The sequence below is a fragment of the Pelophylax lessonae genome (genome assembly GCF_965119305.1).
Source record: "Pelophylax lessonae genome assembly, chromosome: 9".
Classification (NCBI taxonomy): domain Eukaryota; kingdom Metazoa; phylum Chordata; class Amphibia; order Anura; family Ranidae; genus Pelophylax; species Pelophylax lessonae.
The window spans coordinates 202,215,472-202,287,560 of NC_138776.1; the positions used below are offsets into that span (position 1 = coordinate 202,215,472).

Sequence of the window (72,089 nt, forward strand, 5' to 3'; positions counted from 1 at the left end):
TTTTATTGTGTCTGTGTCCCTGTTGGGTTAGGTGACTGTCCGTGTGACTGGTGTCCCTCAGGACATGAAATGAGGGGAAATTTCCTTCAAGGTAAAACAGTGAGTCCCTATGATACGGCCTATGAAAATCTTTGAAAAGTTTGTCTATCGTTCATTTCTGCAACTCTGCGTGCCTATTTGCAGCCACATTTGAAAAATGTATTGCCAAATAAAGCTACATATTAACCACTTAAAGCGGAGTTCCGGGCACAAAATCAATCTTTTTTTTTTGTGCCCGTCCGCTAGTTCTCCTTCACCTGAAAAGGAATTGGATAATTAGGTTTTTTTTTTTTTTTTTTACTCACCTTGTAATTGAAGATCGAAAATACTCACCTCAGTGTACTTCCTCCCTCAGCGCCGCGGCTCCGCCGTCACTTCCTGTCTTGCGATGATTCCTGGGAGCTGAACGTCATCGCTCCCAGGAATCAATGCGACGGCACCGGCCCCGCTCGTCACTTCCGGGGCGACGCCGCATTCCCCTGCTTGCCCAGAAGCTGTGGAGGAATGCGGCGCCGCACCGGAAGTGACAAGAGGGGCCGGTGCAGGCGCATTCTGGGAGAAGAGGACGCGGAAGAAGACGCAGAAGAGGACCGCGTCGGCTTCAGCTGCCCACAAGAGAGATGGCAACGCTGTGGAAGAAATTTTATAAGTGAGTATTTCATCTTGCAGGTAAGTGTGAACCGGGACAGATCAGAGGCTAGCCATTGTGGAATATACTAGCCCTGACTGTCCCAGGGGTATGTTCACTGAAATATGTTTTCTGTGCCCGGAACTCCGCTTTAAGCCCCGGAAGATTTTACCCCCTTCCTGACCAGGGGGTATTTTGCGATTCGGCACTGCGTGACTTTAACGGACACGTGCGATGATGTTCCTAAACAAATTTGACGTCCTTTTTTCCCACAAATAGAGCTTTCTTTTGGTGGTATTTGATCACCTGTGCGATTTTTTGATCATGCGCTATAATCAAAAAAAGAGCGACAATTTTGCAAAAATAACAATATTTTTCAAATTTTTTTTATATGAAATCCCCCCCCCCCCCCCAAAATGTAAAAATCTAAATTTTTTTAAATTTTTGGCCAATTTGTTTTCTGCTACCTATGTTTGGTAAAAAAAAAAAATCACCATAAGCGTATTTTGATTGGTTTGCGCAAAAGTTGTTGCGTTTACTAACTAAGGGAAAGATTTTAGTCATTTTTGTTGTTTTTTTTTAACGAGTAATGGCGGCGATTTGCGATTTTTTTGCGGGACTGCGACATTGGGGCGGACAGATCGGACCCTTGACTGACATTTTTGACACTTTTGGGGTTACAAGTGACATTACTACAGTAATCAGTGCTATACATATGCACTGTTACTGTAAAAATGACACTGGCAGGGAAGGGGTTAACTTTATTGGAGAGGGAGGGGTTAAGAGTGTCCCTAGGGGCGTGCTTCTAACTGTGCAGGGATGTGGCTGTGTGTGTAACAGCACAGATCAACGGTCCTACATAGCAGGACCGTTAGATCAGTGCTTTTACACAGGGGAGAGTGACAGGTGGCTTTGTTTACACTAGCCGCCTGCCTTTCTCCCTTCACAGCGGACGATCGCGAGTGACCGGCGGACATCGGGTCCACCAGTCACACGCACGGAGGTGTCTGTGAACGAGCCGAGGCAGGCGCGCGCCTCTGGCGGTGCGCGCCCGCCCGCTATTGGCGTACCGGTACGTCACTTTGCCTGGCCGGGGCTGACCGCCGCAGTATATGTACTTGCGGTGGTCGGCAACCGGTTAAAGCAACACTTCATTGACCAGACGCCACCAATGTGCTCCTGTGTAAATTTCTCACAGAACAGTCCACTCAGCAGACTGCATGCAGAGGAACTCTAGATCTGTTCCTGGACTAATGATGGAATTGTCTCACTGTCTGTGAGGATCCATTCATGTAGATATTCTGCAGGAGGGCAAGTGCAGCAGCTGGTACAGTATTTTATCGAGAGTATTTTTGGACCGGATGGAGTGTGAGACCAGAGGAGATTTGCAGCATATACTACCCCAGAGGGGACCAGGAGTGACGGGAGGAAGAAATACCAATAAGAATATTATCATATGCTATAGAATTTTCAGCATCAGGTAAGAAGCCCTTTTTGAGAGGTGTGGGAAGAGAGTATATATGTTTCCTATCTGGAGGTGGCTGCCTTTTTGCCCTTATTTTAAATCTGCTGGTAAGAAGCCAACTTGCTAGGTGGAGGGATATTGAATTGTCACATCAACACGGGAGCACTGTTTGAATTGTATCCAGCAACAAGTTCTTGCACGTTTATTTTGCACTCAAGGCTTTGGACTTTGAACTGGAAATTTGTTTTGGACATTTTCTTAGGGGAATTTGCGCAATATTTTATGTGGAGCACATATTTATGAATGTATTTTTCACTTTGATGAATATTTGATAGATATTTTGTATACTGTCATCTTATTTATTTATTTTTTGTCACTAAGTTATTTCACTTGGGAATGACACCTAGTATTTAGCGCACCAGACTAATTTTCACAAGTCCACTCAGCACGCCAAAGTGTGTGATGGATGTCTGTGGTACAAAGTTTCTGAGTTCTGGTTCCAGGGCCCTCAACAGATTCTGAGCAAAGAGGCACTCCCAGAAAATGTGCAAAGCAGTTTCCTCATGGATGAAGGGGCAGTGCCTGTATCTGCTCAAGTTTTTGGCAAGCATAAATGTCCTTAGTGGCAATCCCCCTTGGATTGCCTTCCATGCCAGATCATTGTGCCTGTTGGTAAGTCTCTTCTAGCTCACAGTCTAATGTCCAACTCATACTTACACTACATTACCAAAGGAATTGGGATGACTGCCTTTACACGCACATCAACTTTACTGCATCCCAGTCTTAGGGCCCTTTCACATGGGCCGTCCAGTCAGGTCCGCCTGTCAGTTTTTCAGGCGGGCCTGATCGGACCTTCCAATTTCCTCTATGAGAGATCCTGCTCGCAAAATCCAGACAGATGGTGGTCCTATTTTCCATCTGGCGAAATGGATCAGATGAAAACGGACAGGCGATCCATTTCCATCCAATTTTCCCATAGAGGAGGGCAGGACTGTGTCCCTATCTGCTCTGCTCAGAGGGGCTTAAAGGAGCGATCCCCTACGGAGCAAGTGGACTCCGTTGCACGGAGGCGCCTGTGTGAAAGGGGCCTTAGTCCGCAGGGTTCAATATTGAGTTAGCTTTGCATCTATAACAGGTTCAACTCCTCTGGAAAGGCTGTCCACAAGGTTTAGGAGTGCATCTATGGGAATGTTTAACCATTCTTCCAGAAGCGCATTTGTGCTTTGTGCAGTGGTCCAAATCATTTGGTGGAGGGAGGATTATGGTGTGAGGTTGTTTTTCAGGGGTTGGGCTTGGCCCCTAAAGTGGGGTACACACTAGTAGAAAATCTGCCGAAAATTTCCGCCCGAGGTGAAATCGTCAGATTTTCGGCTAGTGTGTACACAACCTTCAGCAGCCGATGCCGACATTTTCAACGAAAAAAAAAAACGGAGGGACAAACGCCAAAATTTTTATCGTCCGTCCCCAGACAACCAATTTTTGTTTAATGTTTATGCAGTACGTCCGTGAAAAATCGGACTTCACACCTAGGTGTTGCAATAAATCATGTGTTTCAATTAGAATGACATCCCAACACACAGAGTAGGAGGTACGCTGGCATTCACTGTCAAAACAAGTGCAGTTTTAGTTCATTTACCAAAATTGCCAGCATATTCTGAATAAACCTAACCCGCTGGCGGCCCCCTTCCTCTCCTGCATTTACCGGTGCCCGGGAATACGTGGCGTGGATGAGGCACAGATGAGCACCCTGACATGGCATGGATGTGGCACGGATGAGCACTGACGTGGCATGGATGTGGAGCGGATGAGCACTGACGTGGCATGGATGTGGCACGGATGAGCACTGACGTGGCATGGATGTGGCACAGGTGAGCACTGACGTAGCTTTGATGTGGCACGGATGAGCACTGATGTGGCATTGATGTGGCACGGATGAGCACTGAAGTGGCATGGGTGTGGCACGGATGAGCACTGACGTGGCACGGATGTGGCACTGACGTGGCATGGATGTGGCACGGGTGAGCACTGACGTGGCATGGATGTGGCACGGATGAGCACTGATGTGGCATGGATGAGCACTGACGTGACACGGATGAGCACTGAAATGGCATGGATGTGGCACGGATGAGCACTGATGTGGCATGGATGTGGCACAGATGAGCACTGACGCAGCTTTGATGTGGCACGGATGTGCACTGATGTGGCATGGATGAGCACTGACATGGCATGGATGAGCACTGACGTGGCATTGATGTGGCACGGATGAGCACTGAGGTAGCTTTGATGTGGCACTGATGTGGCACAGATGTGGGATGGATGAGCATGGATGAGCACGGATGTGGCATGGATTCAGGTTCAGGAACGGCGTCTCAGAACTATACAACCACTTTGCGGCCGTATTTTTACAACGGCCGGTCGGAAAGTGGTTAAATTGTCATCTATGGGGATTTTTGGACACCATTGTTTTTGGCAATATCGCAGGTGCACGCAATATTAGGACATGGAATATTTGGTATCTATTTACTTGATGCAACCTCATCTATTTTATTTTACCTAAAAATGGGTATTATATAGTGTGGTTTTGCACTAAAATTGCAACCATCACCTTTTTATTCTACATGTCCTCTGCTATCAGAAAATATATAATGTTCTGGGGGTTTAAGAAGTAATTTTATTGCCAAAAATTAGGATTTTTACATATATGCAAACAATTAAAAAATATTGTTCTGGACCCGAACTGGAAAAACATGGATGCTCGACCAAAATAAATGTGCATACACTCAAGGAAAGATATTTTATGAGGAAAAACCTTGCAAAGGCCATCAACACACCTGCCATTTATTACCCAGAACTGGATAGTGATAAACACAAGAAGTGTTTTTTTTTTTCTTTCTCTGAAAATAATCAGTTCATGGGCACTATTATGAGTGTTTAGGAGAAAATACTATATTTTATTAAACATTATAGAAAATAGTCTATACACAAAGTAATGTGAATTGAAATACCTTTTTATTACCCATTATTACACTGTCCAGGCTACAAGCCTTAAGTCTAGGCACTGTAGCCACTCCTGTGTTTGCATTAACTTGGCCCAGCCATTTTCACACCTCTAGAAGCAAGGACAATGCCAAATTTCATGAAGTGTTTATTCACACTGTCTAGATGGCACGCAGCAGCAATGTTGTTGTCTGGAGACACCCATTACTAGCTACTTAGTTAATTGATTGCCAGTCATTAGAGCTAATTAACATATGTTTTCCGCTTTGATACCTCTTAATCATATGTTTGTATGTAATCTAATTGATGGTGAATATCATACTCAAAAGTCAGAATAATATATCATTAAATAACATTTATTTATCCAATATACAGTGGATACAGAAATGCACACATATCACAGCAGTAGTTATTTTAACAAGCAGGGTTTGTAGTAAAGTGTACTGTTTGTCAATAATTAGCAATTTAATTGCCATTTAATATGTCTAATGACTGTATTATCAAATTATCTAAGTGCTTCAGATTGTAACGATTTTGTAGAATGGAAGGTTTCATGTACAAGCTTTTATTGTCAATGCGCTAGTAACATATGAAATAGTTAAGTAATAAAAAAAAAACTAAAAAAAAAATCCAAATAAAAAAGGTATATATTACTAAAACTGAGAACTAGTTTACCTATGATGTTATAATCATAGGAAACTATCATATGCAACACATCAAACTGATCCTTAGGTAGGTTAAACAATTTGCTTGCTCAATATATTGCTAAAATGTAATGTCCAGTACTGAGATAAATCAAAAAAGCAGGTCATCACTAACACAAGCTTCTGTCCAGCATGGCTGAAACTCATCTAGGAAGTTTTGCAATGAGAATTCCTGATATGCACTTGTACCAGGCTCAGAGGCTGAGGCACAAGCGGATGTGTGCTCTGGACTTTGTGTCTCCAGGGGGCTTTCGACACGGGCAGGTTACTGCTGGGAAACTGTTGTGGTTTCATATATGGCTGGAACTGTGTCTGGATGATGTCACAGGAGTTCCGAAAACAGGATGGTGCTAAAACACCTGTTGCCTCACAATAATTTGGCCACATATAACTGAAAGGTTGGGGACCTGCCAAACTGTTCATATGCAAGTGGATCCGTGTCTGCAGAGGAAGGGCACAGGTCTTGTAGGTATCTTCATATTTCTCAGTATATTCCACCCCATACAGTTTTCTTTCTGGCTGGGCTACTTGGCCTTTTTGGGAGATCTAAGTAAACTGTGGTCTTTCAATATCATGTAGCCGATCCTCTTCTTCCGGACTAATTTCCTTATTCTTTCTGGCTCTTCGGTTCTGGAACCAGACCTACAAATATGAAAAGAAATGGTCTATTTCTTCCTTCAACATAGAATGCATCAGCAGTGATGAGGCACATTTTCAATGTGTAGAGAATTGCTAATAGCTATTAGGGGAAAGCCCACAGTCCATACTTAACCACCGGAGTATTTTGCTGTCTTACGTCCAGGCCACTTTTTGCGATTCGGCGCTGTGCGATTTTAACTGACAATTGCACGGTCGTGCAACGCCGTACCCAAACAAAATTTACGTCCTTTTTTTCCCACAAACAGAGCTTTCTTTTGGTGGTATTTGATCACCTGTGTGATTTTTACTTTTTGCGCTATAAACAAAAAAATAGCGTTTATTTTGAAAAAATAACATTTTTAACATTTTTTTTATATGAAATTCCCCCCCCCCCAAAAAAAATGTAAAAATCAAATTTTTTTTAAATTTTTGGCCAATTTGTTTTCTGCTACCTATGTTTGGTGGAAAAAAAAAAATCGCAATAAGCGTATTTTGATTGGTCTTCGCAAAAGTTATTGCGTTTACTAACTAAGGGAAAGATTTCTGTCATTTTTGGTGTTTTTTTTTTTTAACGCGTAATGGTGGTGATCTGCAATTTTTTTTGCGGGACTGCGACATTGCGGTGGACAGATCGGACCCTTGACTGACATTTTTGACACTTTTGGGGGTACCAGTGACATTACTGCAGCAATCAGTGCTATATATATGCACTGTTACTGTAAAAATGACACTGGCAGTGAAGGGGTTAATTTTATTGGAGAGGGAGGGGTTAATGTATGCCTGGTGCTTACTGACGTGTGGGGGGGGGGGAGGTGACTTTGTGAGACAGGGACAGATCGGATGTCCAGCTATGCTGAACACTCCGATCTGTCAGTCCCTGTCACTTAGGAGATCCGCCCGCTCTGTTTACACAAGCGGGCGGATCTCCTCACTCGATTTCCCGACGATCGGGGCAGAGCAGCGGCGATCGCCGCTGCTCCTCCCCTGGCCCGACTCCCGCTGTGAATGAAAACAGCGGGAGCGCGCCTCCGGCGGCGCGCGAGCGCCGCCTACAGGGGGAGGAGTCCAGCGACGTAGGTCTACGTCGCTGGACGGATCGTGCCACTTTGCCGCAGTACGCTCAATGTGAGCGGTGGGCAAGTGGTTAAAGGATAAGTCCACCCTAAAACTAAAATCCCTGCATCTTTAGACATCCACGATCTAACATAGACCTATCTAGCCCTCTAAAGAAGAATTCAGTATACATACTTTATTTTAAGCCAATCTGATTCAATCTTAGGCAGAAGCTCTGCAGAGGACATGGCTAATAACGGCTGTAAAATGAACGAGGAGTGACGTCACCCATAGACTTACTATGGGGCTTCCTTTGTTGGATGTGTCCTCTGCACCCGCCTCAACAGCGAATCTACTACTGACAGCTCAGCGTGGGATCGAGTTGGATCGGCTTAAAAAGAAACTTTTTACAGGGTTAGATAGGTTAGTGTTGGATCGTGGATGTCTGTAGATGGAGGGATTTTAGTGTTAGAGTGGACTTCTACTTTAAAATGAAAGAACACAACTTTTTTTTTTTTAGTTTTGGATTAAGTGGAGGAAGGTTGGAACATCTCTCAAATTTTTACTGCTGGATGAGTCACTGTTGGAAAGACTAAATGGTTACCATTTTCACCAGCACAGGAAGTGAGGGGGAAATCTAAAAGTTTGCAGAAGTAAAGAGGCAGTTTTTCCAATAGGATAGCTTTGGAAGGTAGAATGACCTCATCCTTTCTTGCCTCTGGGACAAAAAGTAAGGGGAATAAATAAATAAATCCTATGTCAAAGCCTTTACTAAGTTCATATTACTTATAAAAGACCAATATTAATGGATTGTTGTCATACATCATAAAACGTCAAACTTACTATTTAATCAATGGAGCATGTGCACTACCACAGATCTGGGAAATGCAACAGCACTAGCCCATGTTTTTATTCTCATTATTCTCATGACAGCCTAATTCTTGGTTAATACAATAGTGAGACAGAACTGTAGCACTAGTCATTGGATGGTGGCATGTGCCTTTGTCCACGGAAGAGTCTTCCAGCACTGGTGACTTTATTTTACCCAGCAGTAAACATCAGCACTGTGGACATAACAGAAACTAGTACTGTAAAAAATATTGAAGTTGCCATTATTCCCCTTCATCTGAAAATGCTAGCCTCTGACACAGAAAACTCTGTCACTGACCTAGATCAAGGATGCAAGAGTATAGTCTGAAATCATTAACTACCAACTTATTCTGGGTAAATGACTTAACATATTGAAGCCAGTGGAGTAGCATGTCAGCCAAAAGACATTTTTCGGAAAAGTCTGCAATGGAAACTTCCATATTTGGCTTAGCACAGGTTTCCTTTAAGTTGATAACAAGCTACATCTGTGAAGAGACAGCTGTTTATTGGGCCTTTAGAGAAACTTTGTCTAAATGGTATAACTTATCCAATCGGCTGAATTTACAGAAGGTGTAGCACATTTAAGTAGCTACAAATATTGTCATTGTAACAATCATTCTGATTGCCAAACTATCATAAACAGAAAGTCACCCTGAACTTGCACTAAAGATGATATAAATATGAGCTCCATACCTGAATTCTGGATTCATGTACACCTGTGAGTTGGGACAGCTTCTCCCTCACTGAGATGCCTGGATAGGGGTTGGTTTCAAAGGTTTTAAGCAACAATTCCAGATGGGATCGGCTGTAGACAGTACGCCGTCTCCTGACTTTTCCAGTGATGGAGCCCGTGCCATTTGACAGAACACGATCCTTATCTAAAACAAAGCAAATTCCAAGTTAGTTACAATATACACTTGAAAAAACAATCAATATTAATGTGCAAGTAAATTACAAGCAATAATACAAATAAAAGCGGTTTGGAAAAATCTGAATATTTATCTATGTGACTTATTTCTCCAATGAACTCACCTAAATTAAAGAGGAGTTCCGGGCACAGATGTCATTTTTCAATAAGCATACTCCCGGGACAGTCAGGGCTAGCACATTCTACAATGGCTAGCCTCTGATCTGTCCCGGTTCGCACTTACCTTTTAGAAGAAATACTTACTTATAAAATTTCTTCCACAGCGTTTCCATCTCTCTTGTAGGCAGCTGAAGCCGGTGCGGTCCTCTTCTGCGTCTTCTTCTCCCAGAATGTGCCGCACCGACCCCTCTCGTCACTTCCGATGCGGCGCTGCATTCCTAAACAGCTTCTGGGCATGCCCAGAAGCTGTTTAGCAGGGGAATGCGGCGTCGCCCGGAAATGACGTGCGGGGCCGGTGCCGTCGCATTGATTCCTGGGAGCTATGACGTTCAGCTCCCAGGAATCATCGCGAGGCAGGAAGTGACGGGGTGAGCCGCGGCTCCGAGGGAGGAAGTACCCTGAGGTGAGTATTTACGATCTACAATTACAAGGTGAGATTTAAAAAAAAAAAAAACCTAACTATCCAATCCCTTTTCAGGTCATCCAGAATTAGCGGACGGGCACAAAAAAAAAAACGGAATTTTTGTAAAATCTTACCTGTAAAATTCCTTTCTCTGAGTCCTCCGACAGTCGCCGCCTCTTCATATTCGTCACAATGGGGTTATGACCTTTGCTCCGTAGGAGTAGCTAGGCAACAGAATATGTCAATATTAAGGCTTTTAACATATCCCACCCCCAGGGGGTGGTCCCCTCAGTCAAAAACCTCCTACTTCCTGTATCCATACCTCAGTTTCAGTGGAATAGCAGTAGAGTATACAACCAAACCCCAAAAGAGGGGCGGGGGCGGCGACTGTCGGAGGACTCAGAGAAAGGAATTTTACAGGTAAGATTTTACAAAAATTCCGTTTTCTCTTACGTCCTCCGACAGTCGCCGCCTCTTCATATTCGTCACAATGGGGACGTCCCAAAGCAGTGCAAACATGAGGGGTGGGAAACGCCTTCGCGCCTAAGGCAACGTCGTCTCCACATCAGAGAAAGGAACCTTACCAAGGGAAGGAAACCAGCTGGGCAGCATGAAAAAAGGTGCTCAACAGGAGCAACAGCCCAGGAAAAAACAAATAACCTAGGGATAAAATTATATCCCAAACAGCCAAGGGCCCAAAACAAGGGACCCTAAGGAACTGCCGCACTAAGAACCTTGCGGCCAAAGGAAGCATCAGCCGATGCCTGAACATCCACCTTGTAGAACTTCGTGAAGGTGTGAACGGACGACCAAGTCGCCGCCTTACACACCTGGGTCACAGAAGCCCGATGATGACAGGCCCAAGACGTACTCAGAGATCTGGTAGAGTGCGCCTTCACAGGCATAGGAGGAACTTTTCCCTTCAAAGCATATGCCTGTTCAATGGTCCGTCTGATCCATTTGGCGATGGTAGAAGCCGACGCCGCCATGCCCTTCCGAGGACCCTCTGGAAGGACAAATAAGGAATCCGACTTGTGAAAAGAGTTAGTCGATTTCAGGTAAACCCTGATCGCCCGAACAACATCCAGGGAGTGCAAATCCACCTCCTTCGGATGCTTAGGCTTCGCGCAGAGCGAAGGTAGGACAATATCCTCATTGAGGTGAAAATCCAAAATCCTCTTCGGAAGAAAAGAAGGGTTAGGTCGCAAGACCACCTTATCCAAGTGAACGACCAGATACGGAGACCTGCAGGACAAAGCTGCCAGCTCCGACACCCGGCGAGCCGAAGTGATCGCCACCAAAAAGGCAACCTTCTTGGACAACGAGATCTTTCTGATCTGTTCAAAGGGAGCATGTTGTAACACGGACAGAACAAGATTCAAGTCCCAAGGAGGCAGGGGTTCCCTCCTAGGAGGGACCAGACGTCGCACCCCTTGGACAAAAGTGCTAACCAAGGAGTTAGATGCCACAGGACGTTGAAAAAGAACGGCCAAAGCAGACACCTGACCCTTGATCGTAGCCAGCGCCAAACGCTGGTCAACACCCGTTTGAAGGAAGGACAACACCCTAGACACCGAGTACGTGCGAGGGGAATGCCCCCTGGACTCACACCAGGCAAAATAGGCCTTCCAAGTACGGTAATAGACCTTCCCTGAGGAAGACTTCCTCGCGTTGATCAAAGTGTGAATGACCTCAGGGGAGAGACCCCTATCCCTCAGGACCTCGGTTTCAACAGCCAGGCCGTCAAAGCCAGCCACTGTAAAGCAGGATGGAATATCGGTCCTTGAGACAGGAGATCTTCTCGAAGAGGCAGACGCCACGGGGCGTCGACCGCCAGATTCACGAGGTCTGCATACCAGGACCGGCGAGGCCAGTCCGGTGCCACAAGAATCACCGTGTGCGGTTCCGAGTTCAACCTGCGAAGGAACCTGGACAGCAGTTGAATCGGTGGGAATGCGTACAGCAGTCGGTATTGATGCCACGGAGCTACCAACGCGTCTGACGCGTCTGCCCGAGGATCGCGTGTCCGTGCCACGAACCTTTTCACCTCGTTGTTCAGATGAGACGCGAACAGGTCCACATCTGGAAGACCCCACTTCGCACACAACATCTGGAAGACATCCAGGTGAAGTGACCATTCCCCCTGGTCCAGGGTCTGGCGACTCAGATAATCCGCCTGCCAGTTCTCCACCCCCGGAATGTGAACTGCCGTTATCGCCGGGACGTGTGTCTCGGCCCAAGACAGAATGTCGGCCACCTCCCGAGCCGCCCTGGCACTCCTGGTGCCCCCTTGGTGGTTGATGTAGGCCACCGCTGTGGCATTGTCCGTCTGCACCCGAACCGGACGGCCCTGCAGCCTGTCCGTCCAACGTCGAAGGCAGAGATTTATCGCTCGTAGTTCCAGAATGTTGATCGGAAGAGAGGATTCCTCCACCGACCAAGTTCCCTGGGCGGACAGAATGCCCAGAACACCACCCCAGCCCGACAGGCTGGCATCCGTGGTGACCACTGTCCATGATAGAGGACGAAAAGACTTGCCCCCCGACACCGTCGGGGACTGGAGCCACCACAGAAGATCCCTCCTGGTGCGATGACTCAAGGAAATCTGGAGTTCCAGAGATTGCGGTCGCCGTCCCACCTGGACAGGATCTCCGCTTGGAGACCCCGCGTGTGAAACTGGGCGAAGGGAATCGCCTCGAAAGCTGAGACCATCAATCCCAAACAGCGCATGCACGTCCAGATGGACGAGCATGGAACGTCCCTGAGGGACCTGACCTCTTCCTGAAGAGACCTGAGTTTGTCTTCCGGCAGGAAGACCCTCGCCTGGACTGAGTCCAGAATCATCCCCAGGTAGGGAAGACGAACCGATGGGCACAGCGTCGATTTTGGAAAGTTTATCGTCCAACCAAACTCCTGCAGAGTCTGCATTGTGACGGACAGGTCTGACACCAGACCCTGGTTGGTCGCTGACCGAACCAGGATGTCATCCAGATACCCCAGGACAGAGATGCCCTGGGCTCTCAACAAAGCCAGAACCGGTGCAAGCACCTTGGTGAACACCCGTGGAGCCGAAGCGAGCCCAAAAGACAGCGCCACAAATTGGTAATGATCCTCCGCAATGGCGAATCGAAGGTACCTCTGGTGACCCTCGAAAATGGGGATGTAAAGATACGCATCCTTCAAGTCGATGGAGGCCATGAATTCCCCCGGAACCAGGGCAGCCACCACCGACCGCAGGGATTCCATGCGGAACTTGCGAACCCGCACAAAGCGGTTCAGAGCCTTCAAGTCCAGAATCGGACGCACCTTGCCCTCCTTCCTGGGCACGGTGAACAGATTGGAATAGAACCCCCGAAATCTGTCCCGATGAGGCACCGGAACCACTACTCCCTGAGCCCGCAGGTCCCGCACCGCCAGGTGCAGATCCCGCAAACGCTCCGGAGACAGTTGAAGATTTGAGGGAAAAAATCTGCTCTCCAGCCGAGAGAGAAACTCTATCTTGGAGCCAGATCGAACGATTTCCTGAACCCACCTGTCCCGAATATGGGCCAGCCAGGGTTGAAGAAAACCGAGCAAGCGTCCCCCCACCCCAGAACCGGGTGAGGGCGCCCCTTCAGGCCGCACTGTTGTGGGCAGCGGATCCAGACTGGCCGGACTTCTGCTTACCTGTCCACGGCTTCTTCTGGGAGCCTTGGCCTTTGAACGGCTTGCCCTTATGGTGCGACCGAAAGGCACGAAAGGAACCCTGAGAGGGCCGAAAAGAAGCAGTCTTCTTACCAGGAGCCACCTTAGCCTTGTGGAATTGGGGCAAGAGCGTGCTCTTACCACCCGTGATCCCTTTAATCAGTGTATCCAAGGAATCGCCAAAAAGGCGAGATCCGTTATAGGGTAGATTAGCCAAGGTCTTGCGCGAAGACTGGTCCACAGACCAACACTTCAGCCAAATCAGGCGGCGTGACAACACCGCCACACTGTGCATACGTGCAGCCAACGGTACTATATCCAAGTCCGCATCACACAAATACATGACACCCTGATGGATTTGATTCACCATAGCTAACGTCTCTGGAGGGGCAGAGTCAGCCACCAGGACGCGTCTAAGCACCTGCGTCCAATTTGCGACAGCCTGAGCTGCCATAAGTGAAGCAAAAATAGCTTTGAGCATAGAACCGGTAACCGAATAAGTATGACGGGTAAGAGACTCCAGCCTCCTGTCAGTGGCATCCCGAAACACCGGCGTATCCTCAGCAGGAATTGCAGTAGACTTATTCAAAACCGCTACCGCGTGATCCACCGGAGGTGGCACACACCAACGTTCATCAGTAGCGGGCGTGAAAGGATAACGCAGCTGTGGGATTTGTAGTCCTGTGTTCAGCCATAACTGGACTCCTGAGTCTCTCACAAGCTGCTAAGGGCGATTATGGGAGAGGCTATTTAATCACTTGCGGCAGGTTGGCCCTGTCCCGCGAAATGACATAGCTGTACGTCGTTTTGCGGGACCGCTAGTGGGGGCGCGCACACGCCAGTTGACTACAGAGGGAGCCAAGCAGTGGGTCCGGTGGCTGCGATGTCCACTAGGCACCCGCGATCGTTTCCCATGGAAACAGAGCGGCGGTCTGCCGTTGTAAACACAGCAGACCGCTGTTCTGTCAATAATGAACACAGGGATCCTGTGTTCCTCTTATTTAGGAACACAGGTCTCTGTGGTTATTCAGCAAGCCCATCCCACACACAGTTAGAAAGCACCCCCTAGGGACACATTTAACCCTCTGATCGCCCCTGGTGTTAACCCCTTCCCTGCCAGTGTCATTAGTACAGTAACAGTACAAATTTTTAGCACTGATTACTGTAGTAATGTCACAGGTCCCCCCAAAAGTGTAAAAAATGTCAGTTAGGGGTCCGATCTGTCTGCCGCAATGTCGCAGTTCTGCTACAAATCGCTGAACGCAGCCATTACTAGCAAAAAAAATAAAAATAAAAAAGACATAAATCTTTGCCCTGGTTTGTAGACACAATAACTTTTGTGCAAGCCAATCAATATACTCGTATTGGGATTTTTTTTTTTTTTTACCAAAAATATGAAGCAGATGACATATTGGCATAAAATGATAAAAGAAAAAGGGGATTTTTACATTTTTTTGTATTGGGAATGTTTTATAGCAGAATGTAAAAAATATAGTCTTCTTTTTTTTTTTTCAGAATTGTCGCTCTTTTTTTGTTTATAGCGCAAAAAATTTAAATTACAGAGGTGATCAAATACCACCAAAAGAAAACTATTTGTGGGGGAAAAAAAAGCACATCAATGTTATTTGGGTACATCGTCACACAAAAGTATAACAGCCCGGAGTTTGAATTTTTATAATCTTTATGACTGCAGAAGTATAAGGGTTAAAGCCAGAACTGAACATTCAGTTTAACCACTTGCCGACTGCCTAACGACTATTTACGTCGGCATTCAGCCCCTCACAGGCAAAGTGACGTAGGGGTATGTCACTAGCCTGTGAGGCTCTAGGGAGCAAGCGTGCGCCGCCGGAGGCGCGTTCCCGCTCGCTCACGGACCCCCCCGCGCGTGTGAGCGGCGGACCCGATGTCCGCCGGTCACTCGCGATCGTCGGTTACACCGGGAGAAAGGCAGGTGGCTAATGTAAACAAAGCCGCCTGTCATTCTCCCCTGTGTAACAGCAGAGATCATACAGTCCTGCTATGTAGGACCGTAGATCTCTGCTGTTACATGAAAAGCCACATCCAATCACAGTTAGAATCACGCCCCTAGGGACACACTTAACCCCCCCTTCTCCAATAAAGTTAACCCCTTCCCTGCCAGTGTCATTTTTACAGTAACAGTGCATATGTATAGCACTGATTACTGTAGTAATGTCACGGGTACCCCCAAAAGTGTCAAAAATGTCAGTCAAGGGTCTGATCTGTCCGCCGCAATGTCGCAGTCGTGCAAAAAAAAAAAAAAAAAAAAAAGACAAAAATCTTTCCCTTAGTTAGTAAACGCAATAACTTTTGCGCAAACCAATCAAAATACGCTTTTTGCGAATTTTTTTTTACCAAACATATGTAGCAGAAAACAAATTGGCCAAAAATGTTAAAAATTTTTGATTTTTACATTTTTTTGGGGGGGGGGGGGGGAATTTCATATAAAAAAATGTGAAAAATATTGTTATTTTTGCAAAATTGTCGCTCTTTTTTTGTTTATAGCGCATGATCAAAAAAAAAAAAAAAAAAAAATCGCACAGGTGATCAAAAACCACAGAAAGAAAGCTCTGTTTGTGGGGAAAAAAAGGATGTAAATTTCATTTCGGTACAGCGTCGTACGACCGCGCAATTGTCCGTTAAAGTCACGCAGTGCCGAATCGCAAAATAGGCCCTGGTCAGGAAGGGGGTAAAATCTTCCGGGGCTTAAGTGGTTAAGGCCCCTTTCACAACATCAAGTCTGCCTGTCAGTTTTTCAGGCAGACCCAATCAGACCACCCATTATTCTCTATTGGGCAGCGGATGTCAGTGGACATGTGTCTGGTGACACCCGCCAGGCATCTGATCCGATAAAGCTCCCTAAAAATAGACATATGGCGATACATTAGCCATCCGTCCAGCGGATTGGATGACAATCAGATGGAAATGGACATGCAGTCCATTTCCATCTGACAGCCCCATAGAGGAGAGCGAGCTTTGTCCGTTTACGCCAAAAACAAAAAAAGGATGGCGCAAACGCCTAGTGTATTACCTTTAACACCATAAAAGATTTATTGGAAATGCCAAAAACATACCTATAAACATGAGAAGATAAAAAGCATATCAGTCACAACTCCAGCATTGGGGAAATGAGATCACTGCAGTTGGAAAGCTGACACGTTTCGGGAGACATGCTCCCTTTCTTAGAGCCCATGTGTCTGTGTACACTCTGCATAGTGGAGTGGACATGGACCTGTCATCCGCCCGCTCAGAAGGGATCAGTGGAGAGATCTCCCGCTGGGCAGGTGGATTCCGCTTGGACAGATCCGCTCCATCTGAAAGGGGCCTTAACCAGCTAAATATGTTTGAGGTGCATTAAAACAAAAGATGTGGAAGGGCTTACCCTTTGTTTTCTTTACAAAGCAGCCACAGCCTGAGTAGAAAGGCTGGTCCTCTGCCAGCATGCTGGGAAGAAGAAGGAGCCTTGCTCTCTGTGTGGAAGCGGTGCTCTCTCTGAAAAGGTCTAGCTTACCCCCTACTTAACTAGAGCTCTCCCTATGGATTGGAGAGCTCCAACTCTGGCTCAGCAGGGAGTGTGTGGGACCTCTGCAGAAAGTCCACTGCTTTCACACAGACAGCAAGGGTCCTTCTCTACAGCATGCTGGTATGGGGCAGGATTGCGATATAGACTTTGACGGCTTTATAGATAAAATTAACTGTAAGCGGCCCCTCCCCTTCCATTGCAAGCTTAAAATGCTTGTCATGTCTAGGGGGTAGAGGAGTTTAATTAGCCTTTACACACTGGGATGTAAAAAATAAATGTAGCTTCTACAAAATGCCATGCAAAATGAAGGCCTTTTTTATTTTCAATCTTTATTTATTTATTAATTACATCCAGAAATAAAACAAAAAAAAAATGAACATTCATAGGAAAAAAAAAAAAAAATGGTGTAACATTTGTCGTGAACCACAAATATTCAAACAGCTTCACAGTTAAACTATTATCCAGTATGCTGAAGAAAATAAAGCTCCAAGTTGCTTTAATGAAAAGGTCATGACCAGGTGGGGACAGCCCAACCCCGACACCGCCGCTTAACTGTAAATGTGGCAGCGGGGCCTGTGGCCCCCGACCAAGATGACTGGCCAATAAATGTGCCCACAAAGTCGCCATGAAGGGGCTGCCCCATTGAGGTGCGGGTCAAACCGCGTCAGATATTGGAAGCATACGTATTGATAAACCACCCTCAAATGAAGGCCTTTTTTAAGCTTCTTGATAGTGATAACCAGGTTCACTCCCCTGACCATTATATATATATATATTTGTTATAATGGAATATTTTCTGCTATTCTCAGAGGTCAGTAAGTCACCTTGCCACCACTGGAGTTCTTAGATGCCGCTATTGTGAAAGATCCCGCAATGATGTGCTGTTAAAAAACAAAGAATAATTAAGTGTTATAATGATGTAGCACCTTCCTAGGTAGGTGCTAGGAAAACACATTTGTGGCTCTGTTCTGCTTCTCAGGAGAGACAGATCTGTTAGTTTAGGTGCGCTAATCAATCAAATTGTGTAAAAGTTCAAATGAAATCACATGAATGATATCAAACATGAAAGAAGGGTCTGGAATAAAACCGACCAAATGTGCTTAAGGGTCATACATAACAGTGAATAAAATAAAAAACTGCTGGTACAAATAACATTGATACACAAATATTGCCGTGAATTCACCAGTGAATATCAAAAAATTTGGGTGACAACACAAATGAAATCGTGAGAGAAACAGTCCCAAATAATATACAAAATGAAATCCAATTGACAATGTCCGTGATGAGACCGCTGAGTTAAGATGAGGAAGCCAAGTGAATAGTGTTCAGTATCCCACCACCAGCATAGCTTCTTACCAGAAAGATGAATAATAAGGTCATGTAAATGAGAAGATCCACTCCAGAGAACACACACCAAAAGCAAGCAAAAGGGATATCCACTAATGCCTCCCGGGTGAGGTGGGAGGAGGTAAGCCTCTTACCAGATTTAAATATGCGTAGGGCTGTAATCAAACGAACACTCCTCTCCTTACTAGAATGTGACAATGGATGGATCCCTGATGGGTAATCGCTGCTCTTGTCCTCAATAAAAATGGGGAAAGAAGAGGGACCACCAATAGTGCATTATCATAGATACCATTTATTGAAGAGTAAAATTGCACTTACATGCATGAAGACAATACACGCTTTCGGTCACCCTTGCGGGATTACAGATGACAGCAGTCGCCTGCAGTGCGGACCGCTGTATTACGCTGTGAGTGATGACGCGGCGCCTCCTCTCTCTAGAGGCACATGGAGATGAGTGACGCTTGCAAGAACCCTGTGACAGGTATCCAGCCATATAAATAGTTAAGTAAGGAAGGGCACTCTCATTAAAACACTAAGTACTAAGACACAAAATTCATATAAATCCTAAAAATGTGTCCTATTTCTCTCAAAGTGGCCCTCTTACAATACCAAAGCTTTAAAAATGAAAAACAAACACAAGGGCGCACTGGCCTAGTGCATTATCCTCTACAAAGATTTGTTCAAATAAAAGGTATAAAAATACTCACAAACGAGTTCTTGGTAAAAGCACATCAAATAGATACGTTGTCATCCGCATCAAGATCAAAGGCCAAACCCCTGAAGCTGGAAAGGCTTACGCGTTTCGAGGCTTAGCCTCTTCCTCAGAGCCTTCACGTTCCAGTAGTTTTAAAAATTGCTTTTATTTTGTTTTCATTTATTTTATTCTGCAACTTTCATTAACATAACTCCCATTGATCCTGCCATGAAGGCGCTTATTTGGACCTGTTATAGGGTGATAACATCCCTGTATACTGCAATATCAGTGTCACATGCTCCCCTGGTAGAGACTACAAGTGGTGGTGCCCACACACTTTGTGCAGGTATGGTCCACTGTTGCCAGTAGGGATGATCGAAGGGTTTGAGTCGACCATCAGTTCGACCCGAACATTGGCTGTTCGAAATTCGGCCGAATTTCAAACTTTTTGCCGGAAAAGTTCGGAATTCGGCGACCAGAATGGCCCAAAATGCCTGGGTCAGGAAATGGGCTTAAAAAGCCTGTGATTGGCCCAGAAACATTAGGAAAAGCTGATTGGAGTGACTAGGGGGTCCAGAGGCCAATCATTAGTGAATACGCCCCCCAGTATATAACCTAGCCCCGCCAAATCTCTAGCACAGTAATACAGGGGCTGTGGAATAGAGTGCAAGCATTAGTGTTACTCCTGCTATTCTTTTAGTGTGAGGAAAGGGATATGCAGTGTAGTTAGTGTTCTGTATAACATTATAGTTAGATTTAATAATTTCGTTTCTGTACGGACAGTAAAAGTGTTAGGGTGACCGTAGTGACCAGACCCTGCCATACCAAGGTGACCCTAATGAAGTTTAGCTGACTTAGCCTGCCATACCAAGGTGACCGTAATGAAGTTTAGCTGACTTAGCCTGCTGCCATACCAGGGTGACCGAACTCAGGGTGACCGTAATGTAGTTTAGAGTGAACTGACTCTACTATGCCAGGGTGACCAAACTCCTCCATGCCAAGGTGACCGTAATGTAGTTTAGGGTAAATTGACTCTGCTATGCCAAGGTGACCGTAATGTAGATATATATATGGAATCAAAAGACACCATTTTGAAGCCCTAAAACCCAATAAATGCCCCTAAAAAGTGCCTAGGGTTCTGGGTCATGCAGCTTGTTTAAATTACACTTTCATTAGGATTTAGGTTTTCCCTGCCCACAGCTTGCTTAACCACCTGCCGACCGCCCGCCGCATATATACTGCGGCAGGCAGGCTCAGCTGCGCGAATCGCCGTACCTGTACAGCAGTTTGTGGGAGAACTCCTGGGGGAAGAGCGCGTGTCCCCGCCTCCTTGCATCGGCCCCCACTACGCAGCAGGGATGCCAATCCACGAGGCCGGCGGCTGCGATTGCTGCTGTGCACCCGCGATCGCTCCCCGCTGAGAGAGAACACTGGTCAGCTGTTGTAAACAAAGCAGACCGTTCTTCTCTCTGAAATGATCACAGAGCGCCTGTGATCCTCCTATATAGGATCACAGGTCTCTGAGTTCATTTCACAAGTCCCTCCCCCATACAGTTAGAAAACACTCACCTAGGCTCACACTTAACCCTTTGATCGCCCCTGGGTTAGCCCCTTCCCTGCTAGTGTCATTAGTACAGTAACAGTGCATATTTTTAGCACCGATTACTGTAGTAATGTCACTGGTCCCCCCAAAAGTGTCAAAAATGTCAGTTAGGGGTCCGATCTGTCCGCCGCAACGTGGCAGTCCCGCTAAAAATCGCCGCCATTACTAGTAAAAAAAAAAAGAATGACATAAATCTTTCCCCTAGTTTGTAGACTCGATAACTTTTGCGCAAACTAATCAAAATGCACTTATTGGGATTTTTTTTACCAAAAATATGTAACAGAATACAAATTGGCCTAAAATGATGAAAAAAATTGATTTTTACATTTTTGGGGGGGGGGGGGGGGGGGGGGAGAATGTTATATAGCAGAAAATGAAAAACTGAATTTTTGTAAAATCTTACCTGTAAAATTCCTTTCTCTGAGTCCTCCGACAGTCGCCGCCTCTTCATATTCGTCACTATTGGGGTTATTGACCTTTGCTCCGTAGGAGTAGCTAGGCAACAGAATATGTTAATATCAAAGCTCTTAGCATATCCCCCCCCCTAGGGGGTGGTCCCCTCAGTCAATACCATCCTGCTTCCTGCATTCCTACCTCAGTTTCAGTAGCATAGCAGTAGAGTACATAAACAAACCCCAAAAGAGGGGCGGGGGCGGCGACTGTCGGAGGACTCAGAGAAAGGAATTTTACAGGTAAGATTTTACAAAAATTCAGTTTTCTCTTACGTCCTCCGACAGTCGCCGCCTCTTCATATTCGTCACTATTGGGGACGTCCCAAAGCAGTGTAGACCTGAGGGGTGGGAAAAAAACGCAGCCGCGCCTAAGGCAACGCAGTACCCACATCAGAAAAAAAGGAACCTTACCAAAGGAAGGAAACCAACTGGGCAACAGGAAAAAAACTTGCTCAACAGGAGCAACAACCCAGGAAGAACAAGTAACCTAGGGATAAAAACATCCCAACAGCCAAGGACCCAAAAATAAGGGACCCTAAGGCACTGCCGCACTAAGAACCTTGCGGCCAAAGGAAGCATCTGCCGATGCCTGAACATCCACTTTGTAGAATTTTGAGAAGGTGTGAACGGACGACCAAGTCGCCGCCTTACACACCTGGGCCACAGAAGCTCGATGATGACAGGCCCAAGACCTACTCAGAGATCTGGTAGAGTCCGCCTTCACAGGCATGGGGGGAACTTTCCCCTTCAAAGCATAGGCCTGTTCAATGGTCTGTCTGATCCATTTGGCGATGGTAGAAGCCGACGCCGCCATGCCCTTCCGAGGTCCCTCTGGAAGGACAAATAGAAAATCCGTTTTGCGAAAAGACTCAGTCGACGACAGATAAACCCTGATCGCCCGAACAACATCCAAGGAGTGCAAAGCCACCTCCTTTGGATGTTTAGGCTTCGCGCAAAGCGAAGGCAAGACAATGTCCTCATTAAGGTGAAATTCCGAAATCCTTTTCGGAAGAAAAGACGGGTTAGGTCGCAAGACCACCTTATCCAAATGAACCACCAAATACGGAGATCTGCAAGACAAAGCTGCCAGCTCCGACACTCTGCGAGCCGAAGTGATCGCCACCAAAAAAAGCGACCTTCTTGGACAACGAGATCTCCCTGATCCTTTCAAAAGGAGCATGTTGCAACACGGACAGAACAAGGTTCAAGTCCCATGGAGGCAAAGGCTCCCTCCTAGGAGGGACCAGATGTCGCAACCCTTGAACAAAAGTGCTAACCAAGGAATTAGACGCCACAGGGCGTTGAAAGAGAACGGCCAGCGCAGAAATCTGACCCTTAATCGTGGCCAACGCCAAACGCTGGTCCACGCCCGTTTGAAGGAAAGCCAACACTCTTGATACCGAATACGAGCGAGGGGAATACCCCCTGGACTCACACCAGGCAAAATAGGCCTTCCAAGTACGGTAGTAAACCTTCCCCGAAAGAGGTCTTTCTAGCCTTGATCAAAGTGTGAATGACCTCAGGGGAGAGACCCCTATCCTTCAGGACCTCGATTTCAACAGCCAGGCCGTCAAAGCCAGCGACTGTAAAGCAGGATGGAATATCGGCCCTTGAGACAGGAGATCTTCTTGAAGAGGCAGACGCCACGGAGCGTCGATCGCCAGATTCACGAGATCTGCGTACCAAGACCGGCGAGGCCTGTCTGGCGCCACCAGAATCACCGTGTGCGGTTCCGAGGCTAACCTGCGAAGGAACCTGGACAGCAGCTGAATCGGCGGAAAGGCATACCTCAGACGATACTGATGCCAGGGAGCCACTAACGCGTCTGACGCGTCTGCTCGAGGATCGCGCGTCCTTGCCACGAACCGGACGGCCCTGCAGTCTGTCCGTCCAACGCCGAAGGCAGAGATTTATCGCTCGCAATTCCAGAATGTTGATCGGAAGGGAGGATTCCTCCTCCGACCAAGTTCCCTGGGCGGACAGAACGCCCAGAACACCACCCCAGCCCGACAGGCTGGCATCCGTGGTGATCACCGTCCACGAGAAAGGGCGAAAAGACTTGCCCCCCGACACCGCCGGGGACTGCAGCCACCACAGAAGATCCCTTCTGGTGCGATGGCTCAATGAAACCTGGAGATCCAGAGATTGCGGTCGCCCGTCCCACCTGGACAGAATCTCCGCTTGGAGACCCCGCGTGTGAAACTGGGCGAAGGGAATCGCCTCGAAAGCCGAGACCATCAACCCCAGACACCTCATACATGTCCGGAGGGACGAGCACTGACGGTCCCTGAGGGACCTGACTTCTTCCTGAAGCGTCCTGAGCTTGTCTTCCGGCAGGAAGACCTTCGCCTGAACAGAGTCCAGGATCATTCCCAGGTAGGGAAGACGAACCGACGGACACAGCATCGACTTCGGAAAATTTATCGTCCAACCAAACTCCTGTAGAGTCTGCATCGTGACGGACAGGTCGTTCACCAGACCCTGACTGGTCGCAGACCGAACCAGAATGTCGTCCAGATACCCCAGGACAGAGATGCCCTGAGCTCTCAACAAAGCCAGAACCGGCGCAAGCACCTTGGTGAACACCCGTGGAGCCGAAGCGAGACCAAAGGGTAACGCCACGAACTGGTAGTGATCCTCCGCAATGGCGAATCGAAGGTACCTCTGGTGACCCTCGAAAATGGGGATATGAAGATACACATCCTTCAGATCGATGGACGCCATGAATTCCCCCGGAACCAGGGCAGCCACCACCGAGCGCAGGGATTCCATGCGGAACTTGCGAACCCGCACAAAGCGGTTCAGAGCTTTCAAGTCCAGAATTGGACGTACCTTGCCCTCCTTTCTGGGCACAGTGAACAGATTTGAATAAAACCCCCGGAACCTGTCCCGAAGAGGCACCGGAACCACCACGCCCTGGGCCCGCAAGTCCCGCACCGCCAGGTGCAGATCCTGCAAGCGCTCCGGAGACAGCTGAAGATTCGAGGGAAAAAATCTGCTCGCCGGCCGAGAGAGAAACTCGATCTTGTATCCAGATCGAACAATTTCCTGAACCCACCTGTCCCGAACGCGGGCCAGCCAGGGTTGAAGAAAACCGAGCAAACGTCCCCCCACCCCAGAACTGGGTGAGGGCGCCCCTTCAGGCCGCATTGTTATGGGGAGTGGACCCGGACTGGCCCGACTTCTGCTTACCTGCCCACGGCTTCTTCTGGGAGCCTTGGCCTTTGAAGGGCTTGCCCTTATAGTACGACCGAAAGGCACGAAAGGACCCCTGAGAGGGTCTAAATGAGGTAGTCTTCTTACCACAAACAACTTTAGACTTGCGAGTCTGGGGTAAGAGCGTGCTCTTACCCCCGGTAATTCCCTTTATCAGAGTATCCAAAGAATCGCCAAAAAGGCGAGATCCCGCATAGGGCAAATTAGCTAAAGTCTTGCGAGAAGCTTGGTCAACAGACCAACACTTTAGCCATATCAGACGGCGTGTCAACACCGCCACACTTTGGACGCACGCAGCCAAAAGGACTAAATCCAAGTCCGCATCACACAAATACATGACACCCTGATGAATTTGATCCACCATAGCCAAAGTTGTCGGTGGGGCAGAGTCAGCCACCAGGATGCGCCTGAGCACCTGCATCCAATCCGCGACAGCCTGGGCTGCCATAAGGGAAGCAAAAATAGGTTTCAGCATGGAACCAGTAACCGTACAAGTATGACGGGCAAGAGATTCTAATCTCCTGTCCGTGGGGTCCCGGAACACCGGGGTATCCTCCGCCGGAATTGCAGTAGACTTATTCAAAATAGCCACCGCGTGATCCACCTGAGGTGGTACACACCAACGCTCATCAGTAGCGGGCGTAAAGGGGTAACGCAGCTTGAACCTACTCGGCACAGCAAAAGGCTTCTTTAAATTGCGCCATTGCTCATCAACAGCGCGCTGAAATTCCGCAGAGCAAGGAAAAACCTGCAATGTTTTGCGTTTCCTCTGCGTCCCATAAGAGGACAGCAAAGCAGGAGGACATGGTTCCTCCTCCAAATGCAGCGTGTGCTTGATAGAAGCAACCAACTCATCCATGAGTGCAAGCTCTTCAGACGAGCCAGGGGGGGAATTATCAACCCTTTCTACCTCAGCCTCCCCCTCAGACCCCACAAGGTCTAGAGATGAACGGGACCCTGAGAAGGGTCCACCAGCCATAGCAGCCCCATCGCCCTCTGAATCAGAGGAAATTGACACTCTGGGCCGTTTTGTGGATCGATCAGCCACAAGCATCTGCACCTGAGCAGCTAGGTTTGCCACAATAGCAGCCAAATCAGCCCCCTCGGGGGAAGCAGCAGCCCCTTGCTTTCCTGAGAATCCATGCCCCAGTGTTTTAGGAAAAAAAGGAGTACTGCCCCTTTAAGATCGCGGCGAGCGTAGCCCACCGCACCCACCGAACACACTGACCCCCACAGGGAGAAGAATACTAGGCAAGGAATACAGGAATATGGAAAGGTAAAACCTGGAGAGATCACACAGGCTGCTGCACCGATCGCTGTCCCAGAGCAAAAGGAAGTGATGCAAGACTGACCGCCCCTATAAAGCCTATGTAAGGCTACACAAACATGGCCGCCGGCAGGGGACTTCACAGGTAGATAGAGAACAGCGCTGACATGTGGCCTGAGTGATCGCCGCGCTTACACAGGACCGGCCACCTAAGCTTGCTGCAAAAAAATGGCGGATCGCAGCAGCGGTCGCCGCACAGTATGCCCACAACATGTCTCACAAGCATGTCCCACACAGCATACCGCATGTCTCACAGATAACACAGCCTGTCACACAGAGCAGAGCAGGAGAGCCCCCCCCCCCCCTTGCAGCCCACAGAAAGGCAGCTATACCTGACAGGGAGCTCAACATATTACACAGACATGCAGGGTCCCACAGTCCCAGACTGACACCCAAAATAGACAGGTCCCCACACAGAATACACTTACCATCCGGATGACGTGGGGAGCCCGCACAAGCGATCAAACCGCTGCACTAAGGACAGGGAGAGTAGCAGCCAGGACGCAGAGGAACTGCGGTGCGAAACCGCAAATGCCGTCCGGTGAGGTAGCCACCTCACCGCAGCATCCCTGCAGCAAACAGGGATGGGTCGTTCAATATGCCAGGGAAACCTGAGCTGAACGCTCGATGGCAGGCTGGGAAGCCACTGGCCCTGAGAACCCTGAGGATCCTGGAAAGCCAGCCCGAGACCCAGCACCGCACGATCATCTTCATCCGAAGAACTAACTAATGCTGAAAAATAACAGCTAAGTAAAAGAAAGAGAGAAATACTTGAAATAAAATAAAAAAAAAGGATAGAAGGCTGAGACTGAAAAGCCCCAGCACAGGAACCCAGCTAACTCCTAAGCTAGGCAAATTGAAACTGAGGTAGGAATGCAGGAAGCAGGAGGGTATTGACTGAGGGGACCACCCCCTAGGGGTGGGATATGCTAAAAGCTTTGATATTAACATATTCTGTTGCCTAGCTACTCCTACGGAGCAAAGGTCAATAACCCCAATAGTGACGAATATGAAGAGGCAGCGACTGTCGGAGGACGTAAGAGAATATAGTTTTTTTTTCCCAGAATTATCGCTCTTTTTTTGTTTATAGCGCAAAAAAAAAAAAAAAAAAATCGCACAGGTGATCAAATACCACCAAAAGAAATCTCTATTTGTGGGAAAAATAGGACATTGATTTTATTAAGGAACACGACTGCGCAATTGTCCGGTAAAATAACGCAGTGGTGAATTACAGAAAATGGCCTGGTCATTAAGGGGGAAATCCTTTCCGATCCAAAAGTGGTTAAAGCCTTACCAATGCATAATAAAAGCCTGCTATACAGTCTGCTGTGCTGTCTGGCAGAGGTGTATGAACCCCAACTGTTAAAAAACATTTAGGAGAAGTAATGAGAACATTTGATACTTGATAGTTACTTTCTATATATCTCTATATTGAAACTACCAACATCCAGGCGATAGTTACTTTCTATATATCTCTATATTGAAACTACCAACATCCAGGCGCTAAGAGGATGTAATTGAGGGTGTGAAGCCGAAGAAAAGGTCACTAACCCAGCTGATCAGACTATTCCACATGAAGTTGTGGAATGACAATCCAAAAGAAACACACAACTCAGAGCGCTATATGAAAAATGACCACAAGATGGTGCTATAATTTATCGCTATGACAGTTCTCTGTGGTAAGATCTCATAAATAAATCATATGTTCAAATAATTCAAAAATAAATAAAATGTTAATTTCAAATTCAAAGACGACATCATGAGCCTTGTAGGGTAAAATATTTTACAACGGTAAGCTTGTGTAAGCCTGTATGATGTGGGAAGAGCATAAGATGTTGCATACCAGCCCATGGAGGTGGAGGAAACCCAGGAGGACTGTTGTATGATTCAATCGATGATATGCCCAGGGGAACTTAAGGGGGGCTCCAGGGGGGGTTCCCACCAATGGATGGATAAGGGGAGCAGTGGCCTACAAAGCGCTGGAGATGTCACAGCGGGCTTGAAGCGACCAATTAGGAACTGCTGGAGAGTTGGGAGGATGCCACACCCACTGGACCAAAACAAGGCTTGGATGGCATGCTACCAGGTTACCCTCATAGGTGGGGTTTCCTCCACCTCCATGGGCTGGTATGCAATTTCTTATGCTCTTCCCGCATCATACAGGCTTACACAAGCTTACAGTTTTAAATGATTTTACCCTACAAGGCTTATGATGCCGTCTTAGAATTCTAATAAACATTTAATTTAATCTTGGATTATTTGAACATATGATTGATTTGTGAGATCTTACCACAGACAACTGTCATATCGATACATTACAGCACCATCTTGTGGTCATTTTCCATATAGCGCTCTGGTTTGTGTTTCTTTTAGATATCTCTATATTGCCCAACTATAAGAGAGAATGATGAATGACTACAATGGGATCATTTAAGAAAAAATATTCATGTGTGGCTGTCTTCCAGCTTGCTATACACATACTGGCTGGGCAGAAATACAAATACTGTGGCAGGTGAACCCATTCATGTTTTTGTATTTTACAAGTGTATTTAGCTGGTTGAGAAAAAAATTAAACTAGTGCGCTCGGTAATTAAATGGAATAGAAATCAACACATCCAATAAAAAATGTTGAAAAAAAACAAAAAATATACAGGTGAAAAATAAATGTGCAACACCCCAAAAGTAAAGGGTGATGACATGCATTATATTAAAATATAATATAAGGTGAATAATTCCAAAAATAATTAAATGTGACACGTGAATCTTCACTGAAGTGTTCCATATATTATATATATCCTTTCTTAAAGGTCAGCAGGTTCAGACATCCCATGTAGCACAACGTGACCCAAACAATGCAGTGTGATGGCTCCTTACCGACTTTCCAGCGAAAATTAGCATATAAGTCTATATCAAATCACTGGAAAAAGGTCCACGAGCCACAGTGTCGTCCCAACACTCAATGTGACACCACGTGTTAACAAAATAAACATGCCTCTTACCAAATAACCATAAAGGAAAGCTTGGAATAAAGGGACCACAGTGGGACCGCAGAGATGGATGAAGGTGGGTTAAGCTATAACTATCCACACAGGCGGCCTCGCAGGGGCTCTCTCATATAAACAGATGCTGCTCCCATACAGTAAACCTCATAGGCGCTGGGTAATAGACTACAGCACTGTGCCATTAACAGCTAAACCCACCGTCATCCATCTCTGCGGTCCCACTGTGGTTCCTTTATGGGAATCATTATTCCAAGCTTTTGTTTATAAATAGATATATACATATATAAAACTCCAAAGTGACTGTGCACTGTGTGCAAAACTGCAAATTAACTATATCAGTCCTTCATGCATATATCGTGACTAATCACAAGTGAGTCAATAATGTTCAATTGACTTAAAAAGTGTTCTTATGCTTGATAGGTGACAATACTTGGTGTAAACTTCTGTGGGATAATCCAAAAAAGTGCTCTTTGTGCTTGAAGAGGTTGTAAACCCATACAACTTTTTTTTTTTGCAACCTGAAAGAGAAACACATAATGAGCTAGTATGCACAGCATACTAGCCTATTATGAAATACTTACCTTAGAATGAGCCCCGCCGTGCCGCCCGCTTACCTGTATGACGGGCGACATGTCCAGTATCTGATTGGCCGGATGCCGCGGTGACGTCACTCCCACGCACGTGCGTGGGAGCCGACAGTCACGGCACCAGCGGCCGTTCCTTCAGAGCGCATGCGCCAGTGATGTCACTGGCTGCATGTAAGGTAAATATCTCCTAAACGGTACATGTTTTGGAGATATTTACAGTACCTATAGGTATTCCTTAATATAGGCTTACCTATAGGTAAAAGTGTCAGAGGAGGGTTTACTTCCTCTTTAATAAAGTGACCATGAACAACACTTGATATAAGCTCCAGTGGGATTAGTGCATCTATGTTGCCTCCACCGCAATCACAGCCCACTTACCAGATGACCCCTTGAGTACCAGATGACATACTGAAGTATGTACTGTGACATACTGAAACAGAGCATGATCCCCTCCTATCGGAGACTGGGCCGCAGGGCAGTATTCCAACATGATAATGACCCCAAACACACCTCCAAGATGACCACTGCCTTGCTAAAGAAGCTGAGGGTAAAAGTGATGGACTGGCCAAGCATTTCACTAGACCTAAACCCTATTGAGCATCTGTGGGACATCCTCAACTCGAAGGTGGAGGAGCACAAGGTCTCTAACATCCACCACCTCCGTGATGTCATCATAAAGGAGTGGAAAAGGACTCCAGTGGCAACCTGTGAAGTTCTAGTGAACTCCATGCCCAAAAGGGTTAAGGCAGTGCTTGAAAATATTGGTGGCTACACAAAATATTGACACTTTGGGCCCAATTTGGATATTTTGACTTAGGGGTGTACTCCCTTTTGTTGCCAGCGGTTTAGACATTAATGGCTGTGTGTTGAGTTATTTTGAGGGGACAGCAAATTTACACTGTTATACAAGCTGTACACTCAATACTTTACATTGTAGCAAAGTGTCATTTCTTCAGTGTTGTCACATAAAAAGATATAATAAAATATTAAAAAAAATGTGAGGGGTGTACTCACTTTTGTGAGATACTTAATATATTAATATACACACACACAGGGCAAAAACAAAAAAACAGAAAATTGAATTGGAATGACGTGTGATGACGAAACCAGGACATGTGTATGTGTATACCTGATACGCATTGGGAAGGACAAAGGACAAAATTGTTCACCAGATCAAGTATGCTATAGATGACGGTTATGATTGGTGATTTATCCTTGACCACTTACGGACCGCCCACTGTGTATTTACGAAGCTACTTTGATGTTAATTACCGGCGTTATGGCAATGTACATGGTAATCTCTGTACATTGCAAGGATTTTAACAAACATTGTTGCAGATTTCTAACGTTTATTGTTCTGAAGAAATCATTGTTTGTTCTTCTGTGCCTCTGTGATGAGTGGGTCAAATGGGAGTGGTTTCATAATTATCTGTCAGCTGTGGCAGCTGCAGGGCTCTAATGAGGAAATCCGCTGGACCTGCATCCCTTTAGACGTGTTCCTATTGGGAGTATCTCACCAAAAATGAAATTTTGTTGCAGGGGATGCCAGAAATCTGACTTGTATCTTATGCATACTTCTGGGAAAATTGGTGAGCCAATCACACAAGCAGGACATTTTTTTTCTGGGGTGTGGTCAGTACACAATCTGTGTACAAAACAGCTTCAGGTAGCCATATTGCATTGCATTTTCAGAAGATTGCAGATTGAAAAGGAAAAGTCATTTTTAATAACATTCAATTACAATATGAATGTGTCACAGTTGTATACGCTATATTGTTTTTTCTTTATTTGTTATTTTATTCCCCCCACGAAAGTGCAGTTACCCTTTAAGGGAGGGCTCCTTTCTCGACCAGCCCTGCCAAAAGGGGGCTACAAGGGCAAGAAAGGAGTTTAAAAAAAAAAATACGTCAAGTTCTTCCACCTCCGATTCGCTCACCCTTGTCTTTATGGACCTTGCTTTGTGCACTGATGCGCAGTCATGTTGGAACAGGAAGGGGCCATCCCCAAACTGTTCCCACAAATTTGGAAGCATGAAATTGTCCAAAATGTCTTGGTATGCTGACGTCTTGAGTTCCATTCACTTGAACTAAAAGACCAAACTTACCCCTAAAAACAACCCCACACCATAATCCCTCCCCCCCCCCCCCTCCACCAAATTATTTAGACCAGTGCACAATCAAGGTCCATAAAGGCATGAATGAGAGAGTTTGGGGTGGAGGAACTTGACTGGCGTACACAGAGTCCTGGTCTCAACCCAAAGGGACACCTTTGGGATGAATTAGAGACTGTAAGGCAGGCCTTCTTGTCCAACATCAGTGCCTGACCTCACAAATGCGCTTCTGGAAGAATGGTCAAACATTCCCATAGACACACTCGGACTACTAAACCTTGTGGACAGTCTTCCCAGAAGAGTTGAAACTGTTATAGCTGCAAAGGGTGGGCCAACTCCATATTGAACCCTACTTACTAAGATTGGGATGACATTAAAGTTCATGTGCGTGTAAAGGATGTGCGTGTAAAGGCAGGCGTCCCAATACTTTGGTGATATAGTGTATGTCAACCATGACTGTCTGACAGGACTGGACTCACCTTAGCAACACTGTTATTCATATAATCTCTACCCTGGTCTTCTATCATTTTCTTTGCAAGGTAGACATGAATACCCTAAGACAGAAGGTAGAGTGTTAGAGTTACAGTACTGTGCAAAAGTAATTGCGCGGTCGTGCGATGCCGTACCCAAACAAAATGTACGTCTTTTTTTCCCCACAAACAGAGCTTTCTTTTGGTGGAATTTGATCACCTCTGCGATTTTTACTTTTTGCGCTATAAACAAAAAAAGAGCGTAAATTTTGAAAAAATAACAATACTTTTCACATTTTTTTATTTTTTTCACATGAAATCCCCCCCCCCCCCCAAAAAATGTAAAAATCAAAATTGTTTTAAATTTTTGGCCAATTTGTTTTCTGCTACCTATGTTTGGTAAAAAAAAAAAAAATCACAATAAGTGTATTTTGATTGGTTTGCGCAAAAGTTATTGCGTTTACTAACTAAGGGAAAGATTTCTGTCATTTTTGGTGTTTATTTATTTTTTTTTTAACGAGTAATGGCGGCGATCTGCGATTTTTTTTGCGGGACTGCGATATTGCAGCGGACAGATCGGACCCTTGACTGACATTTTTGACACTTTTGGGGGTACCAGTGACATTACTACAGTAATCAGTGCTATAAATATGCACTGTTACTGTAAAAATGACACTGGCAGGGAAGGGGTTGACACTGAGGGTGATCAAAGGAGTTAATGTATGCCTAAAAATGATTGACTGGGGGGGGGGGGGAGGGCTCTGTGATAGGCACAGAGAGATCGGGGTTTCAGCTTAGCTGAAACTCCTGATCTCTCCCTGCCTGTCTGACAGAAGACTCGCCTGCTTAGTTTACATAAGCATGCGGGTCTTCTATCAGTTTCTCAGACGACTGCGGGAGGCCAGCGGTAATTGCCGCCGCTCCTCCCATGGCCCACCTTCCGCTGTGTCTAAACACCTCATGCCTCGGCCTCGTGCACAAAATCACATAGACCTATGTGATTTTGCGCAGCCGAGCCGCCCTGCCCCAGTAATACTGCCGCAGTAATACTGCAGTTGCTGGTCAGCAAGAGGTTAAAGACACCCCAGCATTGGTGTCAGTGGACTCATTAAAACCCGCAGCACGGATGACATTGAACGCATTAAAACTCCCAGCATTGATGTCAGTGGACGCAATAAAAACCCCAGCATTGATGTCAGTGGACGCAATAAAACCCCCCAGCATTGATGTCAGTGGACGCCTTAAAGACCCCCAGGATTGATGTCAGTGGACATAATGACCCCCCAGCATTAATGTCAGTGGACGCATTAACCACTTAAGCCCCAGCCCTATTTCGGACACTTTTTGTGTAAAATTAAAACCAGTATTTTTTCCTAGAAAACTACTTAGAACCCCCAAACATTATGTATATTTTTTTAGCAAAGACTCTGGAGAATAAAATTTCGGTCATTGCAAAACTTTTTGTCAAGCAGTATTTGCGCAGCGGTCTTTAAAACGCCATTTTTTGGAAAAAAATTGAAAAATCACATTTCACTGCATTTAAAAAATACTAAACAGTAAAGTTAGCCCATTTTTTTTTGTATATTGTGAAAGATGATGTCACGCCGAGTAAATAGATACCCAACATGTTACGGTTTAAAATTGCGCCCCCCCGTGGGATGGCGACAAACTACGGTCAATAGAGATCTCAATCTGCGACGCTTTAAATTTATTTAACGGTTACCAGTTTAGAGGTAGAGTGTAGCTCTTTTTTTTAAATTATTGCGCACGCTCCGGCGATCGCGGCAATACCTCACATGTGGGGTTTGAACAGCGATTAAATTGCGTATACGTTTCTTTTTGTGCGCGAGCTAACGGTGACGGGGGCGGCAAATTTATTTTTTTTTTTTTTTCCTATTTATTTTTTTTTTTAAACTTTATTACAGGTTTTTAAAAAAAAAAAAAAAAAAATCTGATCACTTTTATTGCTGTCACAAGCAATGTAAACATCCCTTGTGACAGCAATATGTGCGACAGGTACACTTTATGGAGGGATCGAGGGTCTAAAAGATTCTAGACCCCTCCACTACACTTCCCTGTTTGCAAAACGCCAAAAACGGCATTTTTGCATACAGCCGTTTTTTAAATTTGCCGCCTTTTGCAGCACAGTAACCCGGAAGTGACGTCATGGACGCCGCCTCCGGGTTACGTCATTGGAGCCCCGATCGATGCCGTTTCCGGCATTCATCGGGACTTCATCCAGCCGGCGGACGTGCCGGCCGAGTGCTCTGGGCTCCCGGTGGGACGGGAGCCCCGGACAAAGCCACGGAAGGCGGCGGGAGGGGGGGGGGGCGTCCCCTCCCGCCCCCCCCCCCGGGTAACGATCGAGCGGCTCCCGAGCCGCATCGGTCGTTACCGACGGAATGCCGACCGTCGGCTTCAAACCACGGTACCGGGATGATGCCTCTAACATCCCGGTACAAACCCGCAAAGTGTACCGACGTATCGGTATGTTACTATGCGGTAAGTGGTTAAAGAACCCCAGCAATGATGTCAGTGGACGCATTAAAGACCCCCAGGATTGATGTCAGTGGACATAATGAACCCCCAGCATTGATGTCAGTGGATGCATTAAAGACCCCCAGGATTGATGTCAGTGGACGCATTAAAGACCCCCAGGATTGAGGTCAGTGGACATAAAAAAGACCCCCATCATTGATGTCAGTGGACGCATTAAAGAACCCCAGCATTTATGTCAGTGGACATATTAAAACCCCCAGCATTGGATGCATTACAACTCTCCAGCATTGATGTCTATTGATGCATTAACCACTTCTGGACCGGAAGGATTTGCCCCCTTAATAACCAGGCCATATTTTGTGATTCGGCACTGCGTTAATTTAACGAAGAATTGCGCAGTCCTGCGACGCTGTACATGAATAAAAATGATGTCCTTTATTTCCCACAAAAAGAGCGACAATTCTGAAAAAAATAAAAAAAAAAACAATATTTTTCACATTCTGCTTTATAACATTAGCATTTTTTAACATTTTAGGCCAATTTGTTTTCTACTACATATTTTTGGTAAACAAAAATCACAATAAGCGTATTTTGATTGGTTTGCGCAAAAGTTATCGCGTCTACTAACTATAAGATTTATGTCATTTTTATTTATTTTTTTTACTAGTAATGGTCACGATCTGCGATTTTTAGCAGGACTATAACATTGTGGTGGACAGATCGGACCCCTGACTGACATTTTTGGGGGGACCAGTGACATTACCTCAGTAATCAGTGCCACAAATATGCACTGTTACTGTGCTAATGACACTGGCAGGGAAGAAGTTAACACTGTGGGTGATCAGGGGGTTAAATATGTACCTAGGAATGGGTTTCTAACTGTGGGGGGGGTGTGGCTTGTGAAATGATCACAGAGACCTGTGTTCCTATAAAGCAGGATCACAGGGGCTCTATGATCATTCCAGGGAGAAGGAAGGCCGGCTGTGTTTACAACAGCTGACCGTTCTTCTCTCTCAGCGGGGAACAATCGCGGGTGTCAAGACGGCAACCGGAGCCGCTTGCCCTGTGCATCGGCTTTCCCGCTGACGAGCGCTCGCCCTCTAGCTGCCTGCGCGACATATAGCTACGGCGGTTTGCCCAGGAGCGGCTGCCTGCCACAGTATAACTGCAGCAAGCGGACGTAAATTGGTTAAAGACCTCCAGCACTGAGATCAGTGAAGGCAATTAAGACCCCTCCCCCCAGCATTGATGTCAGTGGACGCATTAAAACCACCCATTATTGATGTCAGTGAACGCAGTAAAGACCCCCAGGATTGATGTCAGTGGACGCATTAAAGACCCCCCCAGCATTGATGTCAGTGGATGCAGTAAAGACCCCCATCATTGATGTCAGTGGATGCATTAAGGACCCCCAGCATTAATGTCAGTGGACGCATTAAAACCCCCAGCATTGGTGCCAGTGGACACATTAAAATGCCCAGGATTGATGTCAATGGATGCATTAAAACCCCCAGCAATGATGTCTATTGATGCATTAACCACTTCTGGACCGGAAGGATTTGCCCCCTTAATAACCAGGCCATATTTTGTGATTCGGCACTGCGTTGATTTAACGAAGAATTGCGCAGTCCTGCGACGCTGTACATAAATAAAAATGATGTCCTTTATTTCCCACAAATAGAGCTTTCTTTTGGTGGTATTTGATCACCTGTGCGATTTTTATTTTTTGCGCTATAAGGCCCCGTTCACACTGGGGCGATCCGACTTCCAGGGGCGACCTCCGAGGTCGCGGTGCGAGCAGCGCGCCGCGACCTCGGAGCGGCCGGCACGGACTTCATAACAATTGGAGCCGCTTGCCCTGTGCATCAGCTTTCCCACTGACGAGCGCTCGCCCCCTAGCTGCCTGCTCGTGAGGCGGGCGGTCATAAAGTGGTTAAAGACCTCCAGCATTGATGTCAGTGAACGCAATATAGACCCCCCTAAGCATTGATGTCAGTGGATGCAATAAAGACCCCCAGCATTGATATCAGTGGACATAATAAAGACCCCCCTAAGCATTGATGTCAGTGGATGCAATAAAGACCCCCAGCATTGATGTCAGTGGATGCAATAAAGACCCCCAGCATTGATGTCAGTGGATGCAATATAGACCCCCAGCATTGATATCAGTGAAGGCAATAAAGACCCCCCTAAGCATTGATGTCAGTGGATGCAATAAAGACCCCAGCATTGATGTCAGTGGATGCAATAAAGACCCCCAGCATTGATGTCAGTGGACGCATTGAAGACCCTCAGCATTGATATCAGTGGACATAATAAAGACCCCCAGCATTAATGTCAGTGGACGCAATAAAGACCCCCTAGTATTAGTGTCAGTCTACGCAAAAAAGACTCCCAGCATTGATGTCAGTGAATGCAATAAAGACCCCCAGCATTGATGTCAGTGGACGCATTGAAGACCCTCAGCATTGATATCAGTGGACATAATAAAGACCCCCAGCATTAATGTCAGTGGACGCAATAAAGACCCCCTAGTATTAGTGTCAGTCTACGCAAAAAAGACTCCCAGCATTGATGTCAGTGAATGCAATAAAGACCCCCAGCATTGATGTCAGTGGACGCATTAAAACCCCTCAGCATTGGTGTCAAGGGACTCAGTAAACCCCCCCTCCCCCAGCATTGGCATCACTGGACGCATTAAAATCCCCCAGTATTGGTGTCAGTGGATGCATTAAAGACCCCCCCAGCATTGATGTCAGTGAACGCATTAAAAAACCCCAGAATTAATGTCAGTGGATGCATTTAAGATCCCCTAGCATTGGTGGCAGAGGCTGCATTATTAACCCCTAGCACAGGTGCCAGTATTATTAAACCCCTCCCCCACATTAACCCCAGCAATGATGTCAGTGGATGCATTAAAGACCCCCCCCCCCCCCAGCATTGATGTCAGTGGACACATTAAAACCTGCAGCATGGATGACAGTGGATGCATTAAAACTCCCCATTATTGATGTCAGTGGACGCATTGAAGACCCCCAGCATTGATATCAGTGGACATAATAAAGACCCTCCAGCATTGATGTCAGTGGACGCAATAAAGACCCCCTAGTATTAGTATCAGTCTACGCAAAAAAGACTCCCAGCATTGATGTCAGTGAATGCAAAAAAGACCCCCCCCCCAGCATTGATGTCAGTGGACGCATTAAATAACCCCAGCATTGGTGTCAGTGGACGCATTAAAACACCCAGCATTGAAGTGAGTGGACGCATTAAAACCCCCAGCAATGATGTCAGTGAATACATTAATAGCCCCCACCATTGATGTCTGCGGATGCATTAAAGACCTCCAGCATTAATGTCAGTGGATGCATTAGAGACCCCAAGCATTGGTGTCAGTGGACGCTTTAAAACCCCTCAGCATTGGTGTCAAGGGACTCAGTAAACACCCCCCTCCCCCAGCATTGGCGTCACTGGACGCATTAAAACCCCCCAGTATTGGCGTCAGCGGACGCATTAAAATTGACCAGTATTGGTTTCAGTGGACGCATTAAAAGCCCCCCCCCCCCAGCATTGGTGTCAGTGGATGCATTACCACTTAAGCCCCGGAAGATTTTACCCCCATTCCGACCAGGGGGTATTTTGCGATTCGGCACTACATGACTTTAACGGACAATTGCGCGGTCGTGCGATGCTGTACCTAAACGAATTTGGCGTCCTTTTTTTCCCACAAACAGAGCTTTCTTTTGGTGGTATTTGATCACCTGTGCGATTTTTTGATCACGCGCTATAAACAAAAAAAAGAGCGTCAATTTTGCAAAAATAGCAATATTTTTCACATTTTTTTTATATGAAATTCCCCCCCAAAAAAATGTAAAAATCAAAATTTTCGGCCAATTTGTTTTATGCTACCTATGTTTGGTAAAAAATATCGCAAAAAGCGTATTTTGATTGGCTTGCACAAAAGTTATCGCGTTTACTAACAAAGGGAAAGATTTTTGTCATTTTTGTTGTTTTTTTTTTTAATGCGTAATGGCGGCGATCTGCGATTTTTTTGCAGTACTGCGACATTGCGGCGGACAGATCGGACCCTTGACTGACATTTTTGACACTTTTGGGGTTACCAGTGACATTATTACAGTAATCAGTGCTAAATATATGCACTGTTACTGTAAAAATACACTGGTAGTGAAGGGGTTAACTTTATTTGGGAGGGAGGGGCTGTGTGTGTCCCTAGGGGCGTGCTTTCTACTGTGATTGGCTGTGGCTTGAGCTGTAAGGACACTGATCAACGAATCTACATAGTAGATCCATGTGATCAGTGTCTTTACACAAGCTGCCTGACATTCTCCCTCTCCCCCGCCAATCGCCGAGTGGCCGGCGGACACCGGGTCCGCTGGTCACACGCGCGGGGGGGGGGGTCCGTGACCACGCGGGGGCGCGCGCTCGCTCCCTAGACCCTCACAAGCAAGCAACGTAGCCCTACGTTAGTTTGCCTGTGAGGGGCTGACCGCCGACGTAGATAGTCGTGCGGCGGTCGGCAAGTGGTTAAAAAACCCCAGAATTAATGTCAGTGGACGCATTTAAGATCCCCTAGCATTGGTGGCAGAGGCTGCATTATTAACCCCTAGCACAGGTGCCAGTATTATTAAACCCCTCCCCCACATTAATTAACCCCAGCAATGATGTCAGTGGATGCATTAACCCCCCCAGCATTGATGTCAGGGAAGGCATTCAAATTTCCCAGCATCGATGTCTATTGATGCATTAAAGACCCCCCCCCCAGCATTGGTGCAGGTGGATGCATTAAAACCCCCAGCATTGATGTCAGTGAAGGCAATAAAGACCCCCCTCTGCATTGATGTCAGTGGACGCATTAAAACCCCCAGCATTGGTGTCAGTGGATGCATTAAACCCCCCAGCATTAATGTCAGTGAACGCATTAAACCCCCCAGCATTAATGTCATTGAACGCATTAAAGATCCCCCAGTATTGATGTCAGAGGCTGCATTATTAACCCCTAGCACAGGTGTCAGTATAATTAACCCCCTTTCCCACATTGGTGGTCAATGGCATTGAAATGTAACCCATTCCATGACCACCAATGTGGGGGGAGGGGGTTATTAATACTGACAGTACCACAAGTGCAGAAGAGGGGAGGAGGGTTAAAATTAGTGGCGATCGACGGATATCGTTTTTTTAATGCCGATACTGATGTTTTGGTGATCGGATATTGGTATTTTTTTATTCTTTTTTTTTTCTGCAGGTACTCCTTGTGGAGGGATCTGGGTGTCTAAAAGACCCCAAACCCCCCGGGGCTAAGAGCACTGGGGGGGACTAAGAGCACTGGGGGGGGGGGGGGCTAAAGAACACTGGGGGGGGCTAAAGAGCACTGAGGGGGGAATTTTTACATTCAGAGTATAGCACTGGTACAGGTAGGTGTCCTTCCGGGTCCACAGTTTGCCCTTACTGTCAGTCAGTGGCCAGCAGCAGCAGCAGCCGAGGAGATGACCCAATCAGGCAGCGGGGAGGGCCGGCCGCAGTTTGCCTGGAGACACTGTGACTGGCTAGCAGCAGCAGTAACAGCCGGGAGATTATCAACCAATAAGGCAGCGGAAGCGTCACTGGAGGGCGGGCCGGCCACATGAACGTGATGACGCAGGGGTGCGGTAACCGAAACGGTTACCGCCCCCTAACGAGTCATCATCGCGTCATCATCACTATGTTATGTGTGCTATGGGGTATAGGAGAGTGTTGGGAGACGCATGGAGTGTGCTATGGGGTATGAGGAGAGGGGTGGGTCTGAGGAAGAGGGAGGTTCTAAGGAAAGGGGGGGTGAGGAAGAGAGGGGGTTCTCTACTAAGACAGATAAATTATTTTTACTGCACAGCCTGCAAAGGGGAATTAGTGACAAGGGACAATAATGATCCTGAAGACCCCTATATATCTAACATCAGCTCTTTTTATTGTAAATGTCACAATGGGGGTACAGGGTCAGAGCCAACAGCCCCCCTTATGGGCGCCCCCCTTATTGGTGCCCACCCAGGCACCATAGCAGCTGCATGGACTGCGGTGGCAATTGTTACTTCACTGCATACAAAATCCATGAGACCCCCTCTTTTCAGTCAACGGGTGTCCTCATTTCTGAGCATACATCCCCTCCCCCACCACTATTATTGATGCATAAAATATATATTTAAAGTCATTTTATTGTTGGCTATTTTTAATTACAATGTATTTTTACTCATGGATTTTCATAAATATACATTAAAAATTATTGTATAAGTGCTGGTTCACATTTCTGCGATGCGGGAACGCTGCGAATATACAGCGTGTTCCCGCATCGCATCCGCACCCCTGGCAGTTCACACTGCCATATGCGATACACTGGGGGTGTCAATTAAAGGTTAATGACACCCCCAGATCAGATGGCATATCGCAGTGCAATCTATAAGTTGGCACAGAATCGGATCACACTAGTGTGAACCACCATGCGATCCGATTCTGCTGCGGACCAAAAAAAGGGTCCTGTGTGAGATGGGTGCGATTGCGGTGGGAATTCAGTCATACAATCTGTATGGGTGAATCTGCAGCGCACAGAGATGGCATGTTATTTTAGGAGCAGTGCGCTCAGAATTACATGCCATCTCAGTGACGGCAGAAATGTGAAGCGGTGTACTGCCGATAGTTTCAACTTGCCGAAAATTTCAACCAATGACGTCACTTCCGCCGCGAGTACGAGCGAGTACGAGACTTCCAATAAGGCTTCCAATGCAATGCGAGTCGATGCCCATGCACAGTGGAGAACACTGTGCACGAGAGTTGGTTTTTTTCGGCAAGAAGTTTCAACGCAACTGCGCATGCGCCCGACATTTGGAGCCGCTGTACTTGGAGTTTTCGGCAAGATGTTGCGCCAGGCATTTGGAGCTTACATATATATAATGGAGAACTGCAAGTCCCAGCATCTCCCTTGAAGTATGGAGAACTACAAGTCCCAGCGTCCCTCCCCCTCCAGTAATATATATATATATATATATATATATATATATATATATATATATATATATAAGGATTTACAAAAAAATCTGCAGCATGGTTAACACTATAATATATATATACTGTATACATGTGTGCGCCCGACATTTGGAGCCGCTGTACATAGTTGGAGTTTTCGGCAAGATGTTGTGCTAGACATTTGGAGCTTATATACCGTATATATATATATATATATATATATATATATATATATAAAGGATTTACAAAAAAAAATCTGCAGCATGGTTAACACTACTATCGATCTATCTATATATAAAAATGGACGTATAAAAGGAAAAACCTAAATAAATAAATACCAGTGCCTGACACTTTGATTATATATATATACATACATACATACACACACACTATATATACCTCTATATATACAACTCTTTTGTGCACTGCATAGGACTTCTCTGTGCACGGCATTTGTTGGCGCACATGCACAGTACAGGCAACTTGCCGAGATTTCCAACCAGAGGTGACGTGGGTTGGAGATCTCGGCAAGCACCCACCCTGCCCCACCAGTGGCGGCTGGTGTATACAGGGCGCAGGGGCACCGCCCCCCCATCCATGCATCCGGCCCCCTAATCTGCATGCAGCGCGCCGGACACATGGAGCTTAATGGGTTTTTTTTTTTTTAAATCACCTGATTAGAGCCAGAGGCTCTAATAGGGTGATGCAAAGGGTGGTCCCGGGGCGCAGAGCAGTGCGCCCAGAGCCCGCCCATTGTGTGACAATAGCGAATGAAAATTCGCTATTGTCACACCGATCCTCCTCCTGGCCAATCAGGAAGCCGGTCTAATACCGGCTTCCTGATTGGCCGCATGGTAAACCCCATGCCATTGGCCGAGGAGGAGGCGGGAGTGGGAGGACCAGAGAAGACACGCCGCCGGAGTGAGAAGAAGCCGCCCGCCGGGAGTCCGGGACTGAAGACAAGAGAAGCCGTAGCGCTCCAGGGCTCCAGGTAAGTGCACTGCTCTGGGGGGGGGGGCACACACGCTGAACTCTGCATTGATGGGGGCACGGCACAATGTTCATTGCATTGAAGTGGGCACACACGCTGATCTCTGCATTGGCGGCATGTATGCTGGTCACTGCATTGGGGGCATGTACGCTGGTCACTGCATTGAAGTGGGCACGCACGCTGATCTCTGCATTGGGGGCATGTATGCTGGTCACTGCATTGAAGGGGGCATGTATGCGGGTCTCTGTATTGGGGGCATGTACGCTGATCTCTGCATTGAAGGGGGCATGTACGCTGGTCACTGCATTGAAAGGGGGCACGCTGGTTACTGTGCATTGAAAGGGGGCACGCTGGTCACTCTGCATTGAAAGGGGGCACACTATACCTTAATTACTGAAGGCCCCTTTCACACTTTTGCGACCTCAAAGTCACGCAATTTTTTACAGCGTTTTTTTGCCGCAAAGCAATGCCTATTGCATTTTTCTGTTTGCGCCCCCCCCCCCCCCCAAAAAAAAAATTTTGAGCACCAGTCGCCATGTGCCCCACCCCTCCATTGGTACACCCCTGACTCCGCCTGTGTCCCCTGCCATCATGCAGACTGTGTCCCCATCTCGTAGCCTGTGTCCCCCGTCATCCTGCAGCCTGTGTCCCCCGTTGTCCTGCAGCCTGCGTCCCCATCTCGTAGCCTGCGTCCCCCGTAATCCTGCAGCCTGTGTCCCCTGCCACCATGCAGACTGTGTCCCCATCTCGTAGCCTTTGTCCCCCGTTGTTCTGCCACCTGTGTCCCCCATCATGCTGGCACATCATGAAAGAGCTGCCACTCATCTCAGCCAGCTATATCAAAAGAGCGCTGTTCTTCTGATCAAATCTATATATTTATATATACATATAAATGTGAGGATTTATTATATATATATATATACACATATATATGTATATATAGTAGTGTTAACCATGCTGCAGCATTTTTTTGGTAAATCCTTTATATATATATATATATATATATATATAATTACTGGAGGGGGAGGGACGCTGGGACTTGTAGTTCTCCATACTTCAAGGGAGATGCTGGGACTTGCAGTTCTCCATTATATATATATATATATATATGTAAGCTCCACATGCCTGGCGCAACATCTTGCCGAAAACTCCAACTACAGCGGCTCCAATTGTCGGGCGCATGCGCAGTTGCGTTAAAATTTCTTGCCGAAAAATCCAACTCTCGTGCACAGTGTTCTTCACTGTGCATGGGCATCGACTCGCATTGCATTGGAAGCCTTATTGGAAGTCTCGTACTCGCTCGTACTTGCGGCGGAAGTGATGTCATTGGTTGAACTTTTCGGCAAGTTGAAACTATCGGCAGTACACCGGCACTAAGCCAACATTTATGGTTTTGCTGTTGTTTTGGATAAAGTGGTGAAGGGTTCGTCCAGAGGGGGGCTTTAGCAGAGAAATGCTTTATAAATGCAAGAAATAAAAAAATAAGATGAAAATGTAGAAAATAAATGTCTGCTTTCATGGTAAAATAAATCAATAAATAAAAAGAGAATAGACTGACAGGCTGATGGGAAAAGCACTGATAGATTTACTGGGAGACTTTACCAAGGATTACCAATGACATTTTCTGGGCTCCATATAATATAAGCCTGGGGGGGGGGGGTAGGTGAGGAGATGGGGGGGGGGTAGGTGAGGAGATGGGGGGGTAGGTGAGGAGAGGGGGGGGGTAGGTGAGGAGATGGGGGGGGGGGGGTAGGTGAGGAGATGGGGGGGAGGGGTAGGTGAGGAGATGGGGGGGGGTTGGTGAGGAGATGGGGGGGGAGGTGAGGAGATGGGGGGGGGGGGGGTAGGTGAGGAGATGGGGGGGGGGGTAGGTGAGGAGATGGGGGGGAGGGGTAGGTGAGGAGATGGGGGGGGGTTGGTGAGGAGATGGGGGGGGAGGTGAGGAGATGGGGGGGGGGGTAGGTGAGGAGATGGGGGGGGAGGTGAGGAGAGGGGGGGGTAGGTGAGGAGATGGGGGGGGGGGGGTAGGTGAGGAGATGGGGGGGAGGGGTAGGTGAGGAGATGGGGGGGGGGTTGGTGAGGAGATGGGGGGGGAGGTGAGGAGATGGGGGGGGGGGTAGGTGAGGAGATGGGGGGGAGGGGTAGGTGAGGAGATGGGGGGGGGGTTGGTGAGGAGATGGGGGGGGAGGTGAGGAGATGGGGGGGGGGGGGTAGGTGAGGAGATGGGGGGGGGGGAGGTGAGGAGATGGGGGGGGGGGGAGGTGAGGAGATGGGGGGGGGGGGAGGTGAGGAGATGGGGGGGGGGGAGGTGAGGAGATGGGGGGGGGGGAGGTGAGGAGATGGGGGAGGTGATGAAATGGGGTTCTAGGGAAGAGAGCAGAGGGGTAGGTGAGAGGGCTCTAAGGATGAGGAGGAGAGAGGGAAGGGCTGAGTTCTCCCCCCTTGTACTTACCACCACACCGGGAGGCATCGATTTCCTCCCTCCAGCCATGTGACCAGGGTGATAGAGGGAGGACGGGCAGCCTTCCCTCACTACACAGCGGCGCTCTCTATTGCCACCTGCAGGCTGGAGGGAGGACAAAGTCTAATCCTCTCCCCAGCTCTCTCACTCCTGTCAGTAAGCATCGGGGATGAGCGGCCTCACTGGCAGCGCGCGGAGGTGGGCTCGCGCTTCCTCTGATTGGTGCAGGGTGCAGGCGGATCATGTGATGTTTAGCACGCGCAGGCGGAGCGGCGCCATTTTTACTGTGGTTGCCAGGGAGAGGGAGTGTCTCCTGTCACTGCCGTCACAGCGCCCTACAGCGGATTTTTCTGACATTACAGCTTCTATATCTAATCATCTGTATCCAGGAGAGACGGTAAGTGTCATTAGCTGTCATGTCACCTTACCAGTGAGGTCGGGTCCAGTGTCTGGATATGTGTGTGTGTGGGGGGGAGGACAATAGAGACCTGGACCCGATTTGTACTGTAAATGATCTGTCAATGTTTTCTCTCCTCCTTTCTAGTTGGAGGGAAGAGAAATCACTTTTTCACACTCAGGATCAGAGCTGCCATTAGAAATCACAGGGGCCCCGAAAAGCCTCCTGACAGGGGCCCCAAACAGCTTACCTGACAGGGCCCCCCCTCCCCCCCCCCCCCCACAGTTCAAATCTTTTTCCCAACTCACCCCCCCCCCCCCAATTCCCCCTCCTAGCAGAAATCTTGGCAGTGAAAGGTTTAATGGTTTTTCTTTAACTTTTTAGGTTTATTAACCTCCCTGGCGGTATGAATTTTTTGGAATCTAGGTGCTGAAAGCGGTACCATTGTTTTGCATGCAATTCTTGTGAATGAGCAGCCCAAACCAAATGTATACATTTATTACTGTATATATATATAGATATATAATGTATACATTTATTACTGTATATATATATAATGTATACAGTTGGTTTGGGCTGCTCATTCACAAGAATTATGTATATATATATATATTTACATAAGAAGTACAGTAAAACTGCAGGAAAGGGCACTGGGGGGCAAACTAATGTGATTTTATTTTATTTTGAATGGTGTCAGTGTGTTTGGTGTGTTTTTACATTTGAATTTGCAATGTACGTCACGTCGCAGGAGACGGAAGCCGGAGCACGGAGACGATCGGGAGGAAGAACCGCCGCTAGACACATCGCTGGATCCCGGTGACAAGGTAAGAAACCTCTTTTACAGGATCCAGCGATGCTTCTGACGGTACCCCGAGTGTGGCTCGGGGTTACCACTTTTGGCTCTGAAATGTAACCCCGAGCCACGCTCGGGAATACCGCTAGGAAGGCTAAGCACAATTACTGAGATTTTTAATCTTGCACAGTATTATTTCTGAGGGGAGCGCCCCCTGGTGGAGTCTTTTTTCTTTAGTACATAACTGTTAGAGCCATAATTTGGGGAAACAATTGTGCTAGTAGCAGCTTCCAAGGTCAGCTATAGCAGTAATAAGAGCCTAAACACAGGATTCTCATTGTATGGAAAAAGATTATGGGTATGGGATATGGGTGCCCATTGCTATGGGGTGCACTGATGGTGTGGTGGAGGACACAGTATAATCTTACCCATATGAGCACTGGGAGTACCGCAGATGGTCAAGCTGCTGTATATATATTGAGCTGATTTGAAATTTCTTTCAGCAATTGTGACGGTACTCGCCGTCACTGAGACTGAAAAAAAACTATGTGACAGATAAATTGATGATTTGGACTGCTCAGTTGATCAGACTTGTAACAGATGCATGTCATCAGCCCAAACACCTGTCTTCCATGGATTGTAAATCATGTTGATTTGATCATCTATTGTTTACTGTGGGTTCTCAGTATTTACACTATAATATCTGTATTTGTATCTGTTTTACGTTTGGTGCCGGCAGTCTGGGCTTCCAGGCTGACTTAAGTACGCTGAGCTAATTAGCATGTGAATGATAACCTTGTCTAGATGGGATTAGCCATGAGTCAGCTCTACCTCGTTATCTATTCATTGTGTGATGCTTATGTAAATATTCAGGTCATTGTTCATGTAGTGACTGTCATGCTTCTCAAGTGTATAAAAGTCTACTGCTTGTTTTAATAAAGGAGTTAGTTGTTTCCAGACACATACAAGCTAAGTTCAGGCTAGTTCTTGTATGGAGGGCGGCTGGAATATCTCTATATGTCCAGACTGGAGGAAGCCTTATACTGACGGAAGACCACAAGCACGGTGTGGGTCGACGGTTCCGTTACATTGGTGGCAAGCGGTGGGACGCTTCCTGCAGTCTGGAACATCCAAACCTCCACCGGGATCCAAGGTCCGGGGAGCAGAAGAGGAGAGGTACAGATATCAGCCGCCATGGAAGAGGAATTTGGAAGGAGGTTGCGAGAGATGAAGATACAGCACAGGGGACAAGTTTCAGAGAAGGTCCTGCTGGGATGGCACAATTCAATCCGATTGGAACTCTGGGAGGAAGCACTAGCTCGTGAGCAGCGACACCAGGGAAAAATCCTCCCCTCCTTCCAGGAAAGGTACTGGTCGCAGTACGAAGTGCGAATGGTGTTTTTGGGGAGACAACCGCATAAGGAATGGAAAGCTGAGTTAAGCAGGCTGGTCCAGGAGGAGATGCGGTTGGATGAGAGCTATAGAGCCCTCCGCTGGTACGTAACCCAAGTGTGCCCATGGACAGCAGACGGCAGCCCAACGGAAGGCTTTTGCTACGGCGGCCTGGGGCTGTTATTAGAGAGGCTGTCTGAGGACCCCGACTTTGGGAGCGATTTGGAGTGGCGTTTAGAGGAAATCTTGGAATACAGAGAACAGATGCTGAATGTCTTGGACGTGCACTGGGCACTGGAAGATTTGGAATTTCTGGCCAATCAGGAATGGGAGCTGGAGATCACCTACAGACGGCTGCTAGACTCTGCTCAGTACCAGGCCTGGGCTCCCCTTGCCTGGGAATATCCAGAAGTACCAGCTGACAGTCCAGAAATCCTGACTGAAGAGTCGGCAATGTGGCACAGTAATAGTGTGCTTTGCACACCTGCACCCACGGTTTTGGATGCGGAGGTCTTATGGCGGATGCAGCAAGTGCTGACTCACCTTGACGAACGTGTTTCTGCACAGGACGAGCTTGGATGGAGGAATGCATCTGTTCAGCCATTGGATAAAGGTATGGGAGAAGAGGAAGCCATCTTCATTCCCCAACCACGGATTACAAATTTAATGGACTTTCCATCGGAAGAGGATTTGGATTATAAATCACCTACAAAAGTGTTGGCACTGGGCCCAAGTGCCACCAGTCTGTGTCCTGAACTTTTAGCAATTCCAGAAACTGGGGATTTAATAGACTTTTCTGCTGAGGAGGAACCTCCCAGTGAGCCTGCAGCAGAAGAGCGGGCATCCGGGCACAGCGTGGCTGACCTCTGCCTGCAACAATTGGTGACCCAGCAAGATGTGTGCAAGGCCACTGACTTTTCAGTTTATGTTCCTGCAGAAAAGCTGGCATCAGGGCCTAGCATTACTGAGCTCTGCCCAACACCAACAGCAGCTTCAGCCTCCCAGAGAGAAGAGGCAGCTGACCTTTCTGCTACACCACTGACAGGGACACGGGATTTCAGGCCAGCAGCATGTGTGGAGTTACAAGAAACTTCTACAGCAGAAGCGCTGACAACTGGACAGAGGGTCCAAGACCTCTGCCCCACACCTGCAGCAGTCCCGGAGACCCAGGGTGAGAAGGTGGTGCTCAGTCCCCAGCAGCAGATCAGGATCCAGGGGGAGAAGAGACAAGAGGTTGCCGGAGCAGATTACGTGGAGTCCCCAGCAGAAGTGCTGGCAACAGAGCAGAGTGCTGCTGGCCTCTGCCCTCAACTCACAAGGGATGGATTTCCTGAGCAGGTGGATGAGACTACAATCCCCACCTGTATACCCCAGGGATGCTGGGCAGTCGGCCCAGATCCCCAACAGCATGAGGGAGTGAGCCCAGCCACCCTGTCTTCTCTCCAGCGGCTGAAAGGACTCCAGGGAGAAGGGCCAGTCCACGCTTCTTCCCTACAGCGGGTATGTTCTGCGAGAGAGGCAGAGGTTGGTTGGGTGAGTAATGCTCCTTTTGGGACAATTTGCTTGGGGTACTGTGTGGGTATAGACATTGGGGGGCTGGAACTACAGACTACCTTCAAAGTCAACCCATTTGGGGTCCCCTCCTGTGTTAGTCTCCTTCCAGAAGCAGAGAGATGTGACGGGAGTCACTTTGGTTGGGGGGTCCTTGGAACACAGCTTACCTTAGAGAGGTTGGGAAATACCTCTCTCAACCCCCTAGGCACTTCTTATGTCTAAATCACCCTGTGTCTTTTAGGGACACAGGGTGACCAAGAAGCCCAGTCTGGCCTGCCCAAACCAGACTTCCACAGACTGATTGGCTACGAGAGCTCCATGCGCCCTGCCGGGACAAACTTACAAGCTATGTGGAACTTTGTCAAGGAAGTTGCCATGATGGATTGACTCTTTGGGACTTGTTACCCGACGAACTCAGGCACAGACCAGTTGGGGGTCTGGTACCTGGTTCGTCTACCTTTGGGGGGAAGATATGTGACGGTACTCGCCGTCACTGAGACTGAAAAAAAACTATGTGACAGATAAATTGATGATTTGGACTGCTCAGTTGATCAGACTTGTAACAGATGCATGTCATCAGCCCAAACACCTGTCTTCCATGGATTGTAAATCATGTTGATTTGATCATCTATTGTTTACTGTGGGTTCTCAGTATTTACACTATAATATCTGTATTTGTATCTGTTTTACGTTTGGTGCCGGCAGTCTGGGCTTCCAGGCTGACTTAAGTACGCTGAGCTAATTAGCATGTGAATGATAACCTTGTCTAGATGGGATTAGCCATGAGTCAGCTCTACCTCGTTATCTATTCATTATGTGATGCTTATGTAAATATTCAGGCCATTGTTCATGTAGTGACTGTCATGCTTCTCAAGTGTATAAAAGTCTACTGCTTGTTTTAATAAAGGAGTTAGTTGTTTCCAGACACATACAAGCTAAGTTCAGGCTAGTTCTTGTATGGGGGGCGGCTGGAATATCTCTATATGTCCAGACTGGAGGAAGCCTTATACTGACGGAAGACCACAAGCACGGTGTGGGTCGACGGTTCCGTTACAGCAATATATGTACTACAACTTTCATGATGGTTTCTGTTCTTATTGTTCAATGACTATACTCAATATTGGGGACTTTCTAGTCATTTACACTTGATATGTGCAGACATATGGAAGCGCTGCTGAATGCAATTTGTATTACTTGATTGATTTGACATCATAGTGTGTGGGTTGCATTTTATTTTGGACATTAAAAAAAAACAACAAATTAAACCAGCCACTCACATTACCTATATTTATTAGAACTCACTCCTCAGCTGGCAAAGTGGTGTGCCCGAGCCTTCTTGCAGCACTGGTGGTAAGTAAGCGGTGTGTGCTGTGTGCTATATGCTGCCTGGAAACCTGTTCTGCTCTCTATTCCCTGCGCCCGCGCCGCACTGGCTCTGCCTCCGCCCCACAAGCCATGCCCACAGTCCGCCCACCCACCCACGCTGCTCCAAACCAATGCGGTTGCCGCTCGTCCCGCTCACCTGCTCCTCAGCCAGCAGCATAATGGGAGATAAACTGTGGAGCTGAGACAGAGACGGTGCTGCAGCCGGACCAGTGTATTTTGTACATTCCCATCCGCGGCCGCAACAACGCTGACTAGTTTGTTACCCGGTTACCGGCAATTTCGCTTTTTTTTCTCCTACACTGGCTGCCTTTCTGGTGGGATGTAGAGGTGGCGGCCGGGCAGCGGCCACCCCTGCTCAACTGCCGCCTGGGTCCAAAGGATCCACTGGGACCCATTGTAGGGCCTGCCCTGGCTCACATATATAAATAGGGAAAGGGGAGTTGTAGGTTTCAGGACAAGGTGTCACATGCTTGTGATGAATACAACCTACTCAGGAAAAGCCATTTCTCTTTTTGGTAACTGAGGATCAACTTTGTAATTCATGACATAATTATCATATACTTAAAGGGATCAATCCACTAAAAAGTCAAATTTTACCTTCTAAGTGTATCCTGGTGGGTTGGGTCATTTTTACCTTCTTATATAATAATATATGACTACTCCAAGATCTTCTTATAATAAATTTCAAATGACATTCCACTAGAAAGGTGAGAATCAATGGGTGAGATGAGGAGCACTGATTTTCTAAGCCAAGCCTTACACAGAGCGAACTTCTTTCCTGCAACCATGGGTTGCAATAAAGAAAATCGATCGATTTCCCCATCAACACCGACTCCCACAGAGCCATTGTGTTCTCCTGGCGGGGGAAGCTGTCCGCACTGAGAGAACACAGTGATTTTTGCTAGCAGCTATAACAGCCACTAGCAATAATCGCCTATAAACTCGGACAGGCTGGTTGTACCCAGGTTGATCGATCAACTAGGGTACATTCAGCCTGCCCATACATGGTTCCGATCTCGGCCGGTTCCTGCTAGTTACTTAGCTGTCCAGTTGGTTCTCTGACTTCTATACAATGGGAGTCACAGCCTCAGAGCAACAAGTGACATCAGAAAATCTTTGCATGTGTTTCTGGGTCAGTGGCTCAGAAAGTGCTAAAGCCCAAAAAATGAATTTCTGTAAACAGGCTCCAAACAACTCTGTTTTGAGGTGGGAGGGGGGTCAAAAAAATGCATACTACCAGATCGGTGGTCTTTAGGCATTATGAATGCCATTATGTCAGTGGAAGGAATGGGGTCCTTGTGTTAATAGGAAAAGGTGGCCCAGCATTGGTGTTCTATGAGACTCAACTTTCAGTTTTCATCCCCTGTGCTTTCCCTCATAGGGAGGTCACAACCAGGCCTATAAGCACCATTGGAAAGGAGTTCATGCCACCTAAGGGTGTCTGAAATAATGCCAGGTGCTGGAACCATCTGCCTTCCACCCTCAGACTTTCTGAATACAGTAGCTTGCAATGAGAAAGCTCTGCATGTAGGGCCTTCTCACAGGGGCTGGTCTATGGAAACCACCTTGCCATAGTTTGGGGACCTTTGGCTTAAGCCTTGTTCCCACAGGCATTAGCTTGAGTAAGATCAGTATGAGCTGCAAACTTCTTCCCAACTTCTAGCAGCTTTATTGATGCATTTAAAGCACTCCAGTTTAGAGAGGTGATACACACATCACAGAGAGCTGACTGCCACATTAACCTCCCTGGGGGTATTCCCGAGTGTGGCTCGGGGTTAACTTTCAGTACCAAAAGCAGTAACCCCGAAGCCACACTTGGGATTACCACAGAATGTTATTCACCTTCCCTGCGATCCCCTGCCGTCCCCCCTGCCATCCTCCCCGTCGTCCTCATACTCTCTCCCCGCTCTGTGCTCGGCCGATTGCTGCCACTTGCCTTCCGGTTCTCTTCCCTGCGAGCGTTGCGACGCAGGGGGGTGGAACCGGCGGCAAATTCAAGTGTAAATACACCAAATGACATGATACAAAGCTGTGATCCTAACGGATTACACTGTATCATCCCATTTAACCACAGAATTTCACCGGGTGACTTTTCCAGTGCCCTGCCTGTGCTTTTCCAGTGCTTTGTACCTGTAAAATAGAGAACGACCATGGCGTCCAAAAAGCGTTCTTTTTGCGCAAAAGCACTTTTAGACGAACTGGAAAACAGCGAAAGCGAAACGGAGTTACTTGAAGAACTAAGCGATAGCGATTTGTGGGAAAATTGGTCATCGGGTACGGAAAGTGACGACAGCGATGATTCTGATGTCTCTTCCTAGCACATAGCTTGTGGAATTTGGGAAGTATATCAAATGATTCTTCAGAATTTCCAACAGAGTTTTGTGCCAGAAAGAGACATCGGAATCATCGCCGTCGTCACTTTCCATACCTGATGACGAATTTTCCCATGAATCGCTATCGCTCAGTTCTTCAAGTAACTTAGTTTCGCTGTTGCTGTTTTCCAGTTCGTCTAAAAGTGCTTTTGCGCAAAAAGAAAACTTTTTGGACGGCATGGTCGTTCTCTATTTTCCAGGCACAAAGAACTGGAAAAGCACAGGCAGGGCACTGGAAAAGTCACCAGGTGAGATCCTGTGGTGAAATGGCATGATACAGTGTAATCCGTTAGGATCACAACTTTGTATCATTTCATTTAGTGTATTTACATTTCTGAATTTGCCGCCGGTTCCACCCCCTGCGTCGCAACGCTCACAGGGAAGGGAACGGAAAGACAAGTGTCAGCATCGGCCGAGCACACAGCGGGAGGACAGCGGGGGGAGGACGGCAGGGGAGGACAGCAGGGGAGGACAGCAGGGGATCGCAGGGGAAGGTGAGTTTTAAAATATAAAAGGACAGATTTGCATGCAAAACAATGTAGCGCTTTTAGCACAGTAATCTGTACATAATTAGACCGCCAGAGAGGTTAAACATGCTTCTAGTAGAATTGGGGGAGCTTCAGCACTTCTTGCTGTGTAGGAAAATGGTGGTTGCTTGCTGAAGCTTGCTAGCAGCTTGTTTAAATGACATTTTCATTAGGATTTAGGTTTGCCCTGCCCAAAGCTTGCTTAACCACTTGCCGACCGCCCATCGCATATATACTGCGGCAGGCAGGCTCAGCTGCGCCAATCGCCGTACCTGTACAGCGGTTTGCGGGAGCACTCCTGGGGGGAGAGCCCATGCCGCCGCCGGCACGCACCCACCCCCACTAGGCAGCAGGGATGCCGATCAACAGGGCCGGCGGCCGCGATTGCCGCTATGCACCCGCGATGGCTCCCCGCTGATAGAGAACACCAGTCAGTTGTTGTAAAGACAGTAGACCGTTCTTCTCTCTGAAATTTTCACAGAGTGCCTGTGATTCTCCCATATAGGATCAAAGGTCTCTGAGTTTATTTCACAAGCCCATCCCCCATACAGTTAGAAAACACTCCCCTAGGCTCACACTTAACCCTTTGATCACCCCTGGGTTAACCCCTTCCCTGCCCGTGTCATTATTACAGTAACAGTGCATATTTTTAGCACTGATTACTGTAGTAATGTCACTGGTCCCCCCAAAAGTGTCAAAAATGTCAGTTAGGGGTCCGATCTGTCCGCCGCAATGTCGCAGTCCGCTAAAAATCGCAGATCACCGCCATTACTAGTAGAAAAAAAAATGACATAAATCTTTCCCCTAGTTTGTAGACGCAATAACTTTTGCGCAAAGCAATCAAAATGCACTTATTGGGATTTTTTTTTACCAAGAATATGTAACAGAATACAAATTGGCCTAAAATGATGAAAAAAATTGATGTTTTATTCTTTTTTTGGAAATGTTATATAGAAGAAAATGAAAAATATTGTTTTTTTTTTTTGTAAGTGCCGGTTCACATTTGTGCGATCACAGAGATCGCATGTAATTCGGAGCGCACTGCTCCTAAAATCACATGCCATCTCTGTGCGGTACAGTTTGTATGACTGAATTTGCACCGCAATCGCACCTAACTCGCACAGGACCCTTTTTTTGGTCCGCAGCAGAATCGGATGGCATGGTGGTTTACACTAGTGCGATCCGATTCTGTGCGAACTTTCAGATTGCACTGCGATATGTGATCTGATCTGGGGGTGTTGTTAACTGTTAATTGACACCCCCAGCGTGTCGCATATGGCAGTGTGAACTGCCAGGGGTGCGGATGCGATGCGGGAACACGCTGTATATTCCCAGCGTTACTACATCGCAGGAATGTGAACCGGCACTTAAAGGCTTTTAAAGCATTGCCTATGGACAATTTTAGGTAGAGCAGTTTGTCACCATTTCACAAGCATGCACATGACAAGTTTGGTATCTATTTACCTGATGCAACATTATCTATTATATTTTAGCAAAAAAAAAAAAAATCACAGGGGGTCTTGTCCACCCCTTGTAATAGCAATAAAGTTGGATGAAAAAATATATTTTAACCACTTCCATACCAGGCCATTTCTGGCACTCCGCTCCTACATGTAAAATTCATAATTTTTTTGCTAGAAAATTACTATTAACCCGCAAACATTATATATATTTTTTAGCAGAGACCCTAGGGAATAAAATGGTGGTCATTGCAACTTTTTATGTCACACGGCATTTGCGCAGAAATTTTCCAGATGCGCTTTTATGGGAAAAAAAAACTTTCATAAATAAAAAAAAAAAACACTACAGTTAGCCCAATTTTGTTGTATAATGTGAAAGATTATGTTATGTCCAGTAAATAGATACCTAACATGTCAGGCTTTAAAATTGCGCACACTCGTGGAATGACGCCAAACCTTGGTACCTAAAAATCTCTATAGGCAATGCTTTAAAAAAGTTTACAGGTTACCAGTTTAGAGTTACAGGGGAGGTCTTGTGCTAGAATTGTTGCTCTCACTCTAACGTTTGCTACGATACCTCACATGTATGGATTGAACGCCATTTAAATATTACATATGTGGCCATGACGAACGCATACGTTCTCTTCTGCATGTAACAGATAAGGGCACTTTAATTTTTTTATTTTTTTTTTATATTTTATTTTTTTTATCACTTTTATTCCTATTACAAGGACTGTAAACATCCCTTGTAATAGGAATAGTGCATGACAGGTTCTCTTTATGGAGAGATCTGGGGTCAATAAGACCTCAAATCTCTCCTACAGGCTGGAAAGCCTGAAATAAAAAAAAAAAACGATCTCGGCTATCCAACCGAGGTCACAGCAGTATTAACAACTGCCAGGCCAGGCGTGACGTCATCACCTCATGCCCTGGCCTTCAAGAGTCAAAGAGACTGCAGGGGACCATCTGGTCCTCAGCAGTCTCTATGGTGTACTTCCGCCAGCGGCCGATTCCTTCCCCGGCACGCCGATCGCACGGGAGAGTTAGTAGAAGCACCGGAGGTGGCGGGAGGGGGAGATGTCCTCTCCCGCCACCTATAAGAACAATCAAACGGCTGAACAGCCACTATGATTGTTCTTATGGTAAAGGGAATCGCAGGCTGAAAAACCCTATTATCTGAATGATGCCTGCATCTGCACCCATCATTCAGATATCCCCACCTAAACCCCTGGATGTCATATGACGCCCAGCGGTAAGGAAGTGGTTAAAAGAGTGTAACAAAAAAAAAATGCGAATAAAAAAAATATTATTAAAAATGAACAATTTAAATGACTCCCGCCTGCCCCCATGATCATGCCAAATGCAATTGTGTGCTTAGGTCTGGCATGCATATGTAAAGAATGATTGCATCACACATGTAAGGTATCGCTATGAACCTCATAGTGAGAGAAAACATTCTAGTGCCAGAGCCCACGGATAACCTATAAAGGCTTTTAAAGTGTTGCCAATGGACAATCTCAGGTACCGCAGTTGTTGCCATTTCACAGGAGTGCGCAATTTTCAGTCTTGGTGTTGGTGACGTATTACCGGACACAGCGCCATCTTTTATATTTTACCAGAAAAACTGGGTCTAATTTTGTGCACTAAAATTAGTTTGAGTGTAGTTTTCAAGAAAATATACAGTATGATGTATTATAGCATAACCCAATGGTGAAGAATTATATGGAGCTGCGTCTGTCAATGGATGATAGAGAAATATATATATAAAATGTTTGGGGGTTCTAGGTAATTTTCTAGCAAAAGATACTGGCTTTAACTTGTAAGCAACAAGTGTCAAAAAAAAGGCTTAGGAATGATGGGGTTAAGATGCCCAGAGGCGGGGCATAGCTTAAGATCACATGACCACCGTAGTTGGCTGTCATGTCATCCAAAAATCAGTTGTCTGCAAAGCGCTATTGACTGCAATTCACGCAAATATGCGGCCTCTCTGTGCTAAGGCCCAGGGGCCGAGAGGCCGCTAAATTTTACACAAGAAAAAAAAAACCAATAGAGAAACTGTATATCACAAAGAATGCACTTTTCACCACAGGTACATTACCGGAGATACAAAGAGAATGCTGGTGCATTTAGTAAAAAAAGAAAAAGGACATAAGCACTCTTTAGACCGTAGCAACTTGGTTTCCAGGCCTCTGGCCTGATGTGGGTCTGCCATTAGTAGCGGAATCCTCTCCAGCCCATGTGAGCTAAGTCCCTGGGTGTGACAACTGAAGCAGCGACAACTCCAGCATCTTTGTTTTTGGGTTTTTATTATAAATTAAAGGGGATGGGAGAAGGGAATGAGTGGGATACTCCTTTAGGCTCAAACTAATTACAATTGGGACTTTGATCCTGAAAATGCCCGTTGGCGCTTCCTTGACGCCAGCCGGCGCCAGCCAACGCTCACTGACTCTGAGAACACTCTGTATAGCAGAAGAAGTGTTGAATCCCCGACTTATAGTCCAGTAGATCCAAGACTGAGAACCATAGAACTCCTGACACTGTTGTGCAGTAAAAGTCACTGAATACTTTCCCCCGCCTGGCACAGCTTGAGGTAGTATATTGTAGAACTCTGTATAACTGTCACTGTAACTGGCACACACTGTACAATTCAGGGCCCAAACTGCAGGTGCCCCCTTTGACCTTGAACTCTTCAGGGTCCACTGACTATGTACTGCCTTTGCAACTTCAGGGTCCTCTACCTAGGTACCCCCTTTACAGCTAGCTGACACTGGATCCCAGAACCTCTCCCGGAGTGGTCCCCTCTGACTCTAGGCAGACCCCCAGGGACAATCCGCAGTACTCACAACCTGTGTAGGCTTTCCTGGGACTGGACCCCCCCCCTCTCTCTCTCCGTAGGTTCTCGGCACACCGGATCCCCTCAGCTCAACTCAGCACTCTCTGGATACTCGGCCGACAACCCGCGACATCCTCCTTCCTCAGACAGGAGGAGAGACAGCCGCACTCTGCTTCCTGGGACTCTGCTCCCCCCAAAGACACCCTGTCATGCACTTCCCCTAAACTTATACCCACTCCCAGAATCATTCACAGCCTAATCTGCCTTCTGGGGTAGTTACAAGCTGAGATATGTCCCCTGATTGGGCTTCCCACACTGCCCTATGAGAAGCCTCTCACCGAAGCCAGTGGGGATACTTCCCCTTCAGCAGGCACATCTGGAAGCCCTGACACCCTACCTAACAAATCACAGCCCTGCTGTTAGGCAGACAAGGCCCACTATATACTTACCTAGCACCTACCTGTAGGGTGCTACAAGACAAATAGAGGGTGTGTACCAAGTTAATGTAATCACCCATAAAGGCGGGCACGTAGGCGTAAACACAATACTTTAATTGCTCTAAATATAGAAACAAAATCAAGTATATAAAGAGCCTCTGCCAATATCTTGAATGGCACGAGTATCAATTCTACCATCTATGTAGTAATAACTATGTAGTAAGTTATAAAGTGGCAGATGCAAATATGTAAAATCAGCATTTTTTGCTAGAAAATTACTTAGAACCCTAAAACATTTTTTTTAAAGCAAGGGCATGAGAGGATTAAATTGTGGGTGTTGCAGTTTTTTTATATCACACGGTATTTGCGCAGCTGTTTTTCAATTGCTAATCTATTTGGGGGGCCAATAATACGTTTTAATGCACAAAAACACAGTAGAATACCTAATGGTTTGGTCAAATATAAATGATGTTAAGCCACGTAAATAGACACCTAACATGTCAAGCTTTAAGTGCCGGTTCACACTGATGCGCTTGTACTGCGAATGCGTTGCGTTCTAAAAAGTCTCCAATCGCATGCACTTAAAAAATACATTGCATTCGTGACGGTCGTTCACATCTATGCGTTGCGATCTAGATGCGAATGTGATGCGATGAAAAAAAGGGTCTTGTGCGAGTTTACAGTGCTGCGTTGCGAATTTAGTCTCCATAGACATCAATGTAAATCGCTCTGAACTCGCATGTACAGTTCAGATATGTGCGAATATGTGTATAGTTTGTCCCGACAGCTACACCCCCCTATTTCCTGTCCCGAGCCTGCATGTGACATCCACAAACATCTTCATCAACAAACATGGCACCCAAACGTGTTGGGATCGACAATGAGGAGCTGATCAGGCTTGTCCGTTCCAGGCCATATATATGGGACAGCCGTACTGCAGAGTACAAAAACAACGCTATGAAGAAAAGAGGGTGGGAAGAAATTTGTGCAAGCCTGTATGAGGACTGGAGTGGATTCACAACTCAAGAGCGCAAAAAGAAAGGTATGTGTATATATTCTCCTATGGGGGGGCCATGTTTTAAGGGGATCTATGTGAGGGGGCCAAGTTTTAAATGGGGATCTATGTGGGGGGGCCATGTTTTAAGGGGATCTATGGGGGGGGGGCCAAGTTTTAAATGGGGATCTATGTGGGGGGGCCATGTTTTAAGGGGATCTATGGGGGGGGCCAAGTTTTAAGGGGATCTTTGGGGGGGGGCAAGTTTTAAATGGGGATCTATGTGGGGGGGCCAAGTTTTAAATGGGGATCTATGTGGGGGGGCCAAGTTTTAAATGGGGATCTATGTGGGGGGGGCCAAGCTTTAAATGGGGATCTATGGGGGGGCCAAGTTTTAAATGGGGATCTGACTCTGTGGAAGACAATGCATGCTCAGTATGTAACCACAGACGAAAAGAAATGCATTACGCAATGTTGAACATTTGAACAATAGTTTATTTATTGAAACAAAGTACAGTAAAAATTAATTAATACTCTTTATTGTATGGAATCAAGCTGCCATGGCACTTGACCAGCAGGACTCATAAAGTAGTCAGTGAAATTCTCCCTGATGTTGGCCCCTATGTAGTTTCCCCTGGTGTGGATCCACTCTGCGCCTTCCATATCATCCATCAGGGAGTCCTCGAAGAGGTATCCATCTCGCGATCTTACAAAGTTGTGGAGTACACAGGCAGCTTTGACGGCAATTATGGCGTTATCCGTGGTTAGAGTCAGTGGCGTGTGTAGAAAGCGCCACTTATTTGCCAGAATACCAAAACTGCACTCCACAACTCTGCGCGCTCTTGTGAGCCTGTAGTTAAACACTCTCTTTTCAACAGTCAGTGAGCGATTAGCATACGGGCGAAGCAGGTGTTCCGAAAGTGCAAAAGCCTCATCACCAACAAAAACAAATGGGAGGCTTTGCTGAGATGTTCCAGGCAGTGGTCTTTCATGTGGGAGGTCCAGGCTTTTTTCACGCAGCATTTTTCCAAAACTGGAGTGGGAAAAAATACTGGAGTCGGAACTGCTCCCATATGAACCAACATCTATGTAGATGAATGAGTAGTTTGCATCCGCCACTGCCAGCAAAACCAAAGAAAAATATTTTTTGTAATTGAAATATTTGGTGCCGCTACCAACTGGTCTCACAATCCTAATGTGCTTGCCATCTATAGCACCGACACAATTAGGGAAGTTGCAGCGTTGCCAAAAAAGATCAGCTACAGAGATCCACTCCTCTTTGGTTGGTTTTCTCATCACCACATCTCTTAGGACCTCCCAGATGGCAATACAGGTATCACGAACAATTGTGCTCACAGTAGATTTCCCCAATTTGAACTCGTAATGCAGGCTTGCAAAAGAATTACCAGTTCCAAGGTACCTGAAATAAAAAACAGAAAGTTATTATTAGTCATGTTTTTCTCTTACAGAATTACTAATACAAACAAGATGGCGTAGCCTCAAGGATACCCTGCAAAGGTACAAGAGACTAGAACGTGAGGCGAGAAGTGGATCCGGTGCCCCCCCTAAGCGTCCCTATGCCTTTGCCAGATGTCTGGATTTTCTGCTACCGGTTCTAGAAATGCGGAAGTAAGTTTATTGTCAAATTCTCTTTCACTATTAACCCATCCTTCCTTCCCCCTCCCTCTTCACCCCACCCCCAACCCCCTCACCTTCCAATCCCCACCTATCATTCAAATTATATATTTGAGCGGATGATGAAAAGTTGTTTCATGTTTGTCATTGCAGCACACAAGCAAGTTGGGAGGAGGTGGAGAATGTGCAGGAGGAAGGGGAGGAGGAGGAGCATGCAGCTCAAGTTGATGAGGAAGAAGGCGTCGCATTTGCATGTTCGAATAGTAGTTCAAATATTCCTAACGAGTCACAGAGTTTGGATGAGTCAGGATCCGCTCAAGAACCAGAACAGGAGTTTGAGGAAACTGACGTTTCCACGCCTTCCACCAGGCCTCAAAGTCGAGGCTCTACATCCCACAGGAGGAGAGTCAGCAGGGCAACTGCTGAGGCGGAAGACGAGCAGACAAAGCACTTAGTGGACATTATGTCAGGCATCAGCCAGCAACTAGATGCACATAAATGTCCTCACACACTATTTGCTCATAGCTTGGTGCCTCTTCTCAAAGAGGTCCCGTCTGAAAGGTATTTCGACATGAGAATGGCGGTACAAAACTGCATACATTTGTTCTCTGTACCACAACAGTTACCGCAAGACACTCCATGGTCCCCTCATTTCACACCCAGTCATTCTGCCATTCCAACAAACCCTTATCCGTCAAGTTTTGACCAATATCGGAGCATCCATGAGACCCCTAGATCCCAAATCCCATATCCTATTCCTTCCCCAATTCCCTCTGTAATCCCCCCCCACACTAGAACACCGGATGTCTCCACTTCTTCCCATTTCCCCCCCTCCAGCAGACCACCACCATCACAATCTAGTGCATTTTCCCCAAAAATACCTCCACCCTATCCACAATATAGGCCCCCAAGTGGACCGTCACATAGAACTCCATCCCCGCTTGTGCCATGGCTATATCCCAACACCGTGGATCATACACCCTCAGGCTCTTCAACACCACTTGATCTGGAGAGTTCACCAAATTTTTTGGATCTATAGTACACTTGCCACTGTATTGCCACGTTGACCTAAGTTGTCTTTTTTGACCTAATTTTTCTGTATTTTGTTCCTTTGTTCTTGTTACATGCAACAAAATAAAAAAAAAATAAAAACTTTTTTTGAAGTCAACTTTGCCATCATATCTGTCTGCATTCACTGTATTGCTAACTATGGAGAAAAAAAATACATGACTTTTCACAAAATATATCACACTTACCGTAATGTAACAAGCAATCTTTCAGCAGGCACAACACTGTTCCGGAAGGTGGTGTTCTGACGCTCCAAACGTGAAAAGAGCAGCCCAAGTAATTCGTCAAAACTAAAAAAAAAAACAACACACGTAAGTGGCAAGCAAAAGGGGGGCGTGGGGAGCTTCAGGAATGATTCGGGGGTAGATATAGGTGAAAACAGAGAGAGAGGAAAAAGAGAGATGGGGAAAAAAGAGATATAGAGGGAAGCAGCAAAAAGAGAGAAGAAGAAGGAGAGACTCCCTCTCACATACTAACCTATTAACAGACATCCGAGTATAGTTGAAAAACTTCTCTTCATGTTGCCGGAGATCATGATAGAGGACATTGAACTGACCTCTCTCTTCCCTGTTTGAAATTATGGGATGAACCCAATACCTTCGTCTTCTCATCATCATCATCCTCATCCTTCTCCTCCTCCTGTCCTTATTGATCAAGACTGCAGCAGTGGCAGTAGCAACTGCTGCCATGACCAAAGGCAAATGAAACATAGTGGCAATACACCAAAATACAGCACACTCTCCACAACGTAATCTCCAAACAAAACCACAGCTCACACTCCACGGTGTACTCTCCTCATAAAGACCAGGAAGTCCACCGGAAGTTAACACCCATTTCATTTGGATTGGCTGGAGCAAAAATCGCACCTGAGCTAATTAACATGATTATACGCAATGCGATTCGCATTGCAATCGCGCTGTACTATGGAAAAACGCAAGGTAAACTCGCACCGCAAATTCGCATTACAATCGCAAGCGCATCAGTGTGAACCGGCACTAAAATTGAGCAAACAAATGGAACGACACAATAAATTATTCATAGACGATGCTTTAAAAGCCTTTACAGTTTACCAGTTTAGTGTTACACAGGACACTTAGCGCTATAATCATTGCATATAATATTCTTGCTACAACGTTTGAGGCAATAACTCATGTGTGATGTGCGGTGGGAACGCCATTGATATATATGTGTGTGTGTGACCTACATATGCATTTGCCTTTGCGCATGACCAGGGGGGGACAGGGGGGATTTCCATTTTTTTTTTATTTTAATTTTTTTTACAATTTTTTTGTTTACTTTTATGGCTACTCAGAAGGGATGAACAATATTCCTTGTGATAGCTGGAGCAGTGCCAGGTCCTCTTTATAGAGATCTGGGGATGTTCCGATCTTCAATCATCCCCTTCAATGCAATGAACACTGTGCTGTGCCCCCACAATGCAGAGTTCAGCGTGCATGCCCCCTTCAATGCAACTGTGCTGTGCCCCCTTCAATGCAATAAACACTGTTCCGTGCCCCCATCAATGCAGAGTTCAGCGCGCGAGCCCCTTTCAATGCAGAGCGCCACAGCATTGTCCCCAATCACTGCAGAGCACCACAGCATTGTCCCCAATCACTGCAGAGCGCCACAGCATTGTCCCCAATCACTGCAGAGTGCCCACAGCATTGTACCCCAATGATTGCAGAGTGCCACAGCATTGTCCCCCAATGATTGCAGAGTGCCACAGCATTGTACCCCAATGATTGCAGAGTGCCCACAGCATTGTACCCCAATGATTGCAGAGTGCCCACAGCATTGTCCCCCAATGATTGCAGAGTGCCACAGCATTGTACCCCAATGATTGCAGAGTGCCCACAGCATTGTACCCCAATGATTGCAGAGTGCCCACAACATTGTACCCCAATGATTGCAGAGTGCCACAGCATTGTACCCCAATGATTGCAGAGTGCCCACAGCATTGTATCCCAATGATTGCAGAGTGCCACAGCATTGTACCCCAATGATTGCAGAGTGCCCACAGCATTGTACCCCAATGATTGCAGAATGCCACAGCATTGTACCCCAATGATTGCAGAGTGCCCACAGCATTGTACCCCAATGATTGCAGAGACCAGTGTGCGTGCTCCCTTCAACCCAATGTACTTACCTGGCGGCGGCTCGGCTATCGGCGGCGGCTTCTCCCCTCCTCGATCCTTCGTCCTCTTCTGCGGCGGCGGGAAGGTGAGCGGCGGCGGGAAGGTGAGTGGCTTCTCCCTCATCCTCTTCTGCGGCGGGAACCGGCGGGAAGTTAGCGGCGGTGACGGTGAGTGACTGACGCACGCACCGGCACCTCCCCCATTGCGACGTCAGTGATCGATGTCCTGGATGATGATTGGTCCAGGCTGTAGACTGGACCAATCACAGCCAGGATATCACGAAGATGGGGGTGGCCAAGCGCTCTTTCCTGCACCCAGGTTACGCCCCCAGAAGGCAGCCAATCGGCGCCTTTCTGGGTCGTAAACCCCACCCCCCCTATGCACGGGCCGCCACTGATGTGAACGTAGCCTTATGGGTGGCAATTTCTGGGCACTGATGAGGAGACTGTTGGGTGAAAGGTGTAATTGGGGGGGGGAGGGGGGGCTGGGGAATGTGTGGGGACCTTTATTAGTGTGCTTTTACTTTTACAGGTGTACAGAGCAGTAACTCACTGTTTCTGGCTCTGCTCTCCTCACACTGGAAACTGTGTGTGAGGGGAGAAGAGCTAGTAACAGTGAGTTACTGCTCTGTGTTTACATTTTGTGATCGGCTGTGAATGGATTCACAGCCGATCACATAGTAAACAGTCACTGTCAGTGGCTGTTTACTACCGCCGGTGACTAGCTGGGTTCCTAGGGAACACAGAGCCACCGACATGACCGCGCTGCGCACTCCCGATCGCGCATACGCGGTCATCTTCTGGGCTTTACTATTGTGATCGGCTGTGTGATTAGATCACAGCCGATCACGTGGGAAACAGCCATGCCCATTGGCTGTTTCCCCCATGACGGTGACGCGCTGTGTCCCGGGGACACGCCGCCACCGACAGTGCAGGGCGGCGCGCACACGATCGCACGCCTGCCCTGCCTGAATGGGCCGCCGTCATATGACGGCAGCCCAGAACATTTGTCACACCGCTCCACCGTCATTTGACGGTGGGCGGGCGGCAAGTGGTTAAAGACAGCCCTGATTCTAACAGTCTATTCAGTAGGACTATCAGCTGTGTATCCACCTGACTTCTGCACAACACAACTGATGGTCCCAACCCCATTTATAAGGCAAGAAATCACACTTATTAAATCTGACAGGGCACACCTGTGAAGTGAAAACCATTTCAGGTGATTACCTCTTGAAGTGTGACTCTACAATTTCCATAGTCATGAAAATAAAGAAAACTCTTTGAATGAGAAGGTGGGTCCAAACTTTTGGTCTGTACTGTATACATATATACACAGTATATATATATAAATATATACACGTATATATGTACAGTATATATACTTTAACTTATTTATAGTCATTTATTATATTATTTTTTGATTTTGTGTTTCAAACTTTATCATACCCGAGATGTTATAAAGAAGAACGCACAGTAAAAAAAAAAAATCATATGTAAATAATTGGTTTGGGCTGCTCGTCATTAAGAATTACTAGCAAAATAATTGTACCGCTATCAGCACCTAAAATCGGAAAGAATCATACCACCAGGGAGATTAAAGAAGAACTACAATCACCGGCCACTTTATTAGGTACACCTTGCTAGTACCGGGTTGGACCCCCTTTTGCCTTCAGAACTGCCTTAATTCTGGCATAGATTCAACAAGGTGTTGGAAGGATTCCTCAAAGATTTTGCTCCATAGTGACATGATAGCATCACACAGTTGCTGCAGATTTGTCGGCTGCTCATCCATGATGCCAATCTCCCGTTCTACCACATCCCAAAGGTGCTCTATTGGATTGAGATCTGGTGAGTGTGGAGAACATTGGAGTACAGTGACCTCATTGTCATGTTCAAGAAACCAGTAATGAGATGATTTGAGATTTGTGACATGGACTTTATCCTGCTGGAAGGAGCCATCAGAAGATGAGTACACTGAGCCATCAGAAGATGGGTACAATGTAGTCATAAAGGGATGGACATGGTCAGCAACAATACTCAGGTAGACCGTGGTGTTTAAACAAAGTTTTTTGGTACTAAGGGGCCCAAAGTGTGCCAGGAAAATATCCCCCACACCATTACACCACCACCACCAGTTTGTATAGCTGAAATTGCATTGCATTGGAACTGAAATGGTGGAGGACCCTTTATTTGGTCCGCACTGCAATTGGATTGCATGGAGTTCAGACCCATGCAATCCGATCCCTGGCCAATTTCACAGTTCGCACTGCATTCTACAAACTGATTTGGGGTGTCATTAAGATTACATTGACATCCGCAGTGGTTAGCAGAGAGCAGTGTGAAGTGCCTGTGAGTCAGATGCAATGCAGGAACCCACACAGAAATTGTGGTGGTTCCCGCATCACATCAGTGTGAACCCAGCCTGAATGTATGCACAAGGATTACATATAGAGGTGTCAAACACAAGGCCCGTGGGCTGAATCCACCCCTCCAGGCTATTTTATGTGGCCCTCGCACCTCTCCTGCAGCTACAGGAGAGTTCTAACCCTCCTTTGGTCCTCCTCTAGACCCTGCACTTTCTTCTTTCCAGCAACTCCCCAGCTTCTTCCCAGCAGCAGCACAAGGTAAGGGAGGGTGGGGAACTCTTAAATTCTGATGGTGGGGGGGGGCTCTTGACATCTGATGTAAGAGGGGGTGGGGTGCTCTGGACATCTAATCTTACAGATTCAACCAGCCCTTTGGGGGCAATCATAATGCTGATGCGGCCCGAGAAGAAACTGAGTTTGACACCCCTGCACAAGAAGATTTCTTGTATTAGTATGTGATCTGAACAATACTACATTTACCACAGTTAATCTCTATGCGCCTAATATGGGTCAACAGAAATTCCTTAACACTCTATTCAAAAAGGTCCAGCGATTGCAACGTGGGCGTCTATTTGTGTAGCGGGGACTTCAAAGAAGATCTCAACATGTCTCCTTCTATTCTTTGGCGCAATAGCACATACTTCTTATCCGTGAAACAAAGGAAACAAACAAACTCGAGATCAACTGGAACCGTTCTTGCAAGAATTTTCTAACCAGTGTGGACACTATTGTTTTCAATGTCTGGTGTGCTCATAAAGCGTACAGTAGAGGCACGTTGCTACAGTTAGCGACAAGAGAGAGGAGGAGGATGCAAGGTGTCGACTCATTGCTGTCACAAATTAAATCCTTAGAGGTACAGTACAATCTAAAACTTCACCCACTTCTACCCTTACTGAAAATCTTTTGTGGTGTAGGCAACAACTCCTGCTACTTCTGTTGAATGAACAGGAGAAAGCATTAAAGACTGCAAAAGCGACATTTTATGCCCAAGGTAACAGAGCAAGCAAACTCTTGGCCAGCATGCTGAGGACAAGGCATCCAAAGTCCTGGCTTCCCTTTGTAGTGGATTTGCTAAGGAATTCACAAGTCTCCCATCCAACTGATATTGCTAATGCTTTCCAGAAGTACTACTCCTCATTATACAAATTAAAGGATTATCCTACCACTGCCCAGCCTACGGATGCTGCTATCTCTGCATTTCTAGATACATACAACTTCCCAGAGTAGACCCCACCGTGTAAGCCAAACTGAATGCACCTATTACCTCTTCTGAAATCCTTTAATTTTTTTTATGGTCTACTTGAGTTGAGCCCAAATCTATGTTTGATTTAACCACTTTCCCACTGCTCACATTGCTGCTACTGCAGCAATGTGGCTCGTTATCGTCCAGTGACGTAGACCTACGTCGCTGGACTCCTCCCCCTGTAGGCGGCGCTCGTGCGCCGCCGGAGGCGCGCTCCCGCTGTTTTCAGTCACAGCGGGAGTCGGGCCAGGGGAGGAGCGGTCGCCGCCGCCGCTCTTCCCCGATCGTCGGGGAATCGAGTGAGGAGGTCCGCCCGCTTGTGTAAACAGAGCGGGCGGATCTCCTAAGTGACAGGCAGGGACAGATCGCAGTGTTCAGCATAGCTGAACATCCGATCTGTCCTTGTGTCACTCAGTCACCCCCCCCCCCCCCACACGTTAGTAAGCACCAGGCATACATTAACCCCTCCCTCTCCAATAAAATTAACCCCTTCCCTGCCAGTGTCATTTTTTACAGTAACAGTGCATATATATAGCACTGATTACTGCAGTAATGTCACTGGTACCCCCAAAAAAGTCAGTCAAGGGTCCGATCTGTCCGCCGCAATGTCGCAGTCCCGCAAAAAAAAATCGCATTTTTTTTTTTGGGGGGGGGGGGGAATTTCATATAAAAAAGTTAAAAATAGTTATTTTTTCAAAATAAACGCTCTTTTTTTTTATAGCGCAAAAAGTAAAAATCGCACTGGTGATCAAATACCACCAAAAAAAAATGGTGTTGTGGTGTACATGGCATGCTTTCCTTGTTGTTTCTCCTTTCTTTTCTTCTTCTTCTTTTCCTTCTCTTCTGTTTCAGTCTTTGTTTTCCCTAGTAATGGGGAATGTCTGTTCTTGGATGTTTTTCTCTTTTGAAAGCCCCTCTGTCCAGTTGAGAGAGATTATGAGTGGGCTTGGTTCTTAATACACTATATTGTCAAAAGTATTGTGACACCTGCCTATACACGCACATGAACTTTCATGGCATCCCAGCCTTAGTCCGTAGGAGTCAGTATTGGCCCATCCTTTGCAGCTATAACAGATTCAACCCTTTTGGGAAGGCTGCCCATAAGGTTTAGGAGTGTCTATGGGAATGTTTGACCATTCTTTCAGAAGCACATTTGTGAGGTCAGGCACTGATGGTGGAAAGAAGGCCTGGCTCACAGTCTGCGCTCTTATTCATCCCAAAGGTCTTCTATCGAGTTGAGGTGCACAAAGCAAGGTCCATAAAGACATGGATGAGCGAGTTTGGGGTGGAGGAACTTGACTGGCCTGCACAGAGTCCTAACCTCAACCTGATAGCACACCTTTGGGATGAATTAGTCCGAGCCAGGCCTTCTCGTCCATCATAAGTGCCTGACCACACAAATGCGCTTCTGGAAGAATGGTCAAACGTTCCCATAGACACACTCCTAAACCTTGTGGACAGCCTTCCCAGAAGAGTTGAAGCTGTTACAGCTGCAAAGGGTGGGCTAACTCAATATCGAACCCTATGGACTAAGACTGGGATGCTAATAAAGTTCATCTGCATGTAAATACTTTTTTACAATATAGTATATATTGTATTATGTATGCCTTATTTTCCTTACCTGAGAGCGGTGTGCTCATTATGTAATCCAATGGTGTGACACATTGTCAAATGCGATGTCCAGTTGTGTCTGGTGTATTTTATATTCTTTCTTTGTAAAAATTCAATAACATTTATTGGATCATAAAGATATGAGTGCCTATGAATCCCTGGCCATAGAGATGAAGCACCCATTTTCTTTTTGAAGTCTTTGCAATACGATGGACTTTATTTGCCTTCATGTTGCTGCACTTTGTTCTTAAAAATGGACAATACAGTTGACTGTTGTTACTGCACTTGTATTCATTCTCAGGCCTTTGGGCCCATGTACTGTATCCGCACTTTTTTTTTTTATTCAAATAAAGTACTTGTGGAATATATAAAGAAATGAGTGACCAGCAACTGTTCAGTATGAAGTGAGTCAAAGGTTTTATGAAGAAAAGCTTTGCAATGGTTTTTCCTGAATGTTAGAGTAAAGTAATGTATGTAGGAGATTGTTGACCCGGATCCATAATCCGTTTACCTTTGGACACCAGATATGTGGCATAGTGCCCTCCTGGAGGCATGCTCGGTAACACGTATAAAGTAGGCCAGATAGGCTGGTATAAAATAAGGCATAAGATTTTGTGTTTGGATTCCAAGCAGAAACAAGGTGCAGTCATTGAGTTCTTGATGAAGGAGGGATGCAGGCTGTCTGACATCCACAGAAGGCTACAGACAGGGCCGGACTGGGAATAAAATTCAGCCCTGGAAATATTTTCATACCAGCCCCATAGCATTATTATACCAGCTCAACAGCATGTCATTATATTCTTGTTCATAAAAAGGAAAACCATGCATTTTTAAGCACATCTGAAGAGTGTATTATAGATAAGACAGATATGAAAGCATATAGGGCTTTATATATATTAACTCCGGTTCAAAGTGGAAAAAGTGCCATACATGGTACAGGAGGTGGTCATAGGCTGTGTGGACATGGCACAGGAGATGTCAGAGGCTGCGAGCATTGTACAGGAGGATATGTCAGAGGCTGGGGGCATAGTACAGGAGGATATGTCAGAGGCTGGGGGCATAGTACAGGAGATGCAGGGGCTGCGGGCATGGTACAGAGATGTCAGGTTGCGAGCATGGTACAGGAGATGCAGGGGCTGTGGGCATGGTACAGGAGATGCAGGGGCTCTGGACATGGTACAGGAGATGCAGGGGCTGCAGGCATGGTACAGGAGATGCAGGGGCTGCAGGCATGGTACAGAAGATGCAGAGGCTGCGGCACAGTACAGAAGATGCCGAGGATGCAGACATGGTACAGGAGATGCAGGGGCTGTGGGCATGGTACAGATGATGCAGGGGCTGCGGACATGGGGCAGGAGATGCAGAGGCTGAGGCAGGAGATGCAGAGGCTGCAGGCATGGTACAGGACATGCAGAGGCTTCGGGCATGGTACAGGACATGCAGAGGCTGCGGCATGGTACAGGACATGCAGAGGCTGCGGACAAGGTACAGGAGATTCAGAGGCTGCGGGCATGGTACAGGAGATGTGGGGCTGCGGGCATAGTGCAGGAGATGTTGGGCTGCGGGGATAGTGCAGGAGATGCAGGGCTGCGGGCATGGTGCAGAAGATGTGGGGCTGCGGGCATGGTGCAGGAGATGCAGAGGCTGTGGGCATGGTGCAGGAGATGCGGGGCTGAGGGCATGGTGCAGGAGATGCGGGGCTGAGGGCATGGTGCAGGAGATGCGGGGCTGAGGGCATGGTGCAGGAGATGCGGGGCTGTGGGCATGGTGCAGGAGATGCGGGGGCTGCGGGCATGGTGCAGGAGATGCAGGGGCTGCGGGCATGGTACAAGCGAATCTCCTAAGGAGATGCAGGGCTGCGGAGTGGTCTTACCCATCGGTGAGGTGCCGTACATTTAAAAATGGCACCGCCCGGCGCCTTTACGTCACTGCGCATGTGCCCTCTGCCCGAGAATGGCCGCAGCGCTGGATGCACAGTGTACATGTTGGGCCGGCCGCAGCCATTTTTTTTTTTACAGGTGCCAGTGATGTTCAGGCAGCCCCAGGGAAATTTCCCGGTATCTCGGTAGGCCAGTCTGAATGTTAACAGAGATGACACCATTGACAACAGTCCCCAATGACAAGACATTGCTTATGTCAATGATGTCATCTCCATAAACATTCTGTAGCCTTCTGTGGATATTGGACAGTCTGCACCTCTCCTTCGTCAAGAACTCTGTGACAGCATGTCATTGCCTCTGCTTGGAATCCATTATTTATCTGCAATGAAAAAGAAAAAAGTTACTATGGAGAAAGGGTTACTCTACCAACGTGTGAAATTTGAATGACCTGCTGTATGTACAGTATGTTAATAAAAAACATGTCCCCTTTTTAATTCCGGTACAGCCCTTGTATCTTATACATCACTGTCTAATTAACGTATCCTGGAAATCCTCTTTAACTCCTTTAACCACATGCAATATTCAAACTCTGAATAGGTACAAGTGTCTTAAGCCCCCAAAACGCAATGGAAGTTTTATGTAAACATATGAATAATTACAGTATTTAGGCTATTTGGATCCTTTCAATATTTGGTCTGGTGCTCCTAATATGTTGTCTGTTTAGCCAATGGGGGATTTATTTCCTGTTTTCCTAATGACCACTGTCAAAAGGGCAGAAAATAATGAGAAATCTAACATTGCCCAGCTGCCACCATAATGCCTGGTACACAATAAGATTATCGCCCGCATGATCTTTTTTTTTTTTTGCATACTAGTCTCATATCAAAAATTAAAGAGGTTACTAAAGTTACGAAAAATCTTGTACGACAGAATAAAAATTTGAAAGTGATGTATTTTCGGACGACAACTGTACTGATTAAACAAAAATCGTATGATCTGGTATTGTACAAGAAAAATTTCCGTGCATGTCCCTTCGGATAATTCCGGATGAACTGTTGTGATCGACTCTCGAAAGCTGTGTACCAACGATCAGATTATTGTACGATGAATAGAAAGCGGTATTTTTC

General features: G+C 46.8%; 1 protein-coding gene across 1 annotated transcript; it reads right to left on the reverse strand.

Moving 5' to 3' along the window:
* Window positions 1-6,379: 6,379 nt before the first annotated feature.
* On the reverse strand, window positions 6,380-60,321 carry LOC309564306 (uncharacterized protein; the record flags this gene model as incomplete). Its single annotated transcript, XM_082268932.1, has 3 exons — window positions 6,380-6,475; window positions 9,089-9,273; window positions 59,754-60,321. 3 exons carry the CDS (start codon window positions 60,319-60,321, stop codon window positions 6,380-6,382), a joined length of 849 nt encoding a protein of 282 aa, XP_082125058.1.
* Between the last annotated feature and the right edge of the window lie 11,768 nt (window positions 60,322-72,089).